Consider the following 72,089-nt stretch of genomic DNA (forward strand, 5'->3'; position numbering starts at 1 on the left):
ATTCCCCGTTACATAATAAAACTTGGTCTCGTCAGTTTTTATATTTGACAGAGCAAACTGTGCTTCCATCTGGGAGAACCAAAGAGCTGGTTTCTCGGCGTAAAATGGTGGGATTCTTACACCAACCCGAAATGATTCATACGTGGTCTCACCCGCATGTTCCGGAACGTTCGGTGCCATTTCGATGCGTGCTTTAGGCTCGCTCATCTTGCTTGTGTTCTTCGGGGTCACCAGTTGTAGTGGTATGAATGATTAAGAAGGAGTGTTGAGCGAGTAAAAGTTGAAGAGAAAGAGTTTATAGATAGAAAGGACAGTTTATTGGGAGTCACAAGCACACACACACTAAAAGTCAGAAGAAGAAGAATAAGTTTAGAAGAGGCACAGAATTACACAGAGACAGTTACAAATTATGAATTGTAAAAATAGGACGCGGCGGATACAATTTCTTAGAATTTCCAATCGAGTTAATCGCGGGTAAGCGTACAGCTGACTGACTCGATCGGCCGGTGCATCGTCCATCCGCGCGGCGCAAGCGCCGCCCCTCTGTGACGTAGTCGTTCGAGACAATGGGACCGGGCAGCGGCCGATCTATTTATTCACTACTAACAATTATGTTTGCGTGTCCGCTTTACATACAAATAAACATGTGCACTATTTTACAATACATTTCTTTACACTTACTCACTTTTATATTTATGAAAATATATAACCATGCTACAAGTATAAACATTTAAACTAGCGTGTTCCTCCCCAGAACGACCGGCTGAGAGGCATTCAGAGGACGAAGGAGCCTGCCAATAAGGATCGCCCCGACAAATCAACGAAGCAGTCGTCGCGTCCAGCATAGCATCGCAACCGCCATTAGATGCGGTAAAATATGTCGGTAGGCTTTCTTACTTTCGCAGACATTGGTGACTTGACGTGATTGATGACACGTGTGATAGAACTATTCTGTCATGGGTTGAAGGGTATCAAATACCCTTTTCTCGTCTGGTAAAACAGACAAACCTTCCCGTAAAAAGAATATTTAGGAGGTGGACGTTGTAGCGGTAAAATAAAACTTCTTATTGTAGAACAGTAGAAACGGTGGAATATGGTGGAATGCTTTATTAAAAAATGGTACGAGTATATATACAAAAAGTGAAGTAAAAATTAACCAATGAGAATATAAGAAAAATATAAATTGTAAAAATGAAAAATTAATATCAAATGTGCGTCTACATTAAAAGTAGGGATTATGATTGGCGCGTGAAAAACTGTTTTGCGTCTTACTCCCGCGATTAATTCCCCACTATCGACGATGCGCGGCTGATTCTACAAATACTCGTTTTACCGCGGCGTCGCGTTCAGTCAGTTCGAGCGGCGCGTGGAGTGAAGACGTGTTTCGAGAAGTTAGCTTTATAGGAAGATAATAAATATAAAAACAGCTCTTTTGAGAGCTTGACATTACATCATACTACGTCATTGCATGCTGCTTCTTGTTTCAAATAAACAATTCTTTTCAGAGCTATTCGTTGTTTTAAAAGATGACGTCATTTTTCCAATCATTTAATTAAGAGGGTAACCGAGGTTAGGGACCTAGGAGTGCTTCTAGATTCTAATTTATTATTTGACAGGCATATGAATAAAATTATCGCAAAAGCTTACAGTATGATGGGTTTCATATTTTTCCAGGGAAGAGACTTTAAGCATATTGTCGGCGCTTCACATATGCCGACGACGAGAGAGGCGCGGGGCGCGGCGCGCGGGCTAGCGGCCCGTTGCGCGTGCGCCGCGATTCACCGGTCACTCAGCGAGCGACAGCCAACTAGGCGGACACTTTATCGTCCTTGCGTGCAATTTGAATACGCGAATAAATTATTATAATACAGTCCAAGTCTTATTACACCGAAGTCCCGTTAGGGCTCCTTCATTTTCTGGTCCTTCGAAGCGAAAAACCTGCATACTTCCGTCGCATTACAATTGCAATGCAACGGTCATTGACGTCGCGTGGTTTACATTGACCGCGCCCAAGGACAAAGGACAAGAAGTCGTCTCCGTCATCTACGTGGCAGCCTTTGTCGTCTGAAGAAGCTGATGTCAGGGAGTATAATTCTGTATTTGAGTGAGTCCATCCAATTACTTATTTCCAACTTTCCCTATTGAAAACTTCTTTTTGCTGAAATTTTTCATTCATTACGATTCCTTTGTTTAATTTTATTTTTTATGACTCTTTTTTTGTTTCACATTGCAACATAAAAACTTTAAGATGTCTGATAATTTAAAAACCCTTATTAAAAAACGTAGTTCAATAAAGCCTAAATTAACAATATTTAATAATTATTTAATGTTAATAAAAAGCAGTCCCGAATTATCAGAGTTACAACGTCTTGACCTCATGGAACGTTTTCGTAAATTTGAAAATTTATATAATGAATTTGATGACCTGCAGAATACGATTGAACTACTTTCCGAGGATGCCGAGTCTACGTTTACTGAGCGTGAGGACTTCGACCGTCAGTATTTCAATCTGGTGGCACTCACGCGCAGCCTGCTCGGTGCTTCGTCCAACGGTACTGGATCTGAGGCGGGCTTCAAAGATGCTGACTCAGGTGCACATATTTCCAATTCAAGGAATTTTATTCGTTTGCCTAAAATAGATTTACCGCATTTCGACGGGACCTATCAATGCTGGCTAGAATTTCGCGATACTTTTACATCTTTAATTCACAACAATACTACCATTAATGATATCAATAAATTCCGTTACCTTCGAGCTTCACTCCAGGGTAATGCAGCTTTAATTATTAAAAATATTGATTTTAAAGGGAATCATTACAATATTGCATGGGATCTTTTATGCGAACGATACAATAATAATCGCATTCTCGTCAATAACCACATACAGGCCCTTTTTGATGTCGAGTCAATAACAAATGAGTCTAGTGTTTCAATTAGAAATCTAGTTGATACGATCAATAAAAATGTTAGGGCATTAACAACATTAAATCAGCCCACTCAATATTGGGATACTTTACTCATTTATATAATGTCTAAAAAATTAGATTTAAAAACTAGTCGTGATTGGGAAGAACATAGAAACAATACTTTAAAAGATGATCCCACTCTAGCACAATTTTGTTCTTTTTTAAACAAAAAGGCAGATTGGTTGGAATCCGTCGAATCAAATATTAATCTTTCTCAAAATAATATTATTGTTGCTTTAAATAATAATCATTCAAATAAATTTGTTCCAGATAAAACTACTCAAATACCAAAAAAATCTAATAATAATTTTAATAAATGTCCGCTTTGCTCCCAAGCACATGCTTTATACAAATGTGATTCATTTCGAAGTTTATCTATTGAAAGTCGCATACAAAAGGCAAATGATTATAATGTTTGTCTTAATTGCTTACGGTTAGGCCATTCTGCTAAGCAATGCAAACTATCACATTGCAAATATTGTAAAATAAAACATAATACGCTTTTGCATTTAAATTCGAATGACTTCAAAACTGTCAATTCATTGCTTTCTTCTTTGCACCTTGCTACGTCAAATGTTGCACTTCCGGCCAATTGCTTGCAGCTTGCTACTTCTGCGCATGTATTACTGTCCACAGCTCTGGTGAACGTGATCGGCGCGTCGGGTAAAAAGTACACTGCACGTCTACTGCTGGACAACGGTAGCACGGCCAACTTTGTTACGCAGACATTCTTCGAGAAACTGGGTTTGTTACGACGCGGTACTGGCACCAGGGTAACAGGTATTAATAATCGTATTTCTACTAGTACACAGTCTTGTCAACTCCTAATAGAGTCTTTATGCTGTGCCTATACTGTAGATATAGAGTGTCATATCTTGCCTGAAATTTCAAAAGTGTTACCGTCGTCTTTCGTACACATCAACCACGTCTCTATTCCTTCAGGTCGTCAGGTCAAGGTCAGGTTCCGTCGGCCGTAGATATCCTGGTAGGGGCTGAAGTGTTCTGGGAGGTATTAAGTAAAAATTATATAGATTTAGGGAAAAACTTACCTAAATTACACGAAACTAGATTCGGATGGCTAGTATCAGGTAGTATTCCCCACCAATCTAAACAAAAATCTATTTTTAATCATTTTTGCCATCACACTAATGTCACTCCCGACCTTACTCAATTCTGGGAGCTTGACAACGTTTCTTCAAAACATTCATATTCTCTAGAAGAAAGAGCATGTGAGCAAATTTTTAAGCAAACCACTGTTCGTAACAATGATGGTGGATTTGTAGTCACCATGCCTTTAAAGGGTGACCCTAGTAATTTAGGTCAATCTTATTTACATGCTAAAAATAGGTTTTTATCCCTTGAAAGGCGATTTAGGCGTGACCCTATTTTTAAAAGGCATTATATTGAATTTATGCGAGAATATGAAAACTTAGGTCATATGACTTTAGACTCGCACTCTACTTCAGTACCTGAAATCTCTAAATTTCAATATTTTATTCCCCATCATGGAGTTGTTCGAGATTCTAGTACCACGACAAAACTACGCCTAGTATTCGACGCATCAGCCTCTACCAGTTCGGGCGTGTCTCTTAACGACATACAGATGGTCGGACCAGTAGTTCAAGACGACCTGTTTTCAATTTTAACACGTTTTCGTCAGCATAGGTACGTGGTTTCAGGTGACGTTGAAAAGATGTATAGGGCGATTGAATTAAATCCAGTTCAACGACCTCTTCAAAAAATTATTTTTCGTTTTAATTCTTCAGAACCTCTAAAGACCTACACATTAAATACGGTCACTTATGGTACTGCCTCTGCCCCCTATTTAGCTACAAAGTGTCTCACAAGTCTAGCTGATAACCTTGACGACTATCGTGTTCAAAGCGCTATTCGTCGTGATTTTTACGTAGACGACTATTTGAGTGGAGGGAATACCATAAGCGAAACTATCGAAATTTCAAAAAAGGTACATTCGGTTCTATCATCAGCTAAATTTAATTTACGTAAATGGAGATCAAATAATCCAGAAATTCTTAGACATGTTACTAATAGTAAAATCGAATCACAAAATACTCTACATTTCTTTGATCAAGATCCGAATTCTTGTCAGGCTAAAACTCTAGGTCTCTTAATTGGGTTTGTGATTCAGATTCCCTTACATATACTATTAATATAACGCCAAATACTAAAATTACTAAACGTCATGTTCTTTCTGTAATTAGTAAAATATTTGATCCACTGGGTCTAGTAGGACCTTGTGTCGTTCAAGCAAAAATCATTATGCAGAGACTTTAGATAAATAAATATGATTGGGATGACGAGATGTCACACGAGCTTCAAAATCTTTGGTCGACATTTGAAAACACTTTGATATCATTAAATAATTTAAAAATACCACGATGGGTTTTGTGTCAAGACTCTATTAAACACTAAATTCATGTCTTCAGAGATGCATCGGAAAAAGCGTACGGGGCATGTCTGTATATTCGATCAAGTAGTGATAATGGCTCTACAAATGTACAGCTTCTAGTCTCTAGAAACCGAATAGCGCCTGTCAAACCGACGACCATACCGAGGCTTGAACTTTGCGGAGCTTTGTTAGGTGCAAGGCTGTGTACTAAGGTTCAGGAATCGCTTACCATACCCATTCATAGATGTAGCTTTTGGTGTGACTCTACCATAGTTCTAGGATGGCTTTCAACTCCTTCTAATCAATTAAAACCTTTTGTTAAAAACAGAGTAAATGAGATTTTGGAAATCACATCTGGTCACTCCTGGAGCTACGTACCGTCGAAGGACAACCCGGCGGATCTTGTTTCCCGTGGCCTCAGTGCCGACGTAATAAACGATACACCTCTGTGGTGGTCCGGTCCTTCTTTTTTACTTCATGGTGAAAAAGAGTGGCCGAAAATGCCAAACACAGAGAAACACGATTTGCCGGAAGTAGTTACTCATTTCATTAGTAATTGTCGCATGAATTCATACGTTTATCATTCAGACGCAATCACGCATTCATCAATCATTAATTGCTTATTAGAAAAATATTCTAGCCTAAATAAAATTTACAAAATATTTACATATATACAAAGATTTATTTATAACTTAAAACATAAAAATAAAATGCATGGCAATCTTTCTGCAACAGAAATACAAAATTCAATAAATACTATTATACATCATTGTCAACTTGAAATGTTTCCTGAAGAGTATAATCTTTTAAAATCTGGTCAGAAATTGCCACGCAAAAGTAGATTGCTTCCTTTGACTCCATTCATTGACAATCATAATCTCATTCGCGTGGGCGGGAGGCTTGACAACTCCCCCTACGATTTTAACATAAAACATCCCATTGTAATTTGTAGTAAGCATATTTTTACTAAACTTTTATTTCATATGCAACATTTAAAACTTTTACATGCCGGCCCACAATTATTATTGTCACATATAAGACAAAGTTATTGGCCTCTAGGTGGCAGAAACTTATATAGACTTATCGTAAATAAATGCCTCACATGTTTCAAAAATAGAGCACAAAATGTACAGCCTCTAATGGCTCATTTACCTAGTGCTCGAACTAATCTGGAATTTCCATTTCTCAACTGTTATGTAGATTACACGGGGCCAGTATTGATAGCCGATCGTAAAGGCCGCGGTTGCAAACTTATAAAATCTTATATGTGCATCTTTGTTTGCTCAGCAATAAAAGCAGTGCACTTGGAGCTCGTCTCTGATCTTAGCACTGATGCTTATATGGCCGCGCTACATCGTTTCATAGCGCGTCGAGGCAAACCGCGGACGATAACATCTGATAACGGCACGAATTTCGTAGGCGCATCCAACGAATTACAGAAATTTATTCAATCATCGAATGTTGCATGCGAGATAGCACAAGAGGGTATCGATTTCATTTTCACACCTGCTTATAGTCCTCATTTCAACTCTTTAGCAGAAGCAGCAGTCAAATCATGCAAGCATCATTTAAAAAGATTACTTTCTCTAACCCATTTCACATTTGAGGAGATGACTACGTGTCTCACTCAAATAGAAGCGATTCTAAATTCGCGTCCTCTAACACCTCTCTCTTCAGACCCTAATGATTTTTCGGCACTAACTCCTTCTCATTTTCTAATTGGACGACCACTCTTATCAGTACCATGCTCTCGGGTGACTGAAGCCGACATCACTCGACTGGACCGATGGAGGAGAATCCAGTACATACGACATCATTTCTGGAGCCGCTTCCATAATGAGTACACTTTTTTGCTACAGGCCAAATCCAAATGGTTTAGTTCCACAGGGGAGGTGAAACCAGGGTCTTTAGTCCTAATCAAGGACAAAACAACACCACCGCTGCTCTGGTCCCTGGGTCGGGTCACACAGACCTTTCCCGGCGTAGACGGAGTCACGCGGGTGGCAGAAATCAAAACGAAGAGAGGAACAATTCGTCGCGCTTTCAATAACATCTGCCCCCTTCCTGATCAAGATTGAAGAGCACTCTTCAACCCGGGGAATATGTCGGCGCTTCACATATGCCGACGACGAGAGAGGCGCGGGGCGCGGGGCGCGGGCTAGCGGCCCGTTGCGCGTGCGCCGCGATTCACCGGTCACTCAGCGAGCGACAGCCAACTAGGCGGACACTTTATCGTCCTTGCGTGCAATTTGAATACGCGAATAAATTATTATAATACAGTCCAAGTCTTATTACACCGAAGTCCCGTTAGGGCTCCTTCACATATCAATACATATAATGTGTTGTATAACTCGTATGTAAGATCTAATTTGGAATTCGCTTCAACGGTATGGAATCCACAATACTCTAAGTATGTTATGGCTATCGAAAATGTTCAGAATAAATTTATTAAAAGATTAACGCGTAAATTTGGGTCCAATGCTATTAATAAGCTTAATATTTTGTCGCTTGAGAAACGCAGGGAATGCAAAGATCAGGTTTTTCTTTACAAAATTGTAAATAATTTTGTCGATTCAATGAACTTAGTCAACAACATTTATACTTAATATAAATGCTCACATTCCATTGCCCGTTCAAAACATACCTTTTATGTCCCAATGTGTAGAACGAACTATGCTAAAAATCGCTGTTTAGTAAGAGCATGTGACAATCATAATAAACGCTACACTAGTATAGATATATTTAACGAAAATTTATTTAAGTTCAAAGAAGCTCTAAAAAGCTGTATTTGTCAGTAATATACTTATGGTTTTTTTTTTCTGTTTTAAATTATTTTTAATACTTTATTCATATATCTTAATAAATTGTTAAATAACTTGTTATCGTTAGGTTCACTCTATGTTTGTTTGTATAAGTGGAAACTTTGTTGGCTTAAGTGAAATTTATTTTGTTACTAAATTTTATGTATTATATTATGCTGTATGTTTCCCAAATAAATAAATAAATACTTTGGACGGTCATAATACGCTTCACATCATGGGGATCATTAAAATTATTTCTTCAAAAAGTTCAGTTACAGCAGAAGAGCCTATAATAAGAACAAACATACTTCCTTCAGCGCAATATTTTGCAGAAAAAGCTCATGTGCCAATACAAGTCTTTCAAACAGATGGTGTAGTAGGATATAGCAAAATAGCTGTGCAGAATTTTAATTATGAAAGTAATACAACATCTTTACTTAAAAAGTAGATATGTTATGGTTATATATGAAATGGAAAAAATTATTATTGCCCGGTTGGAATGGTTATATTGAACATTTAACAAGTAATATTATACATTTTTCGGAATCTCGAATTTTATTTTTACCATTTATTCATCAACCTAGGACCTACAGCGAAACTATGGATACAATATTTTAATATGGTGTCTATTGCAAAGGAATTTATAAGAGCTGAACCTATGGGAGATTGGCGAGCTAATTTGAATTGCGTTAAAGAAATGCTTCCCTATCTTCATGTGTCAAAATATTTTAATTATGCCAAGCCTGCGCATTTATATCTACAAGATATGATGCAATTAGAGAACTTGATGGATCCTGGTGTTTATCAAAGATTTACCGAAGGATTTTTCACTATAAGACGTTCTGATAAATTAAATTGTGGAACTTCGACGGATATGGTGATTGAACAATCAATGATGAAGTGTATGAAAACAGACGGAGGTGTTGCTCGAGGGAGAAGTACGCAAGAAAGTGTCATTAGTAAATGGGTTTATGGCATGCATACCATGAATACTGTGTGTGAAGGATTGGAAGATCTCGCTAATGTTAGAATGGACACATCAGACCAGCATGTGGATGCAAGCGATTCTCGTGCGAAGAGAGATATTGAAGATATTAATAAACTCTTATCACACGATCCGTTTGTGTTTTCAATCTTTGACTACGAGAAAGCCTTCGACTCCATCGAAACCTGGGCAGTGCTCGACTCATTGCAGAGATGTCATATCGATTGGAGATATATCGAGGTACTGAGATGTCTGTACAACGCCGCTACAATGACTGTCCACATCCAGGACTGTAAGACGAAGGCGATCCAACTGCGCAGAGGGGTGAGACAGGGGGATGTAATATCCCCGAAACTGTTCACCAACGCGTTGGAAGACGTTTTCAAAACGCTGGATTGGACTAGGTATGGAGTCAATGTAAACGGCGAGTACATCTCACACCTTCGATTTGCCGACGATATCGTCATCATAGCAGAGTCGCTGGAACAACTCACCGAAATGCTGCGTAGCCTAGGCGAATCTTCCCGGCGTGTCGGTCTCGGTATGAACTTGGACAAGACCAAGGTCATGTTCAATAGGCATGTCGTGCCGGGACCGATATACGTCGGGGGGAAACCTCTCGAAGTTGTTAGTGAATATACCTACCTAGGACAGATAATACAAGTCGGTAGGAACAACTTCGAGAAAGAAGCCGATCGAAGAATTCGCTTGGGATGGGCAGCATTTGGCAACCTTCGTCAAGTCCTCAAGTCGTCTATACCGCAATGTTTGAAGACGAAAGTCTTCAACCAATGCGTCTTACCTGCCATGACATACGGTGCCGAAACGTGGACACTAACTGCGGGACTAGTCCACAAATTCAAAGTCGCTCAGCGTGCTATGGAGCGAGCTATGCTCGGAGTATCTTTGAAGGATAAGATCAGAAATGAGATTATCCGGAAAAGAACCGGAGTCACCGACATAGCTTGCAAAATTAGCAGGCTGAAGTGGCAGTGGGCTGGTCACGTATGTCGTAGGACCGATGGCCGTTGGAGCGGACGAGTCCTAGAGTGGAGACCGCGAATCGGCAAGCGCAGCGTAGGGCGCCCTCCAGCCAGGTGGACCGACGACCTTAAGAAGGTGGCGGGCACCAACTGGATGCGGAAGGCTGAGGACAGGGAGCTTTGGCGCACCTTAGGAGAGGCCTATGTTCAGCAGTGGACAACGATTGGCTGTTGATTGATTGATTGATTGATATAAGTCTACTTGATTAATTATCACCAACTCAGCAAGCGCGCATTGTCGTGAAACTTTCTTATGAACGCGGGTTGACACAATAATTGCCAATTTATTTTTTACAAAGTGTAGCTTAAATTATAAAGATTTTAAATAAAAAATCCAACATACTTTAATTATTTTTATTATAGTCTAATGATGTGCTAAAAAATGTTTTAATTTTTTTTTAATATTGAATGACTGATTTAAAAATATTTTAAATCTTTGCTAATATATAACATTTTTCTAAGTCAGTAAAAAACATTGTTTTATTTTTTAAGTCACAATCACACGTTTTATTCAAAGCATAATTAAATAAAAAGATTAATTTAGTCTAATAACACCCTAAAATTTTCATAAATCGATGACATGAAGCTAACTTTTATTAAAACTGGCCGTTTACTCTGACAAAATTAAAAAATTAAAGAAACACACGTTTCAAATTAATATTCTAAGCGAACTGCCACAGATAATACACAATTAATTATTTAACACCATCATTTCATCGCTTTCCATTACTTTATCAAATTAAATTAATTCGGATTAATTGATACTTTGAGGCAAAGAGATCTAATAAAATACGTACTTAAAATTTATGTAATAAGGACTATTTTTGTATAAACAATAAGATATGTAAGAAAATTTTAAAGTCGTTAAGAAGAAGATAAAAGTTAAAATGAATCTTAGTGGAATATATATAAAATACAAATTTGATGATAAATATAGAGTAAATGTAAAAAATACACTTATAAATATACATTTTTTTAGTAGGATTACTTTTAAGGTATTTTTAGTTCATACAAATTATAAAATAAAATATTTACTTACAATTGTTTTTACAGATGAAAAACGAAACAGCAAATTATTTAATTAATTTTGTTCCCAGAAATATTTCTGAATTTCAAAATGGTGTCACTTAAAAATGTCTTACGTTTGTGTTACATAAATACGTATATTTAACTTAAAATAGCAAGTTATATCAGCTTACAGGAACTAGAAAAATCATTTAGATTTAATGTACAAAATTTAAATACTTCGACAAAAGATATGTATACAATAATACAATAATATGAATCTCGCCAAAATTTAAATTTAAAATGGCGTCATGATTATGTTTAAAAATATTTAATATTTTAATAAATTTAAATAACACAATACGAATTTGAAAATGGGGTCTTTTCAAAATAACAGAATATGACATAACAGAGCATTTTTTAATATTCTTGAGGATGGTTATCACTCAAATGCTATTTCTGATGTTAGGTCTGCTATTCTTTTAATAATTATTGTTATTTAGCTTAGCGGTATGTTTTTCCATTCATGTTGCCGCAGAGTCTTAAACACAGGCCATCCCTTATATATTCATAATGGCGCCTAATAAGAATAAAATATAATTTTCAAGCAGTGATGAATCGCTTGAATTTTGTAAAAATTTACCAAAATAGTAATATATAATTTTGTTTTCGTACATATTCAAATTTAGTATTGCATAAGTTAGGTAATAGACGAAATTTCATTTATATTTATAACTGATCAGAATATGATTGACGGGAATAGTTCGTGCTTATAATGCCTGAAGTTCTCAAAAAAATATGACCGAGTTATTACAACTTATACCTAAATACCTGGATGTTTATTTTTTAATTTATATATAATTAACATTATTTTATGCTGCAATTTTTTTAAATTTGTTATGTGTAATATAATAATCAGGTTAGTAAAGGTTTGAATATGTTTTTTTATTTAAAAAAATAACTTTTAACGCGACACGTTTTCTTAGACCAAAAACGTAAATGATACTAATTATCTTTGTTTAAAAAAAATCTTATTCTTTTTTTTTTTTTTTATATCGCCGGGAGGGCAAATGACTCTACTCCACCTGATGGTAAGTGGTAGTAGAGTCCAAACGCGACGACGGCCAGTACAGACGGGAAAAACGTTCTGCACTAGCCGCCTTCGCCTTGCCGGCCCGCAAGATGCCTCTTCACGCCTCGTTTGAAGGAACCCGGGTTGTAAGAGGAGGGGAATACGTGAGCTGGTAAGGAATTCCATTTTTTGGAAGTGCGACAAAGAAAGGAGTTGCCAAATTTCTTTGTTCGCGATGGAATTGATGTCACAGTTAGGCGGTGACATCGAGAACCAGCTTGCGTGGACTTAAGAAGGAAGGGGGAAGCAGGAATTAGAGAGAATAATTCCTCAGAGCACTCGCCGTGATACAGTCGATAGAAAGCTCTCAGTGCTGCTATCTCACGACGCAATTGTAAAGGTTCAAGGGTGTTTGTGACCTTTACGTCGCCAATAATGCGTACGGCACGTCGCTGCAACCGGTCCAAGGCCTCAAGTAGGTACTTAGCGGAGCCATCCCAAAGGTGCGAGCAATATTCCACGCAAGACCGTACCTGTGTTTTGTACAGCAGGCAAAGTTGTTGTGGCGTGAAAAAGCGCCGCACCTTGTTCAGAACTCCGAGTTTCCGTGAAGCTGTTTTTATAACAGCCTCGATGTAATCCCTTGGACTAAGGTCGCAACGAACGTCAATCCCCAGCATGGCGATTTTGCTTTGCATCACCAGCGGAGTACCACAGAGGGAGGGAAGAGGGGAAAATGTTGACTTTTTCGCCGTGAGAGCGCATACCTGTGTTTTCTTGGCATTAAACTCAACAAGATTATCAGAGCCCCATTTGGCGATGAGATCTAACGTCCTATCGAGTTCAATGACAAGATTCTCCCGCCTCTCCTCAGTTTCCGCCCGCCCAGCCACTGCGCGTCCGTGGTATCCACCATGCACTGTACTATCATCTGCATAGCAATGTATGTTCCCAAGGGAGAGCATATCATTGATACGCATCCAACGAAATACAGAAATTTATTCAATCATCGAATGTTGCATGTGAGATAGCACAAGAGGGTATCGATTTCATTTTCACACCTGCTTATAGTCCTCATTTCAACTCTTTAGCAGAAGCAGCAGTCAAATCATGCAAGCATCATTTAAAAAGATTACTTTCTCTAACCCATTTCACATTTGAGGAGATGACTACGTGTCTCACTCAAATAGAAGCGATTCTAAATTCGCGTCCTCTAACACCTCTCTCTTCAGACCCTAATGATTTTTCGGCACTAACTCCTTCTCATTTTCTAATTGGACGACCACTCTTATCAGTACCATGCTCTCGGGTGACTGAAGCCGACATCACTCGACTGGACCGATGGAGGAGAATCCAGTACATACGACATCATTTCTGGAGCCGCTTCCATAATGAGTACACTTTTTTGCTACAGGCCAAATCCAAATGGTTTAGTTCCACAGGGGAGGTGAAACCAGGGTCTTGAGTCCTAATCAAGGACAAAACAACACCACCGCTGCTCTGGTCCCTGGGTCGGGTCACACAGACCTTTCCCGGCGTAGACGGAGTCACGCGGGTGGCAGAAATCAAAACGAAGAGAGGAACAATTCGTCGCGCTTTCAATAACATCTGCCCCCTTCCTGATCAAGATTGAAGAGCACTCTTCAACCCGGGGATTATGTCGGCGCTTCACATATGCCGACGACGAGAGAGGCGCGGGGCGCGTGGCGCGGGCTAGCGGCCCGTTGCGCGTGCGCCGCGATTCACCGGTCACTCAGCGAGCGACAGCCAACTAGTCGGACACTTTATCGTCCTTGCGTGCAATTTGAATACGCGAATAAATTATTATAATACAGTCCAAGTCTTATTACACCGAAGTCCCGTTAGGGCTCCTTCACATATCAATACATATAATGTGTTGTATAACTCGTATGTAAGATCTAATTTGGAATTCGCTTCAACGGTTTGGAATCCACAATACTCTAAGTATGTTATGGCTATCGAAAATGTTCAGAATAAATTTATTAAAAGATTAACGCGTAAATTTGGGTCCAATGCTATTAATAAGCTTAATATTTTGTCGCTTGAGAAACGCAGGGAATGCAAAGATCAGGTTTTTCTTTACAAAATTGTAAATAATTTTGTCGATTCAATGAACTTAGTCAACAACATTTATACTTAATATAAATGCTCACATTCCATTGCCCGTTCAAAACATACCTTTTATGTCCCAATGTGTAGAACGAACTATGCTAAAAATCGCTGTTTAGTAAGAGCATGTGACAATCATAATAAACGCTACACTAGTATAGATATATTTAACGAAAATTTATTTAAGTTCAAAGAAGCTCTAAAAAGCTGTATTTGTCAGTAATATACTTATGGTTTTTTTTTTCTGTTTTAAGTTATTTTTAATACTTTATTCATGTATCTTAATAAATTGTTAAATAACTTGTTATCGTTAGGTTCACTCTATGTTTGTTTGTATAAGTGGAAACTTTGTTGGCTTAAGTGAAATTTATTTTGTTACTAAATTTTATGTATTATATTATGCTGTATGTTTCCCAAATAAATAAATAAATACTTTGGACGGTCATAATACGCTTCACATCATGGGGATCATTAAAATTATTTCTTCAAAAAGTTCAGTTACAGCAGAAGAGCCTATAATAAGAACAAACATACTTCCTTCAGCGCAACATTTTGCAGAAAAAGCTCATGTGCCAATACAAGTCTTTCAAACAGATGGTGTAGTAGGATATAGCAAAATAGCTGTGCAGAATTTTAATTATGAAAGTAATACAACATCTTTACTTAAAAAGTAGATATGTTATGGTTATATATGAAATGGAAAAAATTATTATTGCCCGGTTGGAATGGTTATATTGAACATTTAACAAGTAATATTATACATTTTTCGGAATCTCGAATTTTATTTTTACCATTTATTCATCAACCTAGGACCTACAGCGAAACTATGGATACAATATTTTCATATGGTGTCTATTGCAAAGGAATTTATAAGAGCTGAACGTTTGGGAGATTGGCGAGCTAATTTGAATTGCGTTAAAGAAATGCTTCCCTATCTTCATGTGTCAGAATATTTTAATTATGCCAAGCCTGCGCATTTATATCTACAAGATATGATGCAATTAGAGAACTTGATGGATCCTGGTGTTTATCAAAGATTTACCGAAGGATTTTTCACTATTAGACGTTCTGATAAATTAAATTGTAGAACTTTGACGGATATGGTGATTGAACAATCAATGATGAAGTGTATGAAAACAGACGGAGGTGTTGCTCGAGGGAGAAGTATGCAAGAAAGTGTCATTAGTAAATGGGTTTATGGCATGCATACCATGAATACTGTGTGTGAAGGATTGGAAGATCTCGCTAATGTTAGAATGGACACAACAGACCAGCATGTGGATGCAAGCGATTCTTGTGCGAAGAGAGATATTGAAGATATTAATAAACTCTTATCACACGATCCGTTCCCTGTGTTTCCAAAACTTATGTCCGTTGCCAGCGGAGTCATACTGTCATAATGCTCGTGCAGTTGGACTTGCTTCTATAAGCAAAATCACTGGCCAAACGTTTAATAATATTAAATCAAAACGCGCTAATAGAGTACTTCCTCTTTTAAGTGCAAGTAGCGTCATAAAAGTACACGATGAAAAGGTGCCTATAGACCCTGTATTATTATTTCAACGCATGAGTATTACTAAGATATTTAAAGATTAACTTGAAACATTCTTCGCATATGAATTAGCTACTTACCCATTATCACTCTTTGATGCAGTGGGAATGCGTAAAACTATGAAGTCAGCTCTTTATAATTGCTTTGAATGTTTAAACTTCAACTTCAACTTCAACTTCAGGTAACACAAATGCTATCTACATCATCAATGGAGGGTATTTATTACACCGTATTGTATGGGATCGAGATGAAACATTTCATATTATTTTTGAAAAATATGTTCAGTATGTACAAACACATAACAGTCATAACAGTACGATTGTATTTGATGGTTATACTAATCATACGAAAAATATTAAAGCTGCAGAACAACGTCGTCCAAGTTCCAACAAACCAACAACAATTTCTTGCAAATACTCACAATAAGTCTCGCTTCATTTCAATGTTTTATGAAGAATTTACAGCTGCTGATATTCCAATAAAACAAGCTGATATATGATGCTGATGTCCTTATAACTGAAACAGCAATAGAACAATGGAAAAGTTCAAATACAACTGTTTTGTTGTTAGGGCAGATGTTGATTTGTTGATATTACTGACTGCACGGACTCCAAATGATAAAATTATTTACTTTTTGAAACCTGGGAAAGCTCAAGTACAATCAACAATATATTCATCACAAATTCTGACTGCATATCCAAAATGTCAAGCTCATATTTTATTTTTGCTGGTTGCGAAACTACATCAGCAATTTTTAAAAGAGGTAAAATAGCAGTATTTAAATTTTTTTTTTTTTTTTTATAGAATAGGAAGGCGGACGAGCATATGGGCCACCTGATGGTAAGTGGTCACCAACGCTCTTAGACATTGGCATTGTAAGAAATGTCAACCATCGCTTACATATCCAATGCGCCACCAACCTTGGGAACTAAGATTTTATGTCCCTTGTGCCTGTAATTACACTGGCTCACTCACCCTTCAAACCGGAACACAACAATATCAAGTATTGCTGTTTTGCGGTAGAATATCTGATGAGTGGGTGGTACCTACCCAGACGAGCTTGCACAAAGCTCTACCACCAGTAAATTGTCCGAAAAACATAATGATTTAATTGATTGCGCGTATTTACAAAGATTGACTCTTCTCCACACCACATCGTTACAAATAGAATTCGTTTTCTTCTTGCAATATATGGTGCTCCAAAAAAAATTGATTCCATAGACAAATATAAATATTTGAAGTTTGTAAAATCTGCATGGAACAAAAAAACAGTACAGTTGTCTTGTCTGCCTCCAACATCCGCTCCTGCCTTTCAACACTTGTATTGTGTGTATTATCAAGTTTAAGTATGGCTAGGCAATGAGCTGGACCCAGAAGGATGGGGTTGGAAATTAACAGATAATTATTTGGAGCTACTTCAAACTCTACTCCCGCCTGCTCCAGAAAAACTGCTTAATACTGTTTTTTGTAAATGCAAAACGGATTGTAGTAAGATTGTGGCTGTAAAAAAGTGGGATTATTTTGTTCGCCAGTATACATCAATTGTCAGGGTCAGACTTGCTCCAATATTGAAACAAATACAACCGTAACAGCCTGTGAATGTCCCACTGCTGGGCTAAAGGCCTCCTCTCCTCTTTTTGAGGAGAAGGTTTGGAGCTTATTCCACCACGCTGCTCCAATTCGGGTTGGTAGAATTCACATGTGGCAGAATTTCAGTGAAATTAGACACATGCAGGTTTCCTCACGATGTTTTCCTTCACCGTAAAGCACGAGATGAATTATAATCACAAATTAAGCACATGAAAATTCAGTGGTGCTTGCCCGGGTTTGAACCCACGATCATCGGTTAAGATTCACGCGTTCTTACCACAGGACCATCTCGGCGACAAAATACAACAGATGAAAATATTTATGATATTAATGAAGAGACAATTGATGCACCCCTTTTCTTAGAACAGCGAACAAAAATTCTGCAAGAAGAAGAAAATGAAGACGAAGAAATAATTGTCGAAGTAGAATTAGACAATTATCTAATATAAATACCATTTAGAAGAAAACAACCTATTCCACTTTGATCATTAGCAATATTGCCATTCTTTCAATCAATAGGATTCGATCTGATCAAACTTTCTTTATTACAGTAGATTGTGGAGTATACCTACTGGGTAAACCACGTTAAAAAAATGCGCCAAGTACATTATCTCATAGGTGGTGCATATTATACATTTCCGTATAATATGCACACATTTAAATAAAATTATAAAAATATGAATTTTCTAATGATTAAAACCTCGATATCTCACCGAATGGTGAGTCGTAAGAGAAAAAGTGACTGGGCTATTTTTGTAGAAAATTTTATGATCTACAACTTTTGTCTAACATATTTTCACGATAAAACTTACCGTTTTCGAGAAAAATGGAAAAATAACCTTAATTTTGTACGTTTTGTACCTTAAATAATGTTTTTTGCAGAAGTAGGATCGAAGGGGATTTTTGACATTTTATTTAAAATGATGTATTTAATGTCTCTGCCAATTTTCAGCTTTATGCGAATTTTGGCTAAGTCAAATGTTTATTTTGACTGGACTATTGCGAATGTAAGTGGCTTGTGATCGGTAAATATGATTAAGGATGGCAGTCCTTCGAATATTTTACGTTTTGTGTTTTACTCCCATATATATAGCTAGTAATTCACGATCGTATGTTGAATATTTTTTCTGAGCGTCTGTGAACTATTTTGAGCCGAGTGGTTGCCATTTTTCATTAATATATTGTTGTAATACAGCTCCAGCTGAGTTGTCAGAGGCGTCGCTGAATATCGCAAGTGTAGCTTGATGAGATGGGTGAGCGAGTAAAGTCGCGTTACAGATGCTTGCTTTACACGCTTCGAATGCTTGTGTGATTCGTTGTTTGAAACTATGACGTCATATAATGCGGCATGCGTGTCGTGTGTATTCTTGTTGCAATGCGTACTGCTACAAATACTTTCCGTAACGGAAAGAACTCAATACGAACAGTCGATTCGCGATCTTTTACCAATAGGAACTACTACGGAATATAAACCTTGACGGAACCAATTTTTATCTCCTATATTTTTAGTACCAAAACCAAACCGCAAATATTGGCTTATAATAAATTTAAAAACTCTAAATAAATTCATTGATACCGCACACTTCAAACTCGAAGACCAGCAGCGGCCCTATAAAACTGGTTTCCAAGGAATGTACTTCCGATTTATGAATTTATTGCCCTGCCTTTTGGCTTATGTATTGACCTTACTATTTTCACCAAAATTATGAAACCTGGGATCAGCTTATTGCGATCTTGTGGCCACTCGTAAACGATATATTATTGATATCTAATAGTCTAAAAGCCTGTCATAAAAACATAAACGATACAACGAGGCTGTTAGAAGCGCTAGGCTTTATTATAAACACAGAAAAGAGTAATCTCTCCTCTGATACCACATGTAAATTCCTGGGTTTTTAATTAACTCCCATAATTTAAAAGTTATTTTACATTATGATAAAATTACCAGATTCAAATCTGAATTAAATAAATTCCGTAGTGTAAAACGTTGTAAGGTTCGACAATTCGCTAGTTTAGTTGGGCTATTTAACTCAGCCTGCCCATCCGTCAAATACGGTTGGCTTTATACAAAAGAACTTGAAAGATGTAAATATTTAACTTTAAAAATAAAAACGATAATTATGACCAATTTATGAACATACCACCATCAATATTATCAGACCTGGATTGGTGGTCTCAAGCAATCGTTCGCCTGGTAAACGACATTAGAGAAAATGAGTTTTTGTTTGGAAATCTATTGTGATGTCTCAACAATGGGATGGGGAGCAGCCTGTGGTGGGAAACGGGCTAATGGGACGTGGACGGATAAGGAACGTTCCCGTCACATCAATTATCTAGAAATTTTAGCTGCATTTTTTTTCGAATTAAAAATATTTGCAAAGTCTTATCGTGACAATACTACAGCCATATCATACATAAATCGTATGGGAGGTGTTCAGTTCCCGCGACGAACAAACGTCATTGTTCTGTTGAGATCTCGGGCAATGTTGTTATTATATGCTCAGCCGATAATGTTGTCGCAGATGCCGAACCACGACGTATCCATCCAGATTTTGAATGGGAACTGTCAGATTTCGCATTTCAAAAAATTATATAAAATTTCGGAAATCCAAAAATTGACCTACCTTACCTAAAATATTACCTAAAAATTTACCTAAGTATGATACTACATGGCACGTCTATTGTTCTTAACTACTTAGCAAACTGGTACCCTAACGATACATTAAGTTTTGAAAAATTATCATCAAAATTATCAACTTTACATGCGATAACGACAGCACATAGAGTGCAAACGATCACCAAAATTTGTACAAAAAATATAAAATTTCTCGTTAATGAGATTAATATCAAAATCCCAGATTTGATAAAAACCCGTCCAGGGTCGTCGCAGCCACTGCTAATCCTTCCTTTTTTTCGTCAACGACCAGAAACATGCCCTGGTCTCATATTGAGCTGCTAAATATAAAACACAATCAACGTAGTACTGATGTTCTTTTTATAAGAAATCGAAAAACCTCATGCATCCATCACACCTCAGTCACTTAGTAGAGGGTTTAAATCAACTTTAAGTAGTTCTGGAATATATGTCAATTTATACCGCTAAAAGTACAAGTGGCTACTTCCAAGGCACATAGGCTGGGTGTCAAATTAGATCAGATCAGAAAAAGTACAGGGCGGAGCGGTCGCTCCAAAGTTTTTGGTAAATTTTATAAAAGAGAAATACCTCATTACTAATGCAAATCACAATGATACGTTCACAAGAATTGTTATGTGTGATACACTACATGATTGAATTAATTAAAATTAATATATTTTAAAAGAAGGATATTATACTTTCGTTTAAAATGTCCTGTTCTTTAAAGCTGATATTTTCACTCTCAATACCTACATGTAACTTTATGCTAATCTCGAGGACAAAGCATGAGTATAATATATGATTAAACGAACTTACCTGTACGTGAAGTTCTATCATAATTATAATAATAATGTCCTCCAGACCGATTTCGGTTACGGCGGCCAATCTCAAGAGTGATTAGCCAAATACGCAGGAGATATTATAGTGCACAAGTGTGTGCGCAAACACAGGTGCACTCCCTATTCCCTAACTCTCATAATCCGATGGGACGGCAATCCGACACGACCGGAAAGAGTTCAGGCGCAGTACCATCGGCTTTACGTGCTTTCCGAGGCATGGGAGTGTACACACTTCCAACTTCCAGACTCCGGGCTGCTACTCAGAATTTTCTGACAGACAAACCCAATAGCTTTTTTTATTTGCCCGACCTGGGAATTGACCCGGAGGGGGTCTGCCTTACATCAAGCCACTAGACCAACGAGGCAGTCATAATTATACGAGGACTTTGAAGAGAAGAGATTAGCATCCTACCCACCCCATTTACCATTTCCCTGATAATAAATTATTTTTTATTGGAAAAAGAGTGTCTGACCAGTGACAAATATTAACCATCTACTTGAAACTCAAATATCAAAATTTATAAAGAAGATGCTCTGAACATAATGAAGATAGTAGAAAGCGGCACCAGCATCAAGTTGTACTACTACTATAATAATAAAAAATCCAAATACAGTGCAGACTGGCGACATCTAGTGTCTACTACATGTAACATTATGCTAGACATTATGGTAAGTTCGTTTAATCATAAATTAAATCATATAATCGACTAAATGGGTACAATGATATTTATGATTATATACTAATGTATGGCATTCGATTAACGCTACAAGATTTACTATTGAGTTTCTTTCTTCGGTTCAGTTCTGCCAAGAGTAGAATCTGCGTATATCCACAACCAGTAGCTTTAAACCTTTGTGAAATATTTCGAATGTACTTATAAGTCTATCAGGCCTAAACCAACTATTTTAAAAATGCAAGCTCGTTACAAAAAAGACGATTTTTTGTCATTGCTTCGAAAATTAAAAACTATAAGAGCTTGCGATATAGGATTTTCAGGAATGCAAAATCAAATTTACGTTAATGATCACCTTTCTACTCGCAATAAAAGTTTATTCAATGAGGCAAAGCGTAAGTCAAAGGAAAAGGGTTATTTGTTTTGTTGGGTACGTAACTGCACGATTATGGTTAGACGCACAGAAAGCTCGCCTGTCCTGCACATCACTTCTGAAGATTGTTTAAAAAAAATCGTATAAGTGCGAAATTGTTTTATTTAAAACATAAGTTTCAAGTGTCTAATTTTATTTTGTTAGTATTTTTTCACAACTTTACTTTTTTAGTTAGTGTCCATTTTCATGACTTTTTTAGTAATTATTTTATTGTTAGTGTTGTATATTCTTTTATGATTTTATTCGTTTTATCTGAGCAGCGTTCATTGCGGGAATCATTTATTTCTGACTTATTAGAAATAGAAACTATGAAGGAATTTTTATTACAGATATGTAATATATACAATTATTATTTGTGTTTTAAGTATTCAACATGTTCTTAAGTATTTTTTATCAAAACGTCCGAGGTTTACGGACTAAAACTAATCAATTTTATAAAAACTTGCTTAATTGCGATTATGACATTATTTGCCTAACAGAAACTTGGCTTTTACCTGGAATCTTTGACAGTGAATTATTTGATGTTCGATATAATGTTTATCGTAACGACCGTGATTACGAGCAGTTAGAAATGACAAAGGGAGGTGGTACTCTGATAGCGGTCCGTCGCGAAATTGATGTTGATGTGAGAAATGTTCAGTTGCCTAATTGTCCTAGTGCTGAAGTCACTTATATAAAAATTATAACTAAACGCGGTATTATTAGGAAAATTCTGCATCTTTTTTGTTGTTACTTTCCACAGAATAATTCTCAAACGGATTCACAGCTTAATTTTTTTGAATTTATATCTGATTTGATTATAGAAAATTCACAAGATGATATAATTATTACAGGTGATTTTAATATACGAGATGCTGTTTGGTCATTAAATAATAATAATTCAATTTATATTTTAAATCCCTCGGAATGTCTCCTTGTACATCAAATATTTGTTTTTATGAATTTTACTGGATTACAACAATTAAATTATATTCTTAACTTAAATAACAGGCTCTTAGACTTAGTACTGTCCAATCTGAATTGTAACATATCTCGTGTAGACCCTTTATCAGAACCTGAAGATGAACATCATCCTTCCCTTTGTATTAAAGTTGATATGAATACCATTGAGCGAAATTTAAATCCAGCTATTCGTGTTGTACGTCGCTTTCACAGCGCTGATTATGATAAAATTAATTTTGAATTAGCTAAAGTTAACTGGCAACACGAATTTAAAAACAAAGATATTAGTCAGGCAGTTGATACGTTCTATCTTATCGTAAATCACATTATAGAGACATTTGTCCCGTCTAAGTGTATAAATGAGATCAATAAATATCCACGCTGGTTTACGCGACCCTTGATAAAATTAATTAATAAAAAATTAAAATTCCACAAAAAATGGAAAAATTATGGCCAACAAAACGATTATAACAAGTTCTCTGAATTACGACTACAATCAAAAAACTTAGAAGGAACGTGTTATAATGAGTTTCTGGAACGACGCAGAGAATAATATTCGTTTTAGCTCAAAACAGTTTTGGTCTTATATAAAGACTAAAAAAGGTCATACATCTGTACCTAATGTAATGTATTTTAACTCTCAAGTTGGATACAATGGACACGATATAGCAAATATGTTTAATTCTTATTTTCATTCAGTTTTTGAGGATAATAGTGGAAATCAAACAATGGATCACTATTCTACTAGCGCAAATCAGACTATCATCAGCTCTATCGAGATTGTTGACAAAAAAGTAGAACGATATTTAATATTATATTCGAACATAGATACATCCAAGGGTCCATATGGAATACATCCCATTTTCTTAAAAAACTGCAGTAAAGTGTTATGTGTGCCTTTAACAATGCTTTTCAAAAAATCATTGGACAACGGATTATTACCAACTATTTGGAAAAAATCTTTAATTACGCCGATTTATAAGTCTGGAAATAAAAACGATATAAAAAACTATCGCGGTATTTCTAAATTGTCAGTTATTCCAAAACTTTTTGAAAAGATTGTCTATGATACGATATTTCCATTATTAAGGCCTCTACTTACCTGTAACCAACATGGTTTTATTAATAAGCGATCCACTGAGTCCAATCTGTGTGAGTTCTTGCATACAGTATTGAGTGCTATGGAAGTTGGTTTCCAGGTAGATGTCGTATACACTGATTACTCGAAAGCATTTGATAAGATATCGCACAATTTGTTATTACAAAAACTTAACAACATCGGTATACATGGTGACCTTCTACGTTGGCTTACATCTTATCTCCGCGAAAGATCTCAAGCCGTTGCTATTAAAGGATATACGTCTAGTTATATTCCTGTAACATCGGGTGTACCACAAGGTTCTCACCTTGGCCCTTTACTTTTTAACATTTTTATTAATGACGTAACTAATTGTTTCAAAAATTCTCAAGTTTTATTATACGCTGATGACACTAAAATTTTTAAGATAATAAAAAATAATCAAGACTGTTTTCATTTACAAGAGGATTTAAATAAATTAGGACAATATTGCATTGCTAATAATTTGCAGCTTAATGTTGACAAGTGCTGTGTAATTACATTTTCGAAAAAAAAAGAACAAATAATTTTTGACTATTCCATATTTAATACTAAATTAAAAAGGGTAACCGAAGTGAGAGACCTTGGGGTACAACTAGACAACAAACTTATATTCGATAAGCATATTGAGGAAATAGTGATGAAGTCGTATAAAATGCTTGGATTTATCTTTCGGCAAGGGGCAGATTTTAAAAATATTCATACCTTTGTAATTTTGTACAATGCTTTCGTTAGATCACATTTAGAGTATGCGTCAACTGTTTGGAATCCACAATATGCAAAATATGTCAACCTAATTGAAAATATACAAAACAAATTTATCAGGAGGTTGCGATACAAATTTACTTTTCCTGACTCTGTTTTTATGCCACTTGAAGAACGTAGAGAACAAAGAGACCAAATGTTTCTTTACAAAATATTAAATAATTTTATTGATTCTCCATATCTGCTCAGTGAGATTTTATTTAAGTGTCCTCGTTTTAACGCTCGCTCTCAGGATACTTTTTCAATACCCATTTATAAAACTAATTATTTCAAAAATTCTTTTATTCTAAGATCTTGTAATAGTCATAATAGAAAATACAACCACATTGATCTGTTTAAAAATAGTTTAAGTAAATTTTATAATCTTGTGAAAAATACTTATTAGTAATTAACCATAACCATATTTACGTTAAAATTTTACTTTGTCATAAATAGTTATATTTTATGTAACATCAAAATTAGTCCACTTCCCTGTTAAAACAGTAGTGGAAACTTAACTGGCATAAATGTTAAAATATGATTATTATATTAAGTTGTAATATACGATATGCTGTATGTTTCCCTAATAAATAAATAAATAAATAAATAAATAAGTCTACTTGATTAATTATCACTAACTCAGCAAGCGCGCATTGTCGTGAAACTTTCTTATGAACGCGGGTTGACACAATAATTGCCAATTTATTTTTTACAAAGTGTAGCTTAAATTATAAAGATTTTAAATAAAAAATCCAACATACTTTAATTATTTTTATTATAGTCTAATGATGTGCTAAAAAATGTTTTAATTTTTTTTTTAATATTGAATGACTGATTTAAAATTTTTTTTAATCTTTGCTAATATAAAACATTTTTCTAAGTCAGTAAAAAACATTGTTTTATTTTTTAAGTCACAATCACACGTTTTATTCAAAGCATAATTAAATAAAAAGATTAATTTAGTCTAATAACACCCTAAAATTTTCATAAATCGATGACACGAAGCTAACTTTTATTAAAACTGGCCGTGTACTCTGACAAAATTAAAAAATTAAAGAAACACACGTTTCAAATTAATAATCTAAGCGAACTGCCACAGATAATACACAATTAATTATTTAACACCATCATTTCATCGCTTACCATTACTTTATAAAATTAAATTAATTCGGATTAATTGATACTTTGAGGCAAAGAGATCTAATAAAATACGTACTTAAAATTTATGTAATAAGGACTATTATTGTATAAACAATAAGATATGTAAAAAAATTTTAAAGTCGTTAAAAAGAAGATAAAAGTTAAAATGAATCTTAGTGGAATATATATAAAATACAAATTTGATGATAAATATAGAGTAAATGTAAAAAATACACTTATAAATATACATTTTTTAGTAGGATTACTTTTAAGGTATTTTTAGTTCATACAAATTATAAAATAAAATATTTACTTACAATTGTTTTTACAGATGAAAAACGAAACAGCAAATTATTTAATTAATTTTGTGCCCAGAAATATTTCTGAATTTCAAAATGGTGTCACTTAAAAATGTCTTACGTTTGTGTTACATAAATACGTATATTTAACTTAAAATAGCAAGTTATATCAGCTTACAGGAACTAGAAAAATCATTTAGATTTAATGTACAAAATTTAAATACTTCGACAAAAGATATGTATACAACAATACAATAATATGAATCTCGCCAAAATTTAAATTTAAAATGGCGTCATGATTATGTTTAAAAATATTTAATATTTTAATAAATTTAAATAACACAATACGAATTTGAAAATGGGGTCTTTTCAAAATAACAGAATATGACATAACAGAGCATTTTTTAATATTCTTGAGGATGGTTATCACTCAAATGCTATTTCTGATGTTAGGTCTGCTATTCTTTTAATAATTATTGTTATTTAGCTTAGCGGTATGTTTTTCCATTCATGTTGCCGCAGAGTCTTAAACACAGGCCATCCCTTATATATTCATAATGGCGCCTAATAAGAATAAAATATAATTTTCAAGCAGTGATGAATCGCTTGAATTTTGTAAAAATTTACCAAAATAGTAATATATAATTTTGTTTTCGTACATATTCAAATTTAGTATTGCATAAGTTAGGTAATAGACGAAATTTCATTTATATTTATAACTGATCAGAATATGATTGACGGGAATAGTTCGTGCTTATAATGCCTGAAGTTCTCAAAAAAATATGACCGAGTTATTACAACTTATACCTAAATACCTGGATGTTTATTTTTTAATTTATATATAATTAACATTATTTTATGCTGCAATTTTTTTAAATTTGTTATGTGTAATATAATAATCAGGTTAGTAAAGGTTTGAATATGTTTTTTTATTTAAAAAAATAACTTTTAACGCGACACGTTTTCTTAGACCAAAAACGTAAATGATACTAATTATCTTTGTTTAAAAAAATCTTATTCAACCATTAATTGCTTTTATTAAATTATGTTTAATATTATTGTAGTTTAATTAATATCGATGCCACAGATAGCTATAAAAATATTAATTAATACAAATCATAAAAAGTCAATGTCATATCGTCTAAAGTAAAATCGGCATTAAATAATCCGATCATTGATAGATAGATATCGTAATGTTATATAAATATGTATCATTAACTTAAAATTGCAATTTATAAACAGGAACTGGGTATATCATTTAATGTACAAAGTTTAAATACTAACAATATGAAAGCTAATTTTGGTTTACCTCTTGAGGTAGTGATTATATTAATGGCGCCAAAATTGTAATTCAAAATGGCGTCATGACGTTTGTGTTTTTAAAATGCTAAGCATGTTTTTTTTTTTAAATAAATACAAAAATTATTTTACCGTACAACATTATTGTTTTAAATTTATAATCAATTGTTATTGGAGTCTTACATATCAGCGCGGCTTAATGCAAAAGTAACATCGGCATTGTAAGAGCTACCATTAACAAAAAAAAAAAAATACAAACCTAAAGATTTGTTCCTTGGGGCGTGATTATCATTTTAAAAACAGTTACGTTATATACAGGGTTACAGGGTAATATGTCACGATTCTTTTAAAGGTTTATAGTTCAGGACAATAGCTATCAAATGACCCCCAAAGTGCTTATGCAAAAGTGTATCGTTTTCGAGTTATTAATTTTTTAATATTTTTTTTATTTAAAGGATGTTTAAGATTCTAAAATTCAATAAAAAAAAAATCAACGTATTTTCCCTATTTTTTTTGTATTTCTTGCTAGGGTACATCCTAGTTAATAATAACCAGTTATAAAACAAAAACAATCTTCAAGCATTTTTAAATTACAGATCCAAAACTGTACAACTTTTTGATTTTTAATTTTGATTCTTTAAGTTACTCGCAATTTTTTTGTAAAAATCACTATGGCTCTTATCGTGCGGATCATTTTAAAAACATCTGCGTTTCCTTAGCTATCCATCGGTACATAAAAAGTACAGTAACAATCATAAACTCAGGAGAAAATTAGATAACAAAGAGACCAGGTAGGAAATTCTAAGAAATGCTATTGTTAAGAAATTAAATCTGGATCAAAGACAAAAGGACCTCAATGCAAAGTAGTTAAAGATTATTTTTAATAGGGGTAATAGGTAAAAAAGGAGAGATAAACCAGAGCTGTCATTGCAATTTTGAATTTAAATCAAAAACAAAATACTTAATCTTTTTAGTTACTCCATACTTTCGAAATTACACTGTTTATTATTCATAATTCGTGTTCAAAATGAGATCCCCTATTTCGTATACAAATACACATTCTTTTTCTTAATTCACTTTTTACTACAACACTACTCAAGCTATGTCGAATAGAATTTGCAGCATTCATTATTCTTGTTTTGAGTTCTTCAATTGTTTGTACTGGTGAAACATCATAAACCAGGCTTTTCATATGCCCCCAGACATAATAGTCCATCGGAGTCAAATCTGGACTTCTCGCTGGCCATGGGATTGGTCCTCCTCTGCCAATCCATCTATTACGATAATTGCTGTCTAGCCACTGTCTTACGGACATTCGAAAGTGTGCGGGGCAACCATCATGCTGGAATATCATTCTCTGCCTAAGTTTCAGCGAAACATTTTCGAGTAACTCATGCAGGATTTCTCTAAGCAAGCTTTCATAACTTTCACCATTTAAGTTATCAGGTAGGAAATGTGGCCCAATAAGATTATCATTGATAATCTCCATCCAGACGTTTACCGAGAAACGTCTTTGGGAACCGCTTAATCGCTTTTTGTGAGGGTTTCCCTGTTCTTTTTGAGACCAATATCGAATATTGTGGTAGTTAGTAATACCATCTTTGTCAAACTTTGACTCGTCTGTCCATAAAATTTTTCTCAAAAAATTGGGATTTTCTGCATCACAGTGTAGCATAAATCGGCAAAAATCTAAACGTCTTGCAGGATCTCCTTCTTCAATCACGTGTACGGGTGTGTAATGATAGGGATACAATCCAGCCGCGTGGACAGTAAACCAGACTCTCCATTGAGATACGCCCAGTCGGTTTGCCACAATATTGGTGGAAACTGTAGGGTCCTCTCGAAAATGACGAATAATTACATCTTCTTCATCTGGAGAACGGACACGAGGGCGTCCGGAATCAGATTGTCTCCTTTGCACGCGACCAGTTTCTCTAATTCGACGATACACACCAATAAAGACACTATTGTCAGGTGTCCGGCGATCCGGAAATCGACGATTATACTCACGACGAGCAGCTGCGGCGTCACCGTTACAATATCCATAGCAAAATAAGATGTTAGCGTATTCCTCATTAGAGTACGGACGACGAGAAGAATTTTGTTCTGCAGCCATAATAGTTCTTTTTACGCGCCAAGTTATCATAAACACAAATCACAAATTCCTTTTAGCTAGCCGAGTCACGAAGTTGTAAGAAACAGAGTCCAGTAAACGAAGCGGTTTTTTTCAAAAATTTAAGAGATCAATATTCACTAAAGCGCGTCCACACTATACGAGCAGTGCAAGTACAGTGAGTATTATGTACCCCGACAAGGTTTTATTACTCTTATTCCTAAAAGAAATGAGATAAAAGGAAATTAGAAAAAATGACGGTAAATTAAAAGGAATTGATAATAGTATTCCACAAACAGCTCTGGTTTATCTCTCCTTTTTTACCTATTACCCCTATTAAAAATAATCTTTAACTACTTTGCATTGAGGTCCTTTTGTCTTTGATCCAGATTTAATTTCTTAACAATAGCATTTCTTAGAATTTCCTACCTGGTCTCTTTGTTATCTAATTTTCTCCTGAGTTTATGATTGTTACTGTACTTTTTATGTACCGATGGATAGCTAAGGAAACGCAGATGTTTTTAAAATGATCCGCACGATAAGAGCCATAGTGATTTTTACAAAAAAATTGCGAGTAACTTAAAGAATCAAAATTAAAAATCGAAAAGTTGTACAGTTTTGGATCTGTAATTTAAAAATGCTTGAAGATTGTTTTTGTTTTATAACTGGTTATTATTAACTAGGATGTACCCTAGCAAGAAATACAAAAAAAAATAGGGAAAATACGTTGATTTTTTTTTTATTGAATTTTAGAATCTTAAACATCCTTTAAATAAAAAAAATATTAAAAAATTAATAACTCGAAAACGATACACTTTTGCATAAGCATTTTGGGGATCATTTGATAGCTATTGTCCTGAACTATAACCCTTTAAAAGGATCGTGACATATTACCCTGTAACCCTGTATGTATGCATATATAACGTATAAAATATGTTATTACATTTAAATAGAAAATAACTAGTGTATTAAAGCCACAAGAGTAGACAAAGGCAAATTAACAACTGACATTGAATTGGCGCGATATCATTGGTCGAGATTTTGAATTATCTGTGATATTCATTATGGATTTGCAAAAAAATTGCGTTTTATTCGGGAAAGTAGTTAAGCTGAGCTGTTAGCGAATATCACGGGATATGGAAATATAAAGTTAGTTTATATTTACTCCTACGATTGGAATATACTAAATATACATTTCAACTAATTGTAAAAGGTGTATTAAATACAATATTAACACGCACATAGTGCTATTTTGATTTTAAATAAGAATATTTAATTTAAATCTCAGTTTATTTGAAATTTTAAGTCAACTAACTTCTAAACAAGTTATTATTGTAACAATTTAACATACGATAAGATTATCATAGTCGTGTCACCGTGGCATCACGGAAGGGTAGATAGGCAAACATGGTATAACTAAGAATTTAATGTTTTTGAATGTACATATTTTCAAATATAAAGACTTATAACATTTTACTGTTGCGATTTCTGTTTCTCTTTTTTAATTTCGAATAGGAAGGCTAATGTAATTTTGGTGGTAATTCTCTACCGCGTCATTGGCGTTTTACGAAATATTAACCATCATTTATATTGTCAATGTGCCACCAACATTGGGAACCAAGATGTAATATCCATTGTGTATGTACGTTATTTCATAAACCTAGTTATATAATTATTTAATATTAACTAGAAATTGGATGTATGTGTGTACATACATAAGAAGCCATTAGTTCCATATTATATTTTCATATATATATATATATATATATATATATATATATATATATATATATATATAAGCCTTTATATATTGCAATATTATTTATACATAAGCATAGACGTTTTGCATGTATGTTATATACGTAATAAAAACTCTGACACTGATTAATTAACTGACTGAATAAAAATGAGTTATGAGTGAAAATTTGCTCGACCACATATGATAGTTTATTAAAAATTTGTCCGCTAGTGTTAAATATATGAAAGTTTATATGGATGGTCCGCATTTTTTTTATACAGTGTTGCCAACTTGGGGGTTTTCCCCCTAAATAGGGCTATGTCAGATGAAATCAAATAGGATATTTTCAGGTCAGACATTTTTTAGGAGGAACATTTTTTTAAAGAAATTCTCTCCGGGGATTAACTCTTCAGCTTCATTTAATTGAGTATATTTCAAGTTTACTAATGCTACTTGCAGTACTTGATTTGCTTTTTTTTAACATCATATTATAAATGTATTTTGTATTTGTTTCAATTCATCCGTCAGGAGGATGCTTCTAAGAGGTTGGCAACACTGTTTTTATGTAACATAAAAATACCATCATCGTTTGTCGTTTTTTGTAATTTAATCCGCAAGGCGAAACGCCTCCCACGCAATCATGAAGTGAACACGACAAGAAAACTGGTTACAGATACAATTAATATATTTAATTTATATAGAATATTCTAGAGAGATCTCGAATTTTACATTGGAGCCGTGTTCTATAGAATTCATGGTATGTACGGGAAGGTTTGCGTGACCCGGCCGATGGCTCTGTAACAAAACAATTTCGTTAATATATAAAAATGGCTGTTTGTGTATCTGTTTGTGATTAATAGAGTTCGGACCGTTTGAATCACCATTATAGTTGAAATTTAGATGTATGTCTCATGGATGATTTTATAATATCCACTTCGTTGTAACGCCGCTAGATGGCGCTGTACCACATTAACAGCCACCTACCGGGTTTTGCTAGTAAAGTACAAAAGTGTCTGTTGGTCGAAGATATCTCTTCTTAAGAACAAAACTTATTCCAACATGATTCAAAACAGTTATAGTATATAAATGTCCCACAGCTGGGCTAAAACCTCTCCTTCTCAGGAGAAGGTTTGAGCTTATTCCACAACCTGCTTCGATGCATGGATTTCCTTCACCGAACACTTATAAATTAAATGTGTGAAAGTCAGTGGAGCTAGCAATCTAGGATACCAACACTGAGCTGACGATATACTTTATTGGCTCAACAATTCAACTGTAATTAGAAGTTATCGTTGGGTTCGTTGAGCGGTACCTGGTCCCCAGCCCCACCGTGAACAGCAGCCGGCGGCCCCGCACGAGGTACTCCGGACAGCGGGCGAACCTGAACAGCACGGAGGCCCCCTCGCCCGCCCTCAGCACGTTGTTCGGAGACATTATACCCTAAAGCGAAAAATATATCCGTGGTCAGCGATGAGATGAGCAACCCGATGGTAAGTGGTCACCACCGCCCATAGACTTTGACACCGCAATAAATATTAACCATCGCTTACATCACTAATGCGTCACCAACCTTGGGAACTAAGATGTTATGTCCCTCGTGCCTGTAGATACACTGTTTTACTCACCAACAACAATGCTATTGCTGTTTGGCGGCAGAATATATTATAAGTGTGTGTGGTAACTGGTGGTAAGGGCATTGTGCAAACCCGCCTGGGTAGGTACCACCCACTCATCAGATATTCTACCGCTAAACAGGAATATAACATAAAAAAATAAATATCATTATCATACTTAAGTATTTTACGCAACACCACAAATTATACCAAAATTAAACTATTTAATTCCACTCCGCAAAGTGAGTTTGATGTATGTATTCGTTACCTCGATAATGGCCGTCTGACGCACGTTCCCGACATGCACAGAGCACTGGAACCCTGGGTAGATGGCCGTGGAGTGTCTCAGGACATGCACGGATGCCTGTTACATTCAATCAAATTTAATTCATGACCGCATTACATATTATATTGCACAGTCTGTGCTAATATTGCTAGCATATAAAAAAACAGCCGAGATGGTTTAGGCACCACTGAATTTTCATGTACTTAATTTGTGATTATAATTCATCTCGTACTTTACGATGAAGGAAAACATCGTGAGGAAACCTGCATGTATCTAATTTCACTGAAATTCTGCCACATGTGTATTCCACCAAACCGCACTGGAGCAGCGTGGTGGAATAAGCTTGCCCGGGTTTGTACCCACGTTCATCGGTTAAGATTCACGCGTTCTTACCACTGGGCCATCTCGACCTTATAATCGATATATAAATCGTTTGTATAATATAATTTTAAATATAAAGCTACAACCAGTAAACCAGTACTCTGTAAGAACATTCTCTCACTCACCGCAGAAAACGGTAATAATTGTAACATTTCACCACACGCATCATCATCGTGTCAACATTTCACCGGAGAGTGATGAATCTAAAATTCTAGAATAGGACTACTGGCCGCGTATATATATTCTGTCTTAAATACATGTAAGTTTTTATTTAGTAATAAGGTTTGAATTAGCGACCCACCTGTCGTCCTCTGCAAGTCCCGGGCGGACAGCCTCCGAAGGTGGGCCGCTCGTGTCCCGCGGCGTAGCCCCCCGGCCGCGCTAGCAGCACCATGCCCTGCCGCAGTCCCGGCGGGAAGCGACCCAGGCCCAGCGACGCCGACTGTCCCGCGCGCACGCTGCCGCACGGGACGCGGTTGCGGTATATCGTGCGCACGGATATCCTGGGATATCCGGATTTATCGGAGGTCCTGTGGGGGGGGGTGTTGAGGCCGGCGCCGCGCACGCAGCTCACCGGGAACACGGCCACCCTGCCGGCCGACACTACTGTGATTTGCGTTCAACTATATATATATATATATATCTGATCCGAAACTAAGCAGAGCTTGTACTATGGCAATCAGACAACTGATATACTATTGTATAGACAATTACACACAGACTCAGGAAAAACAGACATGTTAATGCACACAATTGTCTGTCCTGAGTGGGAACCGAACCAACAACCTTTGGCGTGAAAGGCAAGTATCTAGCAAGGGTGGTTGGCGTAGCTATAGACAATACTATTACCATTACCAATAGTATGGAACTCGTTTTAAGGTCATACGTAAGAGTTCACCCAGAAACACTTCGGGTTTAAATAAAGGCTTGTGAAGCTAAGCTTGTGAGTGGGTGATACCTACCCAGTTAGCTACCTAAGTTATATATAATGTTATATATTTAATATTATTTATTATTCACTTGCGTCACCAGGTGCTGGAAGTGTCGCTCGCACGGCGAGACCAGCTGCAGTTTGTACTCGACGTTCCCGAAACGAGGCTCCGGGGGTAGCACTCGTCGCCGGAATCGTTGGCGTCGGATGTTCTGAGGGCCAAATCGAATATATTTAACATTGATCTTATTTCGATTACTGCCATCCGCGTTCGGTGAGACCGACTCACTGTTTATGATCTCCTGGTACATTAACACTGTAATGATAAATGAAACTAATTGACTCTTTTAATCTAATCGTTCGGTGAGACCGACTCACTGTTTATGATCTCCTGGTACATTAACACTGTAATCCTAACTGAAACTAATTGACTCTTTTAATCTAATTGTTCGGTGAGACCGACTCACTGTTTATGATCTCCTGGTACATTAACACTGTAATCCTAACTGAAACTAAATGACTCTTTTAATCTAATCGTTCGGTGAAACCGTCTCACTGTTTATGTTCTCCTGGTACATTAACATCGTAATCCTAATTCTAAATCTTTGAAACTAATAATAATAATATCCTGGGACATTTTTCACACACGGCCATCTAATCCCAAATTAAGCTTGTACAAAACTCGTGCTATGGAAACCTGACAACTGATAGACTACATATACTACTTTTCTTTTGTAAATACATACTTATACAGAAAATTACACCCAGCTCAGGACAAACAGATATGTTCATGCACACAAATGTCTGTCCTCGGTGGGAATCGAACCCACAACCTTCGGTGTGAAAAGGCAAGTATCTACTAACCACGCCCAACGTCTCGTCAAAATTAACTCTTTTAATCGAATCGTTCGGTGAGACCGACTCACTGTTTATGATCTCCTGGTACATTAACACTGTAATGATAACTGATACTAATTGACTCTTTTAATCTAATCGTTCAGTGAGACCGACTCACTGTTTATGATCTCCTGGTACATTAACACTGTAATCCTAACTGAAACTAATTGACTCTTTTAATCTAATCGTTCGGTGAGACCGACTCACTGTTTATGATCTCCTGGTACATTAACACTGTAATCCTAACTGAAACTAATTGACTCTTTTAATCTAATCGTTCGGTGAGACCGACTCACTGTTTATGATCTTCTGGTACATTAACACTGTAATCCTAACTGAAACTAATTGTCTATTTTAATCTAATCGTTCGGTGAGACCGATTCACTGTTCATGATCTCCTGGTACATTAACACTGTAATCCTAACTGAAACTAATTGACTCTTTTAATCTAATCGTTCGGTGAGACCGACTCACTGTTTATGATCTCCTGGTACATTAACACTGTAATCCTAACTGAAACTAATTGACTCTTTTAATCTAATCGTTCGGTGAGACCGACTCACTGTTTATGATCTCCTGGTACATTAACACTGTAATCCTAACTGAAACTAATTGACTCTTTTAATCTAATCGTTCGGTGAGACCGACTCACTGTTTATGATCTTCTGGTACATTAACACTGTAATCCTAATTCTACATCTCTGAAACTAATTGACTCTTTTAATCTAGATGTTAGTTAATGAGCTTAAATATAAAGCCTTGATTGAAATCCCGGGTGAAGCGAATAGATATGTTATACCGTGGAAAGCAAGCAAAGCCTTAAGAAAAAACGTATAATTACCCAAAATTACAACACATAAGAGATGAGATGGTCTAGTGGTAAGAACGCGTGAATCTTGAACGATGATCGTGGGTTCAAGTGGTACGGTGAAGGAAAACATCGTGAGGAAACCTGCATGTCTACTTTCACTGAAATTTTGCCACATGTGTATTCCACCAACCCGCATTGGAGCAGCGTGGTGGAACAAGCTACATACCTTCTCTTCAAAAAGGGAGAGGAGATCTAAGCCCAGCAGTGGGACATACACAGGCTGTTACTTTACTTTACTACTTTACAACACATAAATTATAATACTTTTTTTTAATTAACAAAAAACATCACTTACGTATCATCGCAGAAGTCTTCCATATCATCAGAGCTGTAGAAGAAGTCACTCTCCAAGTCCTCGGAATTGAAATCACCAGCTAAATACATATCGTCCTTTATCCTGACCTTCTCCAACTTATCGATGACATTGTACACTCTATCGGCAAACTTTGTCCCACTTCTCGTTGCATCCTCATCATCATTGGTCGGTTTCCTCTTCGTCTTCTTAAAATCGTCTTCCGATTACAAATCGTTGACGTTCTTTCCGATTTTCTCGTCACAGACCTTTGGTATCGACGATTGATTATTCAACGGTTCCGGTACTTCTTGTGATGAACTCTGCCATGCTGTTGTTAGGACGTCCTTCGCTGGCGATACTTTGTTCTTCTTCCTTCTGTTCTTCCTGCCCGAGTTCCTTCTGCAGGGTTAAATTTTCAAAAATCCTTCCTAAGTGCTAACCTATTGCGTAAAAGGAACCCGTATGCAAATTTTCATGTCGCAGTAGTTTGGGCTGTGCGTTTATATGCCAGTATGTTATATATATGTAAATGAAGCTCTTTGGGCTCTTCATTAAATTTAAATTGCACGTGCATTAACTTCGACTTAATACGTCCAAGTATTATCTGTTGTGGCAACACTTTGCATTATGCCATGTGTCATTCTATAATTAGAGAAATTCACACTGGCTTAATATAATAAAAAGTTAACGACGTTTTTTTAAAAAAAGAAACAATTCAGATTGTAAAAAAATATTTGAAGCAATAGCTTTTAATGTTGTTTCTTTTTACGGGTTAGTAAATAATTATAATTTGTACTCATACTTTGTTTGCAGAAGTAATTTGTGATATGATATAAAAAAGAATAAATTTCGCTTAACAGAGCAACGACTTTAGTTTTTATTTCAATAAATAAACTTATTACATATATACAAAGGTTTGTACATACCCTTGGGTGCGTCTGGGTTCTTCCTGCCGTTCTCTTGATCGTTTTTATGTTTTTTCATATTTATTCGTTTATTTGTTTTTTTTTTCATATTTATATGTTTATTACGTCATTATTGTTCGAATAATAATAATATCCTGGGACATTATTCACACACGGCCATCTGATCCCAAACTAAGCAGAGCTCGTACTACGGAAATCAGACAACTGATATACTACATATACTACTTTTCTTTTGTAAATACACACTTATATAGATAATTACACCCAGACTAGGGACAAACAGACATGTTCATGCACACGAATATCTGTCCTGGTGGGAATCGAACCAACAACCTTCGACGTGAAAGGTAAGTGTCTACCAACCACTCCAACCGGCCCGTCAATAATGAAATTTAAATATTAAACAAATGGAAGAAATATGTATAATCCGCGCGCGATTAGAATGGTATAAGACATTTTGGAACCAAGACTCGCGTGGATTTTTGCTTTTTATTTGTTATTTTATTGATTTATGGTTAGACAATTATTTTAGAATGTCTTACTTATACTTTTAGATTTAGTTATGTTTATTAAGCTTATTTTTGTTTTGCTTTTAGAATACTAGTTAACACTCGCAGTTTCGCACGCGTGTTATAGGGGGGTGGTTAAGCCGTGAAAGCGTAACAGACATACAGTTACTTTCGCATTTATAATATTAAGTATAGATGATATTTTTGTTCAGAACTTCATTGCTTACGTTTCAACAATACAACAACAACCGAAGGGAGTCCAACGGCTTTACGTGCTTTCCGAGGCACGGGTATGAACACACATCTAACATCCAAACTCCGAGCTGCTATTGAGAATTTTCAAAAGAATAACCCAATAACTTTCTATCAGCCCCACCCGGGGATTGAACTGAGGACCTCGAGATCAGCGGCCTTATATATCGCTTCTAGACCAACAGGGTCAAAAGAATCCTTACCAATATTATGAATGTGAAAGTGTGTTTGTTTCTTTGTTACGCTTTTACGTTTTAACTTCTCGACCGATTATCATGACCGAAAAAATGTTGACATTGTAACAGAAAAGGACAAAGGACATACATCTGTCTCAGTCCCTCAAACATGGGTCAAGCTGCGGGCGAAAACTATTATTATATAAATAGATGTACTTCGCAGTGTCACCCTCTTTAAATTTAGACTCTTAACGTGACAATCGTGAATTTTCTTATTATAAATAAATTTAAATAGAGTTCACTGACACGATAAAAATAAAATTAGCATGCTTTGAATCCGTAACAGCCTGTGAATGTTCCACTGCTGGACTAAAGTCCTCCTCTCCTCTTTTTGAGGAAAAGGTTTGCAGCTTATTCCACAACGCTGCTCCGATGCCAGTTGGTGGAATACACACGTGGCAGAATTTCAGTGTAATCAGACACATGCAGATTTCCTCACGATGTTTTCCTTCACCGTAAAGCAAGAGATGAATTATAATCACAAATTAAGCACATGAAAATTCAGTGGTGCTTGGCCGGGTTTAAACCCACGATCATCGGTTAAGATTCACGCGTTGTTACCACTGGGCCATCTCGGCTCTATGTTTTGAATAAAACTACTAATATACATAATAACATTAAGCATATTAATAAATGAAAAGGAATGTTTGTAAGTATGTTTGTCGTTATGTAAACGTTCTTGAACTAATCATTCGATTGTGTATGAGTTTTGGTGAGGTGTTCTGTGTAAAACTGCGAAGATTTCTGACTCAAAAATAAGTAATTTTTTTTTGTCTGTCCTTCCGTAAAAACATTTTATTTAAGCCCTTAAAATATTACGGAGTTAGTAATCTATATAATAACGCGCTTCTAACCACGAGGGTAATGCAGTAACCTGAGACAGCTCCTAACCTTCATAGAGGGATATAAGACCTTAAAGCTTAAAGCAGCAGTAGATACTTGTCTTTTTTTTGTATCTTGTAAAATGCTCGAATTCAGGGCGTCATTTTCTTTGACGTCAAAAAAAAAACCTGTCATAGTTTTTTCTTATAATCATTGTATTAAAGAAAAATCATGACGGCAACTTTAAAATAACATATATACTAATATTATCGACATTAACTAGCCCTTACTACATCTATAAACATACTTACATAGGTACAAGTTCTGTAGACATATTTGAATTTGCATATTTCGACCGTAATTTTTTCTACTCTTTAATTTTTTTTTATGAATAACACTAAAGCTCAAAAAAAAGAATCCTTTAACAAAGGAAAAGAAGGCACTGAACTGTTTTATCTAAAGTCTATATAATCTTATACAGTGTTGAAGGTTTAAGCTTATTCCACAACCTGCTTCGATGCATGGATTTCCTTCACCGAACACTTATAAATTAAATGTGTGAAAGTCAGTGGAGCTAGCAATCTAGGATACCAACACTGAGCTGACGATATACTTTATTGGCTCAACAATTCATCTGTAATTAGAAGTTATCGTTGGGTTCGTTGAGCGGTACCTGGTCCCCAGCCCCACCGTGAACAGCAGCCGGCGGCCCCGCACGAGGTACTCCGGACAGCGGGCGAACCTGAACAGCACGGAGGCCCCCTCGCCCGCCCTCAGCACGTTGTTCGGAGACATTATACCCTAAAGCGAAAAATATACCCGTGGTCAGCGATGAGATGAGCAACTCGATGGTAAGTGGTCACCACCGCCCATAGACATTGACACCGCAATAAATATTAACCATCGCTTACATCACCAATGCGTCACCAACCTTGGGAACTAAGATGTTATGTCCCTCGTGCCTGCAGTTACACTGTTTTACTCACCAACAACAATGCTATTGCTGTTTGGCGGCAGAATATATTATGAGTGTGTGGTAACTGGTGGTAAGGGCATTGTGCAAACCCGCCTGGGTAGGTACCACCCACTCATCAGATATTCTACCGCTAAACAGGAATATAACATAAAAAAATAAATATCATTATCATACTTAAGTATTTTACGCAACACCACCAACTATACCAAAATTAAACTATTTAATTCCACTCCGCAAAGTGAGTTTGATGTATGTATTCGTTACCTCGATAATGGCCGTCTGACGCACGTTCCCGACATGCACAGAGCACTGGAACCCTGGGTAGATGGCCGTGGAGTGTCTCAGGACATGCACGGATGCCTGTTACATTCAATCAAATTTAATTCATGACCGCATTACATATTATATTGCACAGTCTGTGCTTATATTGCTAGCATATAAAAAAACAGCCAGATGATCCAGGCACCACTGAATTTTCATGTACTTAATTCGTGATTATAATTCATCTCGTACTTTACGATGAAGGAAAACATCGTGAGGAAACCTGCATGTGTCTAATTTCACTGAAATTCTGCCACATGTGTATTCTACCAAACCGCACTGGAGCAGCGTGGTGGAATAAGCTCCAAACCTTCTCCTCAAAAAAGGGAGAGGAGGCCTTTAGCCCAGCAGTAGGACATTCACGTGCTGTTACGGATAAAAAAACACACACACACACAATGTGCTGTGCAAACATATACAATTCTATAGTCGATTCCAATAGCAAGTAGAGTATATAAGCAACTTTGACATTGAAATTTGGTCGAAATCTTAATATTCTGTGGTATTGACTATGGATTCGCGAAAAATTTACCGTTTTGGTTATCTGTGAAGTTGTTATCGGAACTTTGTAAGTAAAACTAAAATGTATATAAGTGGTTAAGTGTAACAGTGTCGTGTTGTATATAGAGATATATTGATCGAGAAGTGTTTGTAGTGTACAATACAGCAGAGCTGGTAGCGAATCGCATGGAATCGCATATCTAAGGTTTGCTAATCTTTTAAAAACGAGTAGAGTTTTCTGCTCACCTGAAAGTATACACAGCCTCTAGGGTCGTTTGGGTCTTCGAGGAACACCAGGTCGTCACACACGCACTTATCCTGCGTGTCGTTCGACACGTGCGCGTCGCTGTACTTGCTCCCGTCGTCCGACACGTACACGTTCGTGCACTTCGTGTCCGATGTCTTCGTGAGGCTGTTCTTCACGTTGGCGATGTCCTGGAGGATATTCTTGTTCTGTCTCCTCGCGTTCTTTCAATTCTTCTCCGAAGCTTGCGACGATTGGACTAGTTCTGATATCTGTAACGATGAATTTTGAAAATAAAAAAATATATCACTTTTTTAATTTCGTATAGGTACGATGGCAAATGACCACCTTATGGTAAGTGGTCGTCACTACCCATAGACTTTGTCACAGTCTATTAATCACCCCTAACATCATAATGCGCCATCAAACTTGGGGATTAAGATATTACGTCTCTTGTGCCTATAGTTACACTGTCTAACTCATCTTTCAAACTAGCACACAATAATACTAAGTATTGCCATTTGGCGATAGAGACGTTATTCAAAAAAGCATTTTTAAATCGTTTCAGTACAGTAACAGCCTGTAAATGTCCCACTGCTGGGCTAAGGCCTCCTCTCCCTTTTTGAGGAGAAGGTTTGGAGCTTATTCCACCACGCTGGTCCAATGTGGGTTGGTGGAATACACATGTGGCAGAACTTCGATGAAATTAGACACATGCAGGTTTCCTCACGATGTTTTCCTTTACCGAAAAGCACGAGATGAATTATAACAGAAATTAAGACCATGAAAATTCAGAGGTGCTTGCCCGGGTTTGAACCCACGTTCATCGGTTAAGATTCACGCGTTCTTACCACTGGGCCATCTCGACCTTATAATCGTTATATAAATCGTTTGTATAATATAATTTTAAATATAAAGCTACAACCAGTAAACCAGTACTCTGTAAGAACATTCTCTCACTCACCGCAGAAAACGGTAATAATTGTAACATTTCACCACACGCATTATCATCATGTCAACATTTCACCGGAGAGTGATGAATCTAAATCTACTGGCCGCGTATATATATTCTGTCTTAAATACATGTAAGTTTTTATTTAGTAATAAGGTTTGAATTAGCGACCCACCTGTCGTCCTCTGCAAGTCCCGGGCGGACAGCCTCCGAAGGTGGGCCGCTCGTGTCCCGCGGCGTAGCCCCCCGGCCGCGCTAGCAGCACCATGCCCTGCCGCAGTCCCGGCGGGAAGCGACCCAGGCCCAGCGACGCCGACTGTCCCGCGCGCACGCTGCCGCACGGGACGCGGTTGCGGTATATCGTGCGCACGGATATCCTGGGATATCCGGATTTATCGGAGGTCCGGGGGGGGGGGGGGTGTTGAGGCCGGCGCCGCGCACGCAGCTCACCGGGAACACGGCCACCCTGCCGGCCGACACTACTGTGATTTGCGTTCAACTATATATATATATATATATATATATATATATATCTCATCCGAAACTAAGCAGAGCTTGTACTATGGCAACCAGACAACTGATATACTATTGTAAAGACAATTACACACAGACTCAGGAAAAACAGACATGTTAATGCACACAATTGTCTGTCCTGAGTGGGAACCGAACCCACAACCTTTGGCGTGAAAGGCAAGTATCTAGCAAGGGTGGTTGGCGTAGCTATAGACAATACTATTACCATTACCAATAGTATGGAACTCGTTTTAAGGTCATACATAAGAGTTCACCCAGAAACACTTCGGGTTAAATAAAGGCTTGTGAAGCTACTCACTCCTCATCCTTTTTGATTTCCTCGTCTAGATTGTCTATGGTGTCCAGTATCGACTTTTGCGGCGCAACGCAGTTCCTTGCCATATTCTCGTCAGTTATTAACAGCGGTTTCTGTAATAATACCAATATATACCATTACTTTAAATTTAAATAAATCTATAAATTATACAGCATCCCTGATTTATCATCTCGTACTCCTTGAAGAACATCGCGAGGAAACCTGCATGTTTCCAATTACAATATATATACTAATATTATAAATGGGAAAGTAAATATATCTGTTTGTCTGTTAAACTTTCCCCCCCCCCGGCTTCTCTTTATGTTATATGTGTGCAATTGGGCCACCTGATGGTAAGTGGTCACCATCACCCATAAGCATTGATGTAAGAAATAATAACCTAGTTTATAAGCTAGTCTTTATAGATGCTATTTAAAATAAAATCACTGACCTTATTAGCGGGTTCCAACAATTGAGCTAGCCTCGCTACAACAGCGTTGATGTTGCTAACCAGTTCACACTTGTTGATGACTGCGAAGAAAGGCATGTCCAAAGCCAGCAGAAGACTGATGTGTTCTGAAATCTAGAAATAAAAAAAAAAACTTTTTAGTATAAGTTGATAATATGACTACAGTGGTATCTATAATATTATCTTGTAGCTGAATTAAAAAACTTACAGCCACTGGGTCGCTGTGACCCTGGCGCCTCGGTCCAAAAATTAAAGACACGACAGGTTAGGGGGCAACCCCGCGGCCCGTACCCAGACTGGCCTAGGCCAATTAGGAGGAACCAACTCTCTCTCTCTTAAAAAACTTTAATTAATAAGACGTATTGCTCGATAAGGGTTTATAAATATGATAAAAAATTGTGTTTAAACTCTTACATAGTTTAATTGTAGCAAAAGAGTTTAGTTTTTTGCCGATTATTTTTAGTAGGATCTACAGTTTGAGCCGGTGTTAGGTTTATATATTATTACCTGAATAAATTATTTTGATTTTGAGCTGTTTTAAAATGAAAATTAACTTTTGGTTTGATATGTCAGGACTCCAAAAAAATCCTTACCTAATAATAATTTGAAAACACGTTATCAGGGCTATAGAAAAAGACTTAGGATACCTAAAATCTGAACCCCCCCACACGTATGGGAACTAGTAATAAATAAACATATTTACAACGAGCATGGCGTAGTGCGGGGAGTAACCCGTGAGCCCGTGGGGCGTGGTGCGTTGGTACTTGCTGTGGCCCGCCAGGTCCAGGAAAGACACCAGCTTGGCGCTTCTCTCTCCGATGCGCTCCGCTGTCATCAGCTCGGAACAACCGTAGTTGACGACATTACCCTGATTATATGAATGTAATACATTATATGACTTTCATTTTAGGTATAAGTAATACCGGGTAGTGTTGCATGTCGATAGTCCATTATCGATAAAATCGATAGTTTTGGACTATCGGTAATCAATGATTTTTCGATAGTATTGCCGTATTGATTTTTCGACGAGCCGGTTGGCGTGGTTGGTAGTTACTTGCCTTTCATGCCAAAGGTCGTGGGTTCGATTCCTACCCAGGACAGACATTTGTGTGCATGAACATGTCTGTTTGTCCTGAGTCTGGGTGTAATTATCTATATAAGTAAGTATTTACAAAAGAAAAGTAGTAAATGTAGTATATCAGATGTCTGGTTTCCATAACACAAGCTCTGCTTAATTTGGGATCAGATGAATAATGTCCAATATTGAACGTGTGTGAATAATGTCCAATATTATTATTATTATTATTTCTATTTAACTTTTAAAGTTTCTCTTCTTTCGAAGAGTTTAAACCGAAAACGCGGGCTGCAGCCAAGCGTTAAGGAGTGTTGCTTATATTAAAAACGTTGATGATAAAGTGGATGATGATATAAACTTTCGGGTGATACGGCAGGTGTTAAGGATTATGGCTTTTTGAAGTATATGGAGGATATACGCTGGCATTTGTAAGGTGTTCAGACTTTGTGTCAAGGATTTTGGCACGATACCTGTGGATGATAGGACTATTGGGACTATGTGTACTGTTTGTGCTTTCCATTGCGTTTTAATTTCTATGGCGAGATCTTGATATTTACTTAACTTTTCAGATATTGTGGTTTGTATGTTATGTGAATTAGGAACGGCTATATCGATAAGATAAACGATTCTATTGATTTTATCATGAACGATAATATCTGGTCTATTATAACAGATAGTTTTGTCAGTTATTATTGTTCTATCCCAGTAGATTTTGTGGTTTCAAGTGTCTAATACACTTTCCGGTTTATATTTGTAATATGGATTCATTTCTGTTATAAGTTTATATTTGTATGCTAAATGTTGGTGTATGACTGCAGCCATTTGATCATGTCGATGCTTATAATCGGTCTGTGCGAGAGATTTGCAAGCCCCCGTTATGTGCTGAATAGTTTCAGAGGCTGCGTTACATTGTCTACATAAGTCAGTAGGTTGATTATTATCCTTCATTATGTACTTCCTATAGTTACGAGTTGCTATTATTTGGTCTTGAATGGCGAGCATAAAACCTTCGGTCTCAGGGAACAGTTCACCTCGTTTGAGCCATTCGTTCAACTTCTCTTTGTCGACGTGGGGTTGGTTCAAATAGGCTCGGTGCCTCCCATGCAGTGTTTTTTCAGTCCATGCCAACATTTGTTGTTGTGTACTTATGATATGTTCGTTTACTTGAGTGTTTTTGTCATGTAGGTTTAATGGTGTAAGCTTTTTGTCTATTTCTGTTGCGTGTCTATGTATAGGTGAGTGTTCGGATTTATCATGGAAGTATGGTCTGATTGAGAATATCTGCTTATTGTGTAAATTGTGTATGTCTATTAATCCCCTTCCTCCTTCTTTGCGTGGTAGTGTGAGCCTTTGAATACAAGATTTTGGATGAGGTTTCCTATATTTAGTGAAGTGAGTGTTTATAGTACGCTGCAATTTTTTTATGTCACTTTTTGACCATTGTATTATTCCGAAAGAGTACGTAAGTAAGGGTATGGCAAATGTGTTAATAGCTTTTATTGTGTTTTTAGAGTTAAGGTGTGTCTTTAATACGAGATTTAATCGGTGCGAGAATCTTGTAAGCAGTTCTTATTTTGTCGTAGTTTGTAGTATTTGCCTAGATTGTTTAAAATCAAGGTATTTATATGTGCTTTGTTCATCCATTGGTTCAATTTGTTCACCAGTTTCGAGTGTGTAGCTATTATTAAGGATTTTTCCTTTCGAGATTGACAGAATTTTGCACTTGTCAACTCCGAATTTCATATGAATATCTTTTGTGAACTGTTCCGTAATGCTTGCTAACTCAAGCAGCGTGTTTTTGTCAGTGGAGTAGAGTTTTATATCGACCATGTACATGAGGTGTGATAAGTTATATTGGGTGTTATTACCGTAAGGTGTGAATCCTGTATTGGTTTTATTTAACAAGAGTGAAAGAGGATTTAAGGCCAAGCAAAACCAGAAGGGGCTCAGAACGTCTCCTTGAAAAATTCCTCGTTGGATACGGATTGGTTCAGTAGTTAGAGATTTCATGGACGATTGTTTTATTTTTAATACAGTTTGCCAGTTTTGCATCGAATTTTTAAGAAACGATATGAGGGTAGGGTTTATTTTATACAATTTTAAGACATACAATAACCAGCTATGCGGGACTGAATCAAAGGCTTTTTGATAATCAATAAACATAGTATGGATATCTGTTTTTGATTTTACCGCACTATTTAAAATGATTGCATCAAAAGTAAGCTGCTCCTTACAACCTTGGCTATTTTTTCTACACCCCTTTTGCTGTTCGGCTAATATATTATGTTTAGTTAAATGTTTGTATATTTCTTCACTTATGCAAGCTGATAAAATTTTATATATGGTTTGTAAGCAAGTAATTGGTCGGTATTTATCTGGATTTGTGTTATCCTGTTTATCTTTAGGTACTAAGTATGTGTTTCCATGAGTTATATATTTCGGTAGTAAATGTGGTGATTGAATGAATGTATTTAAGTACTTATGTATGTATGAGTGTATGCTACTAAATTTCTTGTACCAATAGTTGTGAATATTGTCTGAGCCTGGGGATTTCCAATTGTGCATTCGTTTGATGACATCTATAAATGTTTCTATTGGTATGAAGTTGAACTCCATCTCTGGAATATGTGTAGTTATTTCGTTAACCCAGTCTGCATGTTCATTATATTCTATGGGGTTTTCCCATGTCTTAGCCCAGAATTGTCGAAATATTTCAGGGGGAGGTATTTCTAGATTTTGCTCATTATCTTTGCAGTTAGATAATAAATTTCTATAGAAGATTTTTTCATTGTTAGCAAATGTTTTGTTTTCTATTTTACGGGCAGTACACGTCAAATATCTCTTAAGTCTACTAGCTGCTGCATTGAGTTTCTGTTTTAAGGTATCTAAGAAGTGTTCTATATGCGTGTTGGTATTTTCATATTGTGCGTGTGATTGATATTGTGTCTTTATGAGTTCTACTGCAGCTACTACTTTTCGGTTTCTATTTCCTCTAATAAATTGTGTTAACCTGCCTATATTGGCTCGCAACTTCCTTATTTTATTTTCTAATCTTCTTTGCCAGCTAGGTTTTCTGTATGATTTGTTTTGATGGTTGTTTTGTGTTAAGAATGTCATTCTTGCCCCATTACATTTACCTGCTGTCCATGCTGCACAGTAAATTATTGTCTGTAGAGTGATAAAATCAGTATCACTGTTTACAAATTTTGTCAGTATCATCGTATCTATGTATTTCATTATTAATGAAAACTTTTTAGAAGTCCTTTGTTTAGGAATGTATGGTCTGCTAGTTGGTTCAGTATCACAAAAATGTTCTAGAGCATGAACGAATGTGTTCTCTATTTCAGTGTTTTCTTCTAAAGTCATATCATGATCGTGGGTGATACTTTCTATGTTTTGTTCATCGATAGGGGTTGATGTAACGGAATCAGTGCATGTAACTGTAGTGTTTTGCATTTTCCTAGCTTGTGAGTTTGTTTCTGAATTAGATTTGAATGCATCGTAGTGTGTAATATTACTTTGTTCTGTTATTTGTAAATGTTCATTATCTGTGTCTTCCGTTAGCGGGTGTGTATAATGTAATTCATCTGCTACTTGTTGTTTAATCAGTGTTAATCTATCTTGTTTAATATATTTATTATTTATTATTGCCCTTCGTTGATCCGCTAATCTTTGCTCTGTAATGTGTGTAAACTCTGGGTATAAGTTTATAAACTCTTCATACAAACGTTTTCTATAAGCGGTCTTATTAGTCTCTAATTGTGTTATTATGAAATAAATCCTAATAATTGTTTCATTGCATTCATTTGTCCATTTCATACGTTTTCCTGTTAGTGTGTTAAGGGATGTTTTAAGATTTGTGGCGTTTTGTTGTATCTGAGTTTGGATTACTTGCAATTCTGTTTTAACTTCATCGTAAATCTGATCAATGGTTTCTTGTGATAATAATTTCTTTTGTATAATAGCTCTACGTTGGTCACCAATTCTCTGTCTGCTTACTTCTTATGTGGATATTTATCTATAAATTTTATATGTAATGAAAAAATATATGAATTTGTGTATGATTCTAAATTTGTAAGATATAGGTAGGTACGTAGGATGAACTTATTCATTTCCATACTCCATCTTTTACGTTTGTTTACGCCACTGGTGGTGGGCACAGGTTCACTGATTTTAGTGAAATTTGTCTCCTGTGCAACATCCGCCAGTTGAGCACCGATTGATGATGAATTTGGTGAAGATGCATACAAAATTGGTGATGAAGAGGGTATTGATGGGAATAAAGATTTAGAGGATGAATTAGAAGTCTGCATGGACTCTTCTTCTAACGATGGCACGTTCGCCTGTATATATTTTTTAGTTTATACCTAGTTATCATATTATTCCCACGAGTAGCTAGGGACATAAAAGTCAATCACAGCAGAGCCCTGCATTCACTGTGATAAGGGTAAATTAAATTAGAGGTCCCCTTGTCTCTAAAGTTCGTATACTAACGACTAAGCACCCCCTTAGCCATGGAGCCCTCGGCGTACGCTGTTCCACCTTGGCTTGGGTTGTATCTCTCTTGGTCTGACTTCTCATCTTAGGCCTCTATTGGCATAGCCCTAAGAATCATTGAAGCGCACAAGCCCCACCACGTCGGCAACGTAAAGATACGTCGGTGGGGTTATCATTATTATTGCTTTCTCAAGATAAGTAATGTAGTAGGCCCAGTAACAACACTATTATTAATGAAGTTTTATTAAATCGTTACTATCGAATGAATACCTATGGATTGCTGTTATCAATAGTATTAATAATAATAATGTCCTCCAGACCGATTTCGGCCACGGTGGCCAATCTCAAGAGAGATTAGCCAACTACGCAGGAGATATTATAGTGCACAAGTGTGTGCGCAAACACAGGTGTACTCTCTGTTCCCTAACTCTCATAATCCGATGGGACGGCGATCCGAAACGACCGGAAAGAGTTCAGGCGCAGGACCAACGACTTTACGTGCTTTCCGAGGCACGGGAGTGTACACACTTCCAACTTCCAGACTCCGGGCTGCTACTGAGAATTTTCTGACAGAAAAACCCAATAACTTTTTATTGGCCCGACCTGGGAATTGAACCCAGGACCTCCGGGGTCTGCGGTCTTATATCAAGCCACTAGACCAACGAAGCAGGCAAACGAGTTATCAATAGTATTGTGAACAGAGAGCTATAGTAACTATCGATAATATCGACAATATTGACACAAGACGATACTTTCGAAAGTACTGTCGATAATAGTTTTCGAGGTCAAACTATCGATAGTTCTGCAACACTGATACCTGGGATTAGGTAAATGAAACTGCAATTTATTAGATTACAAAAACAATCACTTCTACACTATATACACTCCGTAGCGAATATCTAGACAGCGCGATTCAGGAATGTGACATTTCGAATGAGCGCCATCTATCGTTAACGGGGTGTAACATACGCCATCATACAACTGGATAATAGAATAATGGAAGCTTTTACAAAGATTAATATAATGGAAAAATGAGTATGAAAACTAGATAATGTTTAGACAACTTGTAGCCGAGATGACCCAGTGGTAAGAACGCGTGAATCTTAACCGATGATCGTGAGTTCAAACCCGGGCAAGCACCACTGAATTTTCATGTGCTTAATTTGTGATTATAATTCATCTCTGCTTGACGGTGAAGGAAAACACCGTGAGGTAACCTGCATGTGTCTAATTTCACTGAAATTCTGCCACATGTGTATTCCACTAACCCGCCTTTAGCCCAGCAGTGGGACATTCACAGGCTGTTACGGATACGAACGGTTTAGACAACTGCACGAGACTAATAATGGTACTTGTGTGTGCGTGCAAGCACAGACAGCGTATATAGCGCGCAGATAGCGTGTTAAAACCCAGATTAGCACCACTAAATTGGAACAGCGTATTGGAATAAGCTCCTCATCAAAGGGAGAAGAGGGAGGGATTAGCCCAGCCGACATAGACATTTACATAAAATCCCAGGGTGAAAATTAGAGAGACTTCAGGCGCAAACAATGTCTTTACATGCTTCCAAATCTCACTTCTAGTGTACAACTTACTTTTACTTTTCTTTTCTATTTACTTATTATAAAAAATAACGCCTCTGCTGGGCTAAGCCCTCCCCTCCACTTGTGATTTGGAGCTCTAAATTGCAGTTTCAATGCGGGTTGATGGATATACATAGCAATACTTCATCCCATAAAAGCAGATCTCCTGACAATGTGCCCATTAATTAAGCACATCAAAGTGCAGTGGTGTTTGCCCGGGCTTTGCAAGTGGGTGGGGGATTGTTCTTATAGCATATGGGCCACCTGATGGTAAGTGGTCACCAACGCCCATAGACATTGGCATTGCAAGAAATGTTAACCATCGCTTACATCGCCAATGCGCCACCAACCTTGGGAACTAAGATGTTATGTCCCTTGTGCCTGTAATTAAATACTCAATATTTAATTTAGTTACTAGAACTCACGACTTCAACAAGATAATAACGAACGTACCTTGAGTGAGAACGCCTATGAGCGTCGACTTGCCCGCCTCGTTCGCCCCCATCACCGCGACCCGCAGCTCGACGCTCTGCTACGTGTCCGCCAGCTGCGAACCGAGTACGTATTGTAGCGTAGACAGGTTTAGACAGGGATAGAATTATCAAATCTTTTGACCCTTATCGTGTAACCAGTGTTGGTGTTTGTTTCGCTACTTAAGTAGCGAAACAAACTTGACAGTTGGTGCGTTCATTGTGTTTTATGTTCAATTTTCGCTTATATTTATGTTAGAAAACGATTCTAATCCAGTGTAAAGGCCGAGAAACAATCCTTATATCATATCGATGGTTATACAGTGGTGCAGTGTCGTATTATTTTATGTTAAAGCGACAGCAAGAAGAAAATTGCCGGCGTGTGTTTTCACGCGTAAGTACGACTTTTTTATCTCAAAATATAGTTTCTCAGTGATGTTTATTTATGCCATAGCATGACGGAACCTTATATCGCATTAAAATCCTAAAGATAATATGATTTTCCAGTTTTTATTATTCATAACCTATAATTATTTATCATGTAAGTGCTGAAAGCATCGGTTAAAAAAAGTCCCGATATTCGATAAAAAATATCGACTCGTCGACAATGAAACAAATAAATACGGAGTCCATTAATAAACTAAAGTGCTTCGTTATATGTATATATATTATTTTCATTTATTCGTTATCCTATTTATAGTTTTCTAACGACAACATGATTTAACATTCTTCATGAATTTATAATATTATTAGATTCCGAGTCAAGAGGGTAACATAGAAATATATGTGGCAACCATTCTTTATGAGGAGAACGCTAATCCAGTACCATATAAAGATGCCGAAGTACTATTGATAACGGAAACAAAAACAAACAATGCAACGGTTTTCGGGTGTAGGAGGAAAACAAAAAATATTATAATTAAAAAAAATGTATAATAAACATTAAAAAGTAAAATTTAATAACCCTATTTAGTTTTAATTAAGTCCCGAAAATCTCCCAAAACAGGGAACGCGGGTACTATGGCAACGTTATAAGCACACATCGACAAACCATCTCCGTCTCGATCGCGGCCTCGCGGCCCCTCGGTGTACCAGTTCCAGGCGTGCCCACCTTGCGGATGTACACCTCGGCGACGGCGCGCGCGGGCGCCACGCGGCGGGCCCGCGCGCCCACGAGCGCGGCGCCGAGCGCGCGCGCCATGTCCCGCAGCGCGCGCAGCGACGCCCGTAGCGCGCCCGCCCGCAGTCCGCGCAGCGCGCCGCAGTCGCGCATGCCCACCACGTACACCGCCGCGCCGCCACCCGAGCGCAGCCATCACTTCAGCTGCGGGGGGGGGGGGGCACGTGTTGAGGTGTCGTGGTGACAATACGATATATTTTTACTGGTGGGAGAGCTTTGTGCGAGCCCGTCCGGGTAGGTCCCACCCCCTCGTCAGATATTCTACCGCAGACCAGCGGTACTCGGTATTGTTGTGTTCCGGTTTGAAGGGTGAGTGAACCAGTGTAAATACAGGCACGGGGGACGTAGCATCTTAGTTCCCGAGGTTGGTGGCGCATTGATGATGTGAGCGATGATTAACATTTCTTACAATGCCAATGTCTATGGACGTCGATGACCACTTCCCATCGGGTGGCCCATATGCTCGTCCGCCTTCCTATTCTATAAAAAAAAAAAAAATATCTCGCTGAATGTCAACCGCCTATCAAAATTCATTTTAATTAAACGATTCGCTAACTGACAGCTTCACACGTGTGTATCCGTGGCATTATTATGCTTTTGACATGCCGCTTAACGTTGTACGTCACTCGAAACGGCGCCACCCCCGAGTGGAACTACGAGCATCGCATCGATATATTTCACGATCACGATCCTCAATAAAATTGTTTGTATTATACGCTCAAATTGAATATACATATATATTGCTTAAACGACATATAAAAACACTATTGTTTTTTTTTAATCCGTGTTATAAAATGAATTACCTCGTGGCGTTGAGCTGTCAAGACCACAGGGTCTGTATGAAAAATGTAACCAGAAAATATAACCTAACCTTTTTTTTTTTTTTTCTTTTTTTTTTTTTTTTTTGGGAGGGAAGGCATTTACGCCTGCCGCCCGGTCCGGGGGGACCGGGACGGGTATGTGGGACTCACGGGGCAGAAGGCCCCGTCCTACCCACTAAAACCTCCCCGGATTTCCGCCTCTCCGCAAGACGGCGGGGTCACGGGAACGTTGTGACTTACAACTGCAACCCCGTCAGCGGTCGTCGCCATAAGGCGACCCATCTCGAGAGCGCGCCAGGATGTTAGGGCGCGCCTCCCTCCTCTCTGTGCCTCCGTCCTGTTACGTGACGGACTCCCCCGAGTCCGCCACTGGAGGCTGGGCGTCAGGGCTTGAAGCCCCGCGGCGGATCAACAGACTGGCTCCGCCGCCAACCACACCTTAACTCTGCGGCAGCGTCCGGCCTGCGAAGGCACGTCGCCGTCGAAGAGGTCTCCTTCTTCGTTGCGGGAGCGAGTCCACGTCGTCCTCCCGCTCCCGCTCTGCCTCCTCCTTTTGCGACATGACGCATGCGCTGAACCGGGACACTACCGCCCAGATCTCTTCGCTTCCGGCCATCTTCTCGACGACGGCCGGAAGCGACAGGTCTCCACCTACGGCCGTGGATAGGACCGCGCGAGGCTCCACCCAAGCCGGGCACTCTACGCGCGTGTGTTCCGCCGTATCCACGGCTCCTCCGCCACAATGGTGGCACTCTACCGTCGGCTCCCTACCGACCACCTCACACAGGTACCGGCCGAAACAACCGTGGCCGGTCAAAAGCTGTGTGAGGTGATACGTGGGTGGGCCGTGCTTGCGTTCGACCCACTTCCTCAGCACCGGCCGAATGGCCGCAACGAGGTCCCGGCTAGCACCCGGGACACCCAGTCTCTCCGACCACTCGGCGAATACCCTCTCGCGGGCCTCCTCCCGCCACGTCCGAACCTCACGTGGGTGGGGCCGGTTCTCCTCCGCTCTCAGTAACGCCTTGATCCGCCAATAGACCCTCGAGTTAGCCTCGGCCTCGAGGTCCCATGGCGGGCTTCCGGCGAGCAGGCACGCCGCAGTGTACGACACCATGCGGTACGCCCGAGCCGCTCTGAGTGCCATCGCTCGCTGCGGACGTCGCAGTGAGGCGACGTTACGGGCGCTCAGAGCGTCCGCCCATATCGGCGCCCCGTAGAGCGCCATCGAGCGCACGACGCCGGTGTACAGGCGCCTGCAGGAGCCTCCTGGCCCACCCACGTTCGGGAGGATCCTCCCTAGCGCCCCGGCTGCAGCCACCAACTTTGGGGCCAAGCGCCGGAAGTGCTCTTCGAACTTCCACCTGCCGTCGAGCACGAGTCCCAGGTACTTCATCGTCGACCCGACGGCGATGGAAGTTCCGCCCACCGTTATCGCCGCCCCCGGAGGTGGCGCGTTCCGAAGCCCGTGAAAGACGAGGGCCTCGGATTTGTGTAGGGCCACCTCGAGGCCCAGCGCGCGGATTCGGTGGGCCACGTGCGCCACCCCAGCCGTGGCGCGATAGGCCACCACCCGGTATGAACTGCCGCGGGCCGACACGAGGGTGTCGTCAGCGTAGCACGTGACGCTGACCCCCCGCAACGTGGCCCCGCGCAGCACCCAGTCGTAGCCGATGCACCACAGGAGCGGTCCTAGTACCGACCCCTGCGGAACGCCGCACGACAACGGCCTGACGGCCCATCCGTCCGCAGTCGGGAAGGCCACCGCCCTGCCCGAGAAGTAATCGGCCATGGTACGCCGCAGGTAGCCCGGCACACCGTGGAACCGTAGGGCCTCCATCACCGTTTCCCAGGGCAGGGTGTTGAAAGCATTGGAAATATCCAGCGACACTGCCAACACCACCCCGCCCCGAGATACCTCCTCCTCAGCCAGGCCCCTCACCCTGGCGATCGCGTCGAGCGTCGAGCGGCCGGGACGGAACCCGTATTGCTGCTCGTCGAGTCCCGGCTCCATGCTGCCGACGAGACGGGCAGCGAGCACCCGCTCGAAGAGCTTGCTCACCTCGTCGAGCAACACGATCGGGCGGTAGACTGACGGCTGATCGGACGGACGCCCGTCTTTGCGGATCAGAACGAGCGTGCCCGTTTTCCACCGTCGCGGGAGCCTACCCTGAGACAGGCATGCGGTGAAGAGGCGCCGCATGCTCTCGCCGAGTTCCTCCGACGCGATCTTCAGGGCTCGACCAGGGATTCCGTCGGGCCCAGGGGCTGTCTTTTTCGACCCTAGTCTGATGACAGCCGCCTGCAGTTCCGCCTCGGTGATCGGAGTCACCGGTCCCCCGTCGTCCTCCTCTTGGGGCCTGCTCGCGGGCGGCACTATGGCCGGTGGCACGAACTCTCCCCGCTCGGGGAAGAGCGTGTCCACAACAAATATAACCTAACCTGTCCTAACCTAACCTAACAGTGTGTCGGTCTCACCGAACGATTAGATTAAAAGAGTTAATTTTGACGAGACGTTTGGCGCGGTTGGTAGATACTTGCCTTTTCACGCCGAAGGTTGTGGTTTCGATTCCCACCCAGGACAGACATTTGTTTGCATGAACATGTCTGTTTGTCCTGAGTCTGAGTGTAATTTTCTGTATAAGTATGTATTTACAAAAGAAAAGTAGTATATGTAGTATATCAGTTGTCTGGTTTCCATAGCACGAGTTTTGTACAAGATTAATTTGGGATCAGATGGCCGTGTGTGAAAAATGTCCCAGGATGTTATTATTATTAGTTTCAAAGATTTAGAATTAGGATAACGTTGTTAATGTACCAGGAGAACATAAACAGTGAGACGGTTTCACCGAACGATTAGATTAAAAGAGTCAATTAGTTCCAGTTAGGATTACAGTGTTAATGTACCAGGAGATCATAAACAGTGAGTCGGTCTCACCGAACGATTAGATTAAAAGAGTCAATTAGTTTCAGTTAGGATTACAGTGTTAATGTACCAGGAGATCATAAACAGTGAGACGGTCTCACCGAACGATTAGATTAAAAGAGTCAATTAGTTCCAGTTATGATTACAGTGTTAATGTACCAGGGGATCATAAACAGTGAGTCGGTCTCACGGAACGATTAAATAAAAAGAGTCAATTAGTTCCAGTTAGGATTACAGTGTTAATGTACCAGGAGATCATAAACAGTGAGTCGGTCTCACCGAACGATTAGATTAAAAGAGTCAATTAGTTTCTGTTAGGATTACATCTCACACCTTCGATTTGCCGACGATATCGTCATCATAGCAGAGTCGCTGGAACAACTCACCGAAATGCTGCGTAGCCTAGGCGAGTCTTCCCGGTGTGTCGGTCTCGGTATGAACTTGGACAAGACCAAGGTCATGTTCAATAGGCATGTCGTGCCGGGACCGATATACGTCGAGGGGAAACCTCTCGAAGTTGTTAGTGAATATACCTACCTAGGACAGATAATACAAGTCGGTAGGAACAACTTCGAGAAGGAAGCCGATCGAAGAATTCGCTTGGGATGGGCAGCATTTGGCAACCTTCGTCAAGTCCTCAAGTCGTCTATACCGCAATGTTTGAAGACGAAAGTCTTCAACCAATGCGTCTTACCTGCCATGACATACGGTGCCGAAACGTGGACACTAACTGCGGGACTAGTCCACAAATTCAAAGTCGCTCAGCGTGCTATGGAGCGAGCTATGCTCGGAGTATCTTTGAAGGATAAGATCAGAAATGAGATTATCCGGAAAAGAACCGGAGTCACCGACATAGCTTGCAAAATTAGCAGGCTGAAGTGGCAGTGGGCTGGTCACGTATGTCGTAGGACCGATGGCCGTTGGAGCAGACGAGTCCTAGAGTGGAGACCGCGAATCGGCAAGCGCAGCATAGGGCGCCCTCCAGCCAGGTGGACCGACGACCTTAAGAAGGTGGCGGGCACCAACTGGATGCGGAAGGCGGAGGACAGGGAGCTTTGGCGCACCTTGGGAGAGGCCTATGTTCAGCAGTGGACAACGATTGGCTGTTGATTGATTGATTGATTAGGATTACAGTGTTAATGTACCAGGAGATCATAAACAGTGTGTCGGTCTCACCGAACGATTAGATTAAAAGAGTCAATTAGTTCCAGTTATGATTACAGTGTTAATGTACCAGGAGATCATAAACAGTGAGTTGGTCTCACCGAACGATTAAATTAAAAGAGTCAATTAGTTCCAGTTAGGATTACAGTGTTAATGTACCAGGAGATCATAAACAGTGAGTCGGTCTCACCGAACGATTAGATTAAAAGAGTCAATTATTTTCAGATAGGATTACAGTGTTAATGTACTAGGAGATCATAAACAGTGAGTCGGTCTTACCGAACGATTAGATTAAAAGATTTAATTTTGACTAGACGTTTGGTGCGGTTGGTAGATACTTGCCTTTTCACGCCAAAGGTTGTGGTTTCGATTCCCACCCAGGACAGACATTTGTGTGCGTGAACATGTCTGTTTGTCCTGAGTCTGAGTGTAATTTTCTGTATAAGTATGTATTTACAAAAGAAAAGTAGTATTTGTAGTATATCAGTTGTCAGGTTTCCATAGCAAGAGTTTTGTACAAGATTAATTTGGGATCAGATGGCCGTGTGTGAAAAATGTCCCAGGATATTATTATTATTAGTTTCAAAGATTTAGAATTAGGATTACGTTGTTAATGTACCAGGAGATCATAAACAGTAAGACGGTTTCACCGAACGATTAGATTAAAAGAGTCATTTAGTTTCAGTTATGATTACAGTGTTAATGTACCAGGAGTTTTACAGTTTTAATCTAACCGTTCGGTGAGACCGACTCACTGTTTATGATCTCCTGGTACATTAACACTGTATTCCTAACTGAAACTAATTGACTCTTTTAATGTAATCGTTCGGTGAGACCGACTCACTGTTTATGATCTTCTGGTACATTAACACTGTAATCCTAATTCTACATCTCTGAAACTAATTGACTCTTTTAATGTAGATGTTAGTTAATGAGCTTAAATATAAAGCCTTGATTGAAATCCCGGATGAAGCGAATAGATATGTTATTGTTTCTTGCTCTTCCATACCGTGGAAAGCAAGCAAAGCCTTAAGAAAAAACGTATAATTACCCAAAATTACAACACATAAGAGATTAGATGGTCATGTGGTAAGAACGCGTGAATCTTGAACGATGATCGTGGGTTCAAGCCCGGGCAAGCACCACTGAATTTTTATTACCTACCACCACCAACCACGCCAACCGGCCCGTCAATAATGAAATTTAAATATTAAACAAATGGAAGAAATATGTATAATCCGCGCGCGATTAGAATGGTATAAGACATTTTGGAACCACGACTCGCGTGGATTTTTGCTTTTTATTTGTTATTTTATTGATTTATGGTTAGACAATTATTTTAGAATGTCTTACTTATACTTTTAGATTTAGTTATGTTTATTAAGCTTATTTTTGTTTTGCTTTTAGAATACTAATTAACACTCGCAGTTTCGCACGCGTGTTATAGGGGGGTGGTTAAGCCGTGAAAGCGTAACAGACATACAGTTACTTTCGCATTTATAATATTAAGTATAGATGATATTTTTGTTCAGAACTTCATTGCTTACGTTTCAACAATACAACAACAACCGAAGGGAGTCCAACGGCTTTACGTGCTTTCCGAGGCACGGGTATGAACACACATCTAACATCCAAACTCCGAGCTGCTATTGAGAATTTTCAAAAGAATAACCCAATAACTTTCTATCAGCCCCACCCGGGGATTGAACTGAGGACCTCGAGATCAGCGGCCTTATATATCGCTTCTAGACCAACAGAGTCAAAAGAATCCTTACTAATATTATGAATGTGAAAGTGTGTTTGTTTCTTTGTTACGCTTTTACGTTTTAACTTCTCGACCGATTATCATGACCGAAAAAATGTTGACATTGTAACAGAAAAGGACAAAGGACATACATCTGTCTCAGTCCCTCAAACATGGGTCAAGCTGCGGACGAAAACTATTATTATATAAATAGATGTACTTCGCAGTGTCACCCTCTTTAAATTTAGACTCTTAACGTGACAATCGTGAATTTTCTTATTATAAATAAATTTAAATAGAGTTCACTGACACGATAAAAATAAAATTAGCATGCTTTGAATCCGTAACAGCCTGTGAATGTCCCATTGCTGGGCTAAAGTCCTCCTCTCCTCTTTTTGAGGAGAAGGTTTGCAGCTTATTCCACAACGCTGCTCCGATGCCGGTTGGTGGAATACACATGTGGCAGAATTTCAGTGTAATCAGACACATGCAGATTTCCTCACGATGTTTTCCTTCACCGTAAAGCAAGAGATGAATTATAATCACAAATTAAGCACATGAAAATTCAGTGGTGCTTGGCCGGGTTTGAACCCACGATCATCGGTTAAGATTCACGCGTTGTTACCACTGGGCCATCTCGGCTCTATGTTTTGAATAAAACTACTAATATACATAATAACATTAAGCATATTAATAAATGAAAAGGAATGTTTGTAAGTATGTTTGTCGTTATGTAAACGTTCTTGAGCTAATCATTCGATTGTGTATGAGTTTTGGTGAGGTGTTCTGTGTAAAACTGCGAAGATTTCTGACTCAAAAATAAGTAATTTTTTTTTGTCTGTCCTTCCGTAAAAACATTTTATTTAAGCCCTTAAAATATTACGGAGTTAGTAATCTATATAATAACGCGCTTCTAACCACGAGGGTAATGCAGTAACCTGAGACAGCTCCTTACCTTCATAGAGGGATATAAGACCTTAAAGCTTAAAGCAGCAGTAGATACTTGTCTTTTTTTTGTATCTTGTAAAATGCTCGAATTCAGGGCGTCATTTTCTTTGACGTCAAAAAAAAAACCTGTCATAGTTTTTTCTTATAATTATTGTATTAAAGAAAAATCATGACGGCAACTTTAAAATTACCTATATACTAATATTATCGACATTAGCTAGCCCTTACTACATCTATAAACATACTTACATAGGTACAAGTTCTGTAGACATATGAATTTGCATATTTCGACCGTAATTTTTTCTACTCTTTAATTTTTTTTTTATGAATAACACTAAAGCTCAAAAAAAAGAATCCTTTAACAGAGGAGAAGAAGGCACTTAACTGTTTTATCTAAAGTCTATATAATCTGATACAGTGAAGTGGCATAATTTCATCGGACTCACGTGTGGATTCTACCGAGACGAAACGACACGAAATTAAATATAAGTATATTGTTTTATATTAATAATTACTACCTAACGTTGAAAATAACAAAAATTAAAACAAACTAAGCCTTAATTTAAAATTGGAACTCAATTTGAAAGCGAATATTTATTTGCTCATACAATAGACATACGATAACGCAACCACAGAACCGCCAACTAATATTTGTTGTATAGCTCTATGAATAATAATAATAAAAATATCCTGGGACTTTATTCACGCACGGCCATCTGACCCCAAATTAAGCAGAGCTTGTGCCATGGAAACCAGACAACTGATATACTACATATACTACTTTTCTTTTGTAAATACATACTTATATAGATAATTACACCCAGACTCAGGACAAACAGACATGTTCATGCACACAAATGTCTGTCCTGGGTGGGAATCGAACCCACAACCTTCGGCGTGAAAGGCAGGTACCTACCAACCACGCCAAACGGCTCGTCATATAATATAAATACTACTGCTAGGCTTCAAATTAGTTCCGCCCGAGGTTTTATTCACATTCCTTTTTTTATAAACAAATTAGTCTCATAAAAGGCTCGAATTCAGGGCGTCATTTTGTTTAACTTCAATTGGATAGAATGCGAATAAAACTGCCGGACAGCGCTTGTATATTTTGAAGTTTTATTTTAACAAATAAATATTGAAAATCGATTTCATAATTATAGTATTATTGTAAAATAAAAGCTTTATAAATTGTTTTGGCAACACACCATATTTTCATTTCTGGCATTGGTTTTTTTTTTTTTATTGAAGTGGTATATTGCCAATTTCTGTATTTATTCTGGATGTTCCGAAAATGTCATTATATGTAACAGAGTCGAACAAGCAATGTAATTCAAAATTATTTTATGTTATTTTTAGGAAGTACGAGTAAGCTGGCTGGTTAAGGTCTGTTCTACCTTTTTGGATAATACACAGTGGATTGTTTAGCAGAATTTCAGTGAAATTTGATAATTATAAATGCAGGCTGTCTCACGATATTTTTAAACGCAAACTAATCACATGAAAATTCACTGGTGCTTGTTTGGGTTTGAAACAGTCATTATTGTTTAAGGTAGTGTTATATGTATTTCACTATGCCTGCTCGATATATATATTTAAAAAAAAAACACACAGAAAGTGACTTGGGAACAGATAAGTAACATTCCTTATGAATACAATAACATAACATGAATGACAAATTTCATTATCAAAATAATCACAACAGATAACCGATAAGGCATTTTAATGTTTTTATTAGTCATAACAGATTAGAAAAAGTTAAATTTAAAAAAATCTTTTTGTATGTTTATTATAAAATATGTTTATAAATGTTATATTATTTTATAAGAAAGGGGGGTAAGGGGGGAACGGAACTACCATCTAAACCGACCCAATTGCCAACCTCACCTGCACGTGGTGCTCCCTGCTAGATAACAGACGAGGCTCTGGCGACCGATCAATGGCGGTATAACCATACGCACCATGATTGGAAAAAGGGAAACAGCGACCTTGAGGTACTAGTAACCTCTAAAATGTCTGGTGCAGAAGGCAAGGGGAAACCACTGCACTTTTATTCCCTAGTTATCGTCAGCTTTATGGAAAAGTCTAAGAAAGAAATGGCCCCGAGTTCCTGGCGTCCCTTAGATGGGACAGGGGTGCTAAGAATCTCCAGGTGGAAAAAACAACAAATGAAGATAGGAACGTGGAACGTCAGAAGCTTGAAGAGTCCTGAAAAAGTCTACAATGTCTGCAAAGAAATGCAACGAATGAAGATTAACATCATGGGACTAAGTGAGATTAGATGGATAGACAAAGGTAAACACCAAATAGATAATAATTACACCATGTATTACTCTGGTTCCGAGGATAGCTCCAACAAGTATGGAGTGGGAGTAATCATAAACATAAAATACATTAATGCACCTGTTAACTTAGTACCAAAATCAAACCGAACCATGTTAATATCATGTAGACTCAAACAACTAAAGAAGAGAACACAGTACCACGCAATAGACGTGAGGAAACTTAAAGAACTTAACATCCAAGATAAAGTGGCGAAAGAAATAAACGAGTGGGCAGCAGATGAGAAACCTGGGACAATGCGTACGGTGGAGGAAGAGTGGTGTTCAATGAAGAACAAAATATTAAACATCAATAAGACATACTTGAAAAGAGATTGGATTCCTAAGCAGAGTGGGATGACAGAAAAAATATATGATCTTATCGAAGAAAGGAGAATCTACAAGAATTCCGACAATAGCAAGTATACTGAGATTGATAAGAAAATTCGGCGTGAAGTTCGTTATGCTAGAGATGCTTGGTATCAGTGCAAGTGTGATTTTGTGGAGGACCTTTATGCTAAACATGATGCATTTAACCTGCATAAGGAAATAAAATCTTTGGTAGGACACATAAAAACGACTCACCAACTTACGGATGAAAATAATATTCCCATATTAGATATATCAGGAAAGAAACACCTATGGGAACAATACATTTCATCAATATACCGACGATTTCCGAAGCATAGCGGTAAATTGTGATCCAAATGAGGGATATCCTATCCTGAAAAATGAAGTCACAAACGCTCTTAAAAAAGCTAAAACGGGAAAATCAACCGGACCGGATAATGTTCCCATAGAGGTACTCAAACTTATTGAAGACGAAAATATTAACTTCCTGGTTAAATTATTTAACTTGGTATACGACTCTGGCCACTTACCCAAAGACTGGCTAACCTCAACTTTTATTACGCTTCCTAAGAAGACCAACGCAAGAAGGTGCGAAGAGTTTCGAACGATTAGCCTTATGAGCCAAGTATTGAAACTATTTCTGAATATCATCCACGAGCGAATAAGAGCTAAATGCGACGAACATCTCGCAGATAGTCAGTTTGGTTTTCGAATAGGAGTGGGCACGAGAGAGGCTCTTTTCGCAATGCAGGTTCTCGTACAAAAATGCAGAGACATGCAACAAGACGTTTTCCTTTGTTTCATCGATTACGAAAAAGCCTTTGACAGAGTACTGCATGACCGTCTAATTGCAATATTACATGATATCGGCTTAGATGACAAAGATGTACGTATTATCCAGAATCTGTATTGGAACCAGAAGGCTACTGTACGAGTTGACAATGAGGAGACTGATGAGGTAGAAATAAAGAGAGGAGTCCGACAGGGCTGTATATTATCACCCACGCTATTTAATTTGTACTCGGAACAAATAATAGCAGAAGCAATTGAAGGCCAAGAATGTGGAGTCAAAATAAATAGCCGGTATATTAACAACATCAGATACGCTGACGATACAGTCCTAATAGCATCATCTCCTGAAGAGCTGCAATTAATTATGAGCCGTGTTAATGAGTACAGTGAAAACGCTGGTCTGAGGATGAACCTATCAAAAACGAAGATCATGGTGTTATCTAAACATAGCTTCGATGACATTGCTATCATTGTAGCAGGCCAAAAAATTGAGAGGGTGCGCAAGTACAAATATCTGGGGACATGGCTTAATGACACCTGGAGCTGTGAACAGGAGGTAAAGACTCGCATCGAAATAGCTCGAAGTGCCTTCTGCACGTTGAAAAAAGTACTCTGCAATCGCAGACTTAAGATCCCTGTGCGCATACGACTCCTACATTGTTACATCTGGCCTATACTTCTTTACGGATGCGAGGCGTGGACAATTAAAGAAGATCTCAAAAAACGTATAGAAGCTTTCGAGATGTGGGCTTATAGACGTATGTTGGCCATTAGTTGGACTCAAAAGGTCTCGAACGTGGAAGTTCTGCGACGCGTCAACCAAAAACGGTGACTTTTGGAGACTGTCAAGAAGAGAAAAGTTGCATATCTCGGACACGTGCTTAGGCATGAAAGATATGAACTTTTGCAACTGATTATGATGGGAAAAGTTGCCGGAAGGAGAGCTGTTGGGCGCAGAAAAAAGTCTTGGCTGTGCAACATCCGTGAATGGACGGGAATCGCGAGTGCTGTCGAACTCTTTCGCCTCGCGAAGAACAAGAAGGAGTATTTAAAGCTGACTGCCAACCTTCGCTAGTCGGAGTGGCACTCGAAGAAGAAGAAGAAATGATCCAGAGACTTCATTCGAATTTATTTCTAAATTTGATTTTTTTTACCAGTATCTATGCTAGTTGTGTACAAAACATTCTGCCTTGATAAAAATATATTTGTTGCTTATTACAAAAAGACTACTATTTACTTTATAGACTAATAGTCTGAGTTTCTTTCACTGGTTCGACACAGGGCTGGGTGTTACTTTTAACCGGTGGAAGTTTCTAGTTTGACTATCAATAAGCAAATGTAATGCTTCAATGTTGAATAAAGTATTTTGATATTAATATTGTTTATGTTAACCTAGTGTGTTTGTTAATACAAAATAAAATTTAAATAAAAGATGATCTAGGATCTGGATAAGGATAAACAAACATAAATTATGGAAATAAACAGAAAAAATGACTAAATGAGTCATGGAAAACCACTAATGATGGAATTCGATTAACGCTACAAGATTTACTATTGAGTTTCTTTCTTCGGTTCAGTTCTTCTTGGTAGAATCTGCATATATCCACAACTAGTAGCTTTAAACCTTTGTGAAATAATTCGAATGTACTTATAAGTCTACTTGATTAATTACACGGGTTGACACAATAATTGCCAATTTATTTTTTACAAAGTGTAGCTTAAATTATAAAGATTTTAAATAAAAAATCCAACATACTTTAATTATTTTTATTAGTCTAATGATGTGCTAAAAAATGTTTTAATTTTTTTTTTAAATATTGAATGACTGATTTAAATTTTTTTTTTAATCTTTGCTAATATATAACATTTTTCTAAGTCAGTAAAAAACATTGTTTTATTTTTTAAGTCACAATCACACGTTTTATTCAAAGCATAATTAAATAAAAAGATTAATTTAGTCTAATAACACCCTAAAATTTTCATAAATCGATGACACGAAGCTAACTTTTATTAAAACTGGCCGTTTACTCTGACAAAATTAAAAAATTAAAGAAACACACGTTTCAAATTAATAATCTAAGCGAACTGCCACAGATAATACACAATTAATTTTTAACACCATCATTTCATCGCTTACCATTACTTTATCAAATTAAATTAATTCGGATCAATTGATACTTTGAGGCAAAGAGATCTAATAAAATACGTACTTAAAATTTATGTAATAAGGACTATTATTGTATAAACAATAAGATATGTAAAAAAATTTTAAAGTCGTTAAGAAGAAGATAAAAGTTAAAATGAATCTTAGTGGAATATATATATGTCGCAACCGGGTGAATTATTTCGGTCAACGCCATCTAGTGGTATACGTTCGAGACTACGTTATGGAATCGTTTCCGGAACGCCAGCGCCACGTTGCGGCACTCGATGGAGTTTGTGTAAGCATGCGCCAGAGGGGAACGTGCCTACGTCCGCTCGCGCCTGACGTATGCGGCCCCCGCCTGGTACGCACTCTGCTCAGCGTACCAGAAGCGGAGGATTCAGATCCAACAGAACCGATGCCTACGCTTGATTGTAGGAGCTCCGAGGTACGTCAGAAATGATGTCATCCATAGAGACACCAGGACGCCCACCGTGGAGGAGTTCGTCCGCAAGCTCGCTCGCTCGCTATTTGCTAAGGCAGATAGCAGTGCGAGCGTACACCTCCACGGTATAGCACCACTTCATGCCAGACCACCTGAGGGGCGTCCGTTACCTCGTGAGCTCCTATTGTCGCCGACCATCAGCGCCGATGCAGGCATCGGTGAAGAGGAAGACGACGATCTGGAGACGCGGTAGGACGACATAACCAGTGAACAACATTACCACTGAAGAAAGATAGCCACTGGGTCACAACGACCCTGGCCCTATGGGCCTAAAAGAATCGACACGACGGTCGAACCGTCGGGGAGGACCATCCCGGGTAGGGGGGGCAACCCCGAGGCCCGTACCCAGACTGGCCTAGGCCAGCCAGGAGGACCATTGATTGATTGAGGGGAACGTCGGACAGGACTACTCTCCGAGCGTTCGGCGCGTGCGGTCACAGAACCAACGCGCATTCCGGTCACCTACTTAAACTGTGTTACTGAGTCATTATACTGTGGTTGATTGTACAAGTGTGTTTTCTTGATCCTTCGTCACCCACCGATAGACGCCCACATAAGAAAACCATGAACTATAACTGTGGTGATGGCCCTCCGCCGTCATATAAAATACAAATTTGATGATAAATATAGAGTAAATGTAAAAAATACACGTATATATACATTTTTTTAGTAGGATTACTTTTAGGTATTTTTAGTTCATACAAATTATAAATTAAAATATTTACTTACAATTGTTTTTACAGATGAAAAACGAAACAGCAAATTATTTAATTAATTTTGTTCCCATAAATATTTCTGAATTTCAAAATGGTGTCACTTAAAAATGTCTTACGTTTGTGTTACATAAATACGTATATTTAACTTAAAATAGCAAGTTATATCAGCTTACAGGAACTAGAAAAATCATTTAGATTTAATGTACAAAATTTAAATACTTCGACAAAAGATATGTATACAACAATACAATAATATTAATCTCGCAAAAATTGAAATTTAAAATGGCGTCATGATTATGTTTAAAAATATTTAATATTTTAATAAATTTAAATAACACAATACGAATTTGAAAATTGGGTCTTTTCAAAATAACAGTATATGACATAACAGAGCATTTTTTAATATTCTTGAGGATGGTTATCACACAAATGCTATTTCTGATGTTAGGTCTGCTATTCTTTTAATAATTATTGTTATTTAGCTTAGCGGTATTTTTTTCCATTCATGTTGCCGCAGAGTCTTAAACACAGGCCATTCCTTATATATTCAAAATGGCGCCTAATAAGAATATAATATAATTTTCAAGCAGTGATGAATCGCTTGAATTTTGTAAAAATTTACCAAAATAGTAATATATAATTTTGTTTTGGTACATATTCAAATTTAGTATTGCATAAGTTAGGTAATAGACGAAATTTCATTTATATTTATTTTATAACTGATCAGAATATGATTGACGGGAATAGTTCGTGCTTATAATGCCTGAAGTTCTCAAAAAAATATGACCGAGTTATTACAACTTATACCTAAATACCTGGATGTTTATTTTTTAATTTATATATAATTAACATTATTTTATGCTGCAATTTTTTTAAATTTGTTATGTGTAATATAATAATCAGGTTAGTAAAGGTTTGAATATGTTTTTTTATTTAAAAAAAATAACTTTTAACGCGACACGTTTTTTTAGACCAAAAACGTAAATGATACTAATTATCTTTGTTTAAAAAATCTTATTCAACCATTAATTGCTTTTATTAAATTATGTTTAATATTATTGTAGTTTAATTAATATCGATGCCACAGATAGCTATAAAAATATTAATTAATACAAAACATAAAAAGTCAATGTCATATCGTCTAAAGTAAAATCGGCATTAAATAATCCGATCATTGATAGTTAGATATCGTAATGTTATATAAATATGTATCATTAACTTAAAATTGCAATTTATAAACAGGAACTATATATATCATTTAATGTACAAAGTTTAAATACTAACAATATGAAAGCTAATTTTGGTTTACCTCTTGAGGTAGTGATTATATTAATGGCGCCAAAATTGTAATTCAAAATGGCGTCAAGACGTTTGTTTTTAAAATGCTAAGCATGTTTTTTTTTTAAATAAATACAAAAATTATTTTACCGTACAACATTATTGTTTTAAATTTATAATCAATTTTTATTGGGGTCTTACATATCAGCGCGGCTTAATGCAAAAGTAACATCGGCATTGTAAGAGCTACCATTAACAAAAAAAAAAAAATACAAACCTAAAGATTTGTTCTTTGGGGCGTGATTATCATTTTAAAAACAGTTACGTTATATATGTATGCATATAAATATGTTATTTCATTTAATAAATAGAAAATAACTAGTGTATTAAAGCCACAAGAGTAGGCAAAGGCAAATTAACAACCGACATTGAATTGGCGCGATATCATTGGTCGAGATTTTGAGTTATCTGTGATATTCATTATGGATTTGCGAAAAAATTGCGTTTTATTCGAGAAAGTAGTTAAGCTGAGCTATTAGCGACTATCACGGGATATGGAAATATAATGTTAGTTTATATTTACTCCTACGATTGGAATATACTAAATATACATTTCAACTAATTGTAAAAGGTGTATTAAATACAATATTAACACGTACATAGTGCTATTTTGATTTTAAATAAGAATATTTGATTTAAATCTCAGTTTATTTGAAATTTTAAGTCAACTAACTTCTAAATAAGTTATTATTGTAACAATTTAACATACGATAAGATTATCATAGTCCTGTCACCGTGGCGTCACGGAAGGGTAGATAGGCAAACATGGTATAACTAAGAATTTAATGTTTTTGAATGTACATATTTTCTATAAAGACTTATAACCTTTTACTGTTGCGATTTCTGTTTCTCTTTTTTAATTTCGAATAGGAAGGCTAATGTAATTTTGGTGGTAATTCTCCACCGCGTCATTCTCGTTTTACGAAATATTAACCATCATTTATATTGTCAATGTGCCACCAACATTGGGAACCAAGATGTAATATCCATTGTGTATGTACGTTATTTCATAAACCTAGTTATATAATTATTTAATATTAACTAGAAATTGGATGAATGTGTGTACATACATAAGAAGCCATTAGTTCCATATTATATTTTCATATATATATATAAGCCTTTATATATTGCAATATTATTTATACATAAGCATAGACGTTTTGCATGTATGTTTTATACGTAATAAAAACTCTGACACTGATTAATTAACTGACTGAATAAAAATGAGTTATGAGTGAAAATTTGCTCGATCACATACGATGGTTTATTAAAAATTTGTCCCCTAGTGTTAAATATATGAAAGTTTATATGGATGGTCCACATTTTTTTATACAGTGTTGCCAACTTGGGGGTTTTCCCCCTAAATAGGGCTATGTCAGATGAAATCAAATAGGATATTTTCAGGTCAGACATTTTTAGGAGGAACATTTTTTTAAAGAAATTCTCTCCGGGGATTAACTCTTCAGCTTCATTTAATTGAGTATATTTCAAGTTTACTAATGCTACTTGCAGTACTTGATTTGCTTTTTTTTAACATCATATAATAAATGTATTTTGTATTTGTTTCAATTCATCCGTCAGGAGGATGCTTCTAAGAGGTTGGCAACACTGTTTTTATGTAACATAAAAATACCATCATCGTTTGTCGTTTTTTGTAATTTAATCCGCAAGGCGAAACGCCTCCCACGCAATCATGAAGTGAACACGACAAGAAAACTGGTTACAGATACAATTAATATATTTAATTTATCTAGAATATTCTAGAGAGATCTCGAATTTTACATTGGAGCCGTGTTCTATAGAATTCATGGTATGTACGGGAAGGTTTGCGTGACCCGGCCGATGGCTCTGTAACAAAACAATTTCGTTAATATATAAAAATGGCTGTTTGTGTATCTGTTTGTGATTAATAGAGTTCGGACCGTTTGAATCACCATTATAGTTGAAATTTAGATGTATGTCTCATGGTTGATTTTATAATATCCACTTCGTTGTAACGCCGATAGATGGCGCTGTACCACATTAACAGCCACCTTCCGGGTTTTGCTAGTAAAGTACAAAAGTGTCTGTTGGTCGAAGATATCTCTTCTTAAGAACAAAACTTATTCCAACATGATTCAAAACAGTTACAGTATATAAATGTCCCACAGCTGGGCTAAAACCTCTCCTTCTCAGGAGAAGGTTTGAGCTTATTCCACAACCTGCTTCGATGCATGGATTTCCTTCACCGAACACTTATAAATTAAATGTGTGAAAGTCAGTGGAGCTAGCGATCTCGGATACCAACACTGAGCTGACGATATACTTTATTGGCTCAACAATTCAACTGTAATTAGAAGTTATCGTTGGGTTCGTTGAGCGGTACCTGGTCCCCAGCCCCGCCGTGAACAGCAGCCGGCGGCCCCGCATGAGGTACTCCGGACAGCGGGCGAACCTGAACAGCACGGAGGCCCCCTCGCCCGCCCTCAGCACGTTGTTCGGAGACATTATACCCTAAAGCGAAAAATATACCCGTGGTCAGCGATGAGATGAGCAACCCGATGGTAAGTGGTCACCACCGCCCATAGACATTGACACCGCAATAAATATTAACCATCGCTTACATCACCAATGCGTCACCAACCTTGGGAACTAAGATGTTATGTCCCTCGTGCCTGCAGTTACACTGTTTTACTCACCAACAACAATGCTATTGCTGTTTGGCGGCAGAATATATTATGAGTGTGTGGTAACTGGTGGTAAGGGCATTGTGCAAACCCGCCTGGGTAGGTACCACCCACTCATCAGATATTCTACCGCTAAACAGGAATATAACATAAAAAAATAAATATCATTATCATACTTAAGTATTTTACGCAACACCACAAATTATACCAAAATTAAACTATTTAATTCCACTCCGCAAAGTGAGTTTGATGTATGTATTCGTTACCTCGATAATGGCCGTCTGACGCACGTTCCCGACATGCACAGAGCACTGGAACCCTGGGTAGATGGCCGTGGAGTGTCTCAGGACATGCACGGATGCCTGTTACATTCAATCAAATTTAATTCATGACCGCATTACATATTATATTGCACAGTCTGTGCTAATATTACTAGCATATAAAAAACAGCCGAGATGATCCAGGCACCACTGAATTTTCATGTACTTAATTTGTGATTATAATTCATCTCGTACTTTACGATGAAGGAAAACATCGTGAGGAAACCTGCATGTGTCTAATTTCACTGAAGTTCTGCCACATGTGTATTCCACCAACCCGCATTGGAGCAGCGTGGTGGAATAAGCTTGCCCGGGCTTGAACCCACGTTCATCGGTTAAGATTCACGCGTTCTTACCACTGGGCCATCTCGACCTTATAATCGTTATATAAATCGTTTGTATAATATAATTTTAAATATAAAGCTACAACCAGTAAACCAGTACTCTGTAAGAACATTCTCTCACTCACCGCAGAAAACGGTAATAATTGTAACATTTCACCACACGCATTATCATCATGTCAACATTTCACCGGAGAGTGATGAATCTAAATCTACTGGCCGCGTATATATATTCTGTCTTAAATACATGTAAGTTTTTATTTAGTAATAAGGTTTGAATTAGCGACCCACCTGTCGTCCTCTGCAAGTCCCGGACGGACAGCCTCCGAAGGTGGGCCGCTCGTGTCCCG

At 37.7% G+C, this 72,089-nt stretch overlaps 2 protein-coding genes and 1 long non-coding RNA gene across 8 annotated transcripts; 1 reads left to right on the forward strand and 2 right to left on the reverse strand.

Annotated features, from left to right (window-relative positions):
* Positions 1–2,179: 2,179 nt before the first annotated feature.
* LOC126777196 (uncharacterized) lies at positions 2,180–13,992 on the forward strand. Of its 6 annotated transcripts, none has more exons than XR_007670023.1 (2): positions 2,180–2,591; positions 7,236–7,260. XR_007670023.1 is itself a non-coding variant. In XM_050500169.1 (2 exons), the coding sequence occupies exons 1-2, from the start codon at positions 2,249–2,251 to the stop codon at positions 13,714–13,716; spliced, it is 363 nt and encodes a 120-aa protein (XP_050356126.1). In that variant the 5' UTR covers positions 2,180–2,248; the 3' UTR covers positions 13,717–13,992. The 6 variants fall into 6 exon arrangements, 5 of the variants coding, with proteins under 5 accessions (XP_050356126.1, XP_050356125.1, XP_050356123.1 ...); XM_050500169.1 differs by lacking the exon at positions 7,236–7,260 and adding an exon at positions 13,697–13,992; XM_050500168.1 differs by lacking the exon at positions 7,236–7,260 and adding an exon at positions 3,237–5,258.
* An 18,275-nt stretch (positions 13,993–32,267) lies between these two features.
* On the reverse strand, positions 32,268–34,283 carry LOC126777284 (GTP-binding protein 2-like). Its single transcript, XM_050500294.1, has 4 exons — positions 34,109–34,283; positions 33,409–33,504; positions 32,840–32,967; positions 32,268–32,322 (listed from the first exon to the last, which is right to left on the reverse strand). The coding sequence occupies exons 1-4, from the start codon at positions 34,199–34,201 to the stop codon at positions 32,280–32,282; spliced, it is 360 nt and encodes a 119-aa protein (XP_050356251.1). The 5' UTR covers positions 34,202–34,283; the 3' UTR covers positions 32,268–32,279.
* A 5,936-nt stretch (positions 34,284–40,219) lies between these two features.
* LOC126777302 (uncharacterized) lies at positions 40,220–41,830 on the reverse strand. The gene is made up of 3 exons (XR_007670032.1): positions 41,591–41,830; positions 40,787–40,882; positions 40,220–40,347 (listed from the first exon to the last, which is right to left on the reverse strand). It is a non-coding gene; the product is annotated as an uncharacterized LOC126777302 (long non-coding RNA).
* Positions 41,831–72,089: the final 30,259 nt, after the last annotated feature.

Source organism: Nymphalis io, chromosome 22 (genome assembly GCF_905147045.1).
Source record: "Nymphalis io chromosome 22, ilAglIoxx1.1, whole genome shotgun sequence".
Lineage (NCBI taxonomy): Eukaryota > Metazoa > Arthropoda > Insecta > Lepidoptera > Nymphalidae > Nymphalis > Nymphalis io.

What these genes read in the sequence shown, in the direction of transcription:
- LOC126777196 (XM_050500165.1), top strand. Translation starts at nt 2,249, where the DNA reads ATGTCTGATAATTTAAAAACCCTTATTAAAAAACGTAGTTCAATAAAG. An exon ending in TACTGGCACCAGGGTAACAG is followed by an intron (nt 3,747 to 7,235) that starts GTATTAATAATC and finishes TTTTTGCTACAG; the next exon opens with GCCAAATCCAAATGGTTTAG.
- LOC126777284 (XM_050500294.1), bottom strand. Translation starts at nt 34,201, where the DNA reads ATGGTGCTGCTAGCGCGGCCGGGGGGCTACGCCGCGGGACACGAGCGG. An exon ending in GGACTTGCAGAGGACGACAG is followed by an intron (nt 33,505 to 34,108) that starts GTGGGTCGCTAA and finishes TGAATGTAACAG; the next exon opens with GCATCCGTGCATGTCCTGAG. An exon ending in GTCAGACGGCCATTATCGAG is followed by an intron (nt 32,968 to 33,408) that starts GTAACGAATACA and finishes TTTTCGCTTTAG; the next exon opens with GGTATAATGTCTCCGAACAA.